The 52,697-nt window shown below is 59.8% G+C and overlaps 4 protein-coding genes across 10 annotated transcripts; 2 read left to right on the top strand and 2 right to left on the bottom strand.

The window, feature by feature from the left end:
- The first annotated feature begins 5,600 nt into the window (after window positions 1–5,600).
- Window positions 5,601–8,296, top strand: PLA2G3 (phospholipase A2 group III). 3 transcript variants are annotated; one of them, XM_050318502.1, is made up of 8 exons: window positions 5,601–6,033; window positions 6,107–6,239; window positions 6,314–6,448; window positions 6,558–6,662; window positions 6,793–7,031; window positions 7,140–7,269; window positions 7,369–7,503; window positions 7,657–8,296. In XM_050318502.1, the coding sequence occupies exons 1-8, from the start codon at window positions 5,601–5,603 to the stop codon at window positions 7,859–7,861; spliced, it is 1,515 nt and encodes a 504-aa protein (XP_050174459.1). In that variant the 3' UTR covers window positions 7,862–8,296. The 3 variants fall into 3 exon arrangements, with proteins under 3 accessions (XP_050174459.1, XP_050174460.1, XP_050174461.1); XM_050318503.1 differs by having other exon boundaries at window positions 7,660–8,296; XM_050318504.1 differs by having other exon boundaries at window positions 7,643–7,818.
- Window positions 8,297–8,392: 96 nt separating this feature from the next.
- INPP5J (inositol polyphosphate-5-phosphatase J) lies at window positions 8,393–16,644 on the bottom strand. 3 transcript variants are annotated; one of them, XM_050318499.1, is made up of 12 exons: window positions 15,906–16,644; window positions 14,839–14,949; window positions 13,289–13,397; window positions 12,628–12,744; window positions 12,381–12,556; window positions 11,698–11,809; window positions 11,212–11,321; window positions 10,722–10,911; window positions 10,353–10,490; window positions 9,916–10,008; window positions 9,603–9,707; window positions 8,393–9,481 (listed from the first exon to the last, which is right to left on the bottom strand). In XM_050318499.1, the coding sequence occupies exons 1-12, from the start codon at window positions 16,508–16,510 to the stop codon at window positions 8,861–8,863; spliced, it is 2,487 nt and encodes an 828-aa protein (XP_050174456.1). In that variant the 5' UTR covers window positions 16,511–16,644; the 3' UTR covers window positions 8,393–8,860. The 3 variants fall into 3 exon arrangements, with proteins under 3 accessions (XP_050174456.1, XP_050174457.1, XP_050174458.1); XM_050318501.1 differs by having other exon boundaries at window positions 9,270–9,467; window positions 15,906–16,618; XM_050318500.1 differs by lacking the exon at window positions 14,839–14,949 and having other exon boundaries at window positions 15,906–16,607.
- Window positions 16,645–20,340: 3,696 nt separating this feature from the next.
- SELENOM (selenoprotein M) lies at window positions 20,341–21,986 on the top strand. The gene is made up of 5 exons (XM_050318482.1): window positions 20,341–20,487; window positions 20,569–20,604; window positions 20,688–20,722; window positions 21,128–21,206; window positions 21,296–21,986. The coding sequence occupies exons 1-5, from the start codon at window positions 20,359–20,361 to the stop codon at window positions 21,506–21,508; spliced, it is 492 nt and encodes a 163-aa protein (XP_050174439.1). The 5' UTR covers window positions 20,341–20,358; the 3' UTR covers window positions 21,509–21,986.
- Window positions 21,987–22,582: 596 nt separating this feature from the next.
- On the bottom strand, window positions 22,583–44,518 carry SMTN (smoothelin). 3 transcript variants are annotated; one of them, XM_050318650.1, is made up of 22 exons: window positions 44,344–44,518; window positions 39,349–39,509; window positions 39,012–39,105; window positions 38,840–38,918; window positions 38,460–38,746; window positions 36,712–36,814; window positions 36,273–36,502; window positions 36,084–36,147; window positions 34,791–34,889; window positions 33,917–34,250; window positions 32,842–32,945; window positions 30,669–30,790; window positions 29,502–29,660; window positions 29,341–29,416; window positions 28,911–29,075; window positions 28,287–28,349; window positions 28,074–28,137; window positions 27,596–27,766; window positions 27,370–27,493; window positions 27,147–27,298; window positions 25,705–25,877; window positions 23,359–23,507 (listed from the first exon to the last, which is right to left on the bottom strand). In XM_050318650.1, the coding sequence occupies exons 1-21, from the start codon at window positions 44,392–44,394 to the stop codon at window positions 25,733–25,735; spliced, it is 2,847 nt and encodes a 948-aa protein (XP_050174607.1). In that variant the 5' UTR covers window positions 44,395–44,518; the 3' UTR covers window positions 23,359–23,507; window positions 25,705–25,732. The 3 variants fall into 3 exon arrangements, with proteins under 3 accessions (XP_050174606.1, XP_050174607.1, XP_050174608.1); XM_050318651.1 differs by having other exon boundaries at window positions 23,435–23,507; window positions 25,807–25,877; XM_050318649.1 differs by lacking the exon at window positions 25,705–25,877 and having other exon boundaries at window positions 22,583–23,507.
- Window positions 44,519–52,697: the final 8,179 nt, after the last annotated feature.

Raw genomic sequence — 52,697 nt, forward strand, 5'->3', positions numbered from 1 at the left:
ATTGCTGCTCTGTCACCGCTGACAGGCACTGCTAACAGCCTTAGGCACAGCTGGCCTCATCCTGCTGCTGGCCAACATCTGTAGAGGCTCTGTGGTGTGGCTGTTCCTGAGGACTGCCCTCTGTAGAAATAGCTGGAACTGTGTGTCTGTGTATATCTGCCTTGTCTCTAAACTGGACCTACAAATGGGAGCTGCTGGAGCCATTTCATCAGACTGAGGCAGGAGCAGTCCACAGTCTGGTTGCATGAGACTCCGCTCCAGTGGGAAGAAGAAATTGCCTGGGCTCCAAGGCCATCTGATATTGGCTACTTCCTTTACCAGAAGCAGTGAAACTGGCATTATCAGGAGATGTGTGGGTTCAAGGAGGAATCCTCAAGTTTTTAACCTTGTCCTGCACTTGTATCCTTTTGCTTTGTGTGGCGAAGATGTGGATGTGGCATGGATGCTGTGTGCCAGCTGGGAGTAACACATACACACGTGCTATGTCTTGTTTCCCAACTCTGCAGTAGATGATTCATCGAGTACCACACACACTCCCACTGTGGGCACCTAAACTTTCCCAGCAGTTGCCATAGGCAGAGCTCAGTCACATCCATCATACACAACAGGAGGCAAGCCTGAAGCATGCAAGAATTTTTTCTCTTGTCAAGATGCTTTGGTCCCTTCATCCCATTTCCAAAGAGATGAAAGTACCAGCCCACAGTTTTCCTTGAACACTGAAAAAAAGGAGACTGTGCTTTCCAGAAATGCCTCAACCCCGTGACCTTTCATCTTCCCAGTGTGCCAGCCCACAGATCCTGCCATGCCCCCACACACTCTGGCAAGTGGGTCCCTGCTCTGAGCTGCTTCTGCTCCTTCTGCTTGTGGTTAACCCAGTTTCTGCTGATTCATGACTTGCCTGACCTTCATCTGGAGTGCAGCAATACATACCAGTTAGGTAACCACTCCTCCTTGCAGAGCTGTTTCCCCTGGGTAGTTCCCATAATTTAAAGGGAGGTGTTCACCGAGGCAGTAAAACCAGGTGCTCACAAGTTCACAGTGGTGCAGAGAATTGCCTAGAGGCTAAGGGAAAACAGAAAATGGTCAGAATTTTCCCCTACCATCAGTATCTGACCTCTTACTAGAAACCTCTTGAGGTGGTTTTGGGGTGGTTTTCGTCTTCAGTTTCTTGCTGTCTTGGGGCTTTCTCTATTTTCCTATAGGCAAGGATGGTTATTTTTTGCTGGAAACCGCTCCAGAACCCTGGCACACCACCTTGCTGAGGGTGGAGGTCATCTACTCCCTGGTTCAGGCAGGGTCACCCAGACCCAGTTGCCCAGGGCCTTCAGGGTGCTCTTTGACCCTGGAAAAGGCCTTGAGGAGGCTGCAGCCCTAGCTGAGAACCCAGGGCAGGAGACACCTCCTGTGAACTGCAGGACACATAGATGTCCACAGAGCCTGATCATCCCCATCACCTCTGCAGCCCAAACTTGCACTGAAAATAGATGATAGAGCCAGCTCTGCTGCTGCACTGAGAAGAAGAAAATTCTGCCTCTTTAGGCCCTTCACCCATAAGCCTGTATTAGACAATATATCCTAGGGGGATGGTCCTTTCCTTAAGGGACTCTAGGCTTATGGTACATGGTGATCCCAGCACAGCCTCCTCAGGGCTTGGGGCCAGACACATGAGCTGTCCTTGCCCAGGGTGGACTGAGAACCCATGGGCACTAGTGACACCCCAGCCTGAAACAGTGCTCTCCCCTAGAGCCAGGCCTGCAGACCATGGGTAAGCTGAGCTCACTGCTCTGGCCTCTGATCCCATGGGGTAGCCAGGGAGCAGAGAGATGCCACGAAAGCAGCAAAATAGCCTGACTCCTACCACATCCCAGTGCACCAGCTGATGGAAAGCCTGAGCAGCCTGATGCAGCAGGCTGAGACACCTCTGGCTTTTGTGTGCTGAGGGTGCCCACACAAGTGTGACAGAGCAGCCCTGGTACAGGGGCTTGGTGCCCAAAGGAGGGGAACCAGTTGGGGAACCTTGGTCCTGTGGACCCAGGCTCTCCTAGGCAGAGACAGGTGAAGGACAAGGGGGCACCCAGGTGGAGGATGTTTTGGCTGCCAGCTTGGGAACTGCCAACCTGTCATGTCCAGTAGGGACATAAGTCCCATGGAGGGACTTATGGATGCATGGCAGAGTGCACAGGAGTCCTCAGAGGTCTCCCCTGGGTCTGCAAGCTGCTTGAACCTCAGCTCAGGTGTGAAATACCTGCACCATCCCTTTGCTCATTCCAACTCTTATTTTGGCTTCCAACCTTCTCAAGATATTCCTTCACATGAAGTTTTTTCCCTGCTCTTCCTTCTATGTCCAGAGCTGTGGATGCCCTGGATGCCCTACTGCTCAGGATGGACACATGTTCCTCTTTCCTTCCACAAAGCTGTAAGTTCCAGCTTAGAGCAGTGAAAAGCAGAGAGGTTTTTATCCAGTGCTGCAGCAATTCCTTATGTAATACCATCCTGCAAGCCCCACATGAAGGACAGTGTCCCATGGTTGTCCTTGAGCCACTGCTGTTTACATGCCAGACCTGGTTGGGGACATGTGGGGCTCTGCATGGGGACATAAGCAGGATGTGGCCAGCAGACCATGCACAGTACACACACAGTGGGGAGCCAGCACTGCCAGCTGACTGGGGCAAAGGGCAAGGCTGGACACGCAGACAGCAAAGGGTGTGTCAGCACTGAGACATGGATGAGGCCCTAGGTCTGGCAGCCACTCACACAGTCTGGACATCCAGCCCCTGCCTGCAGGATGTCCCCATGTGAGGCATCACCCTGGTGCCCGTGCTGGTCTAAGGGGTGCAAAAGGAGAAGGAACAAGCCCTGCCATGAATCAGAGTTCAGGGCAGATGAAGTCCCACTTCTCCTCTAATTCAGCCAAAGTCAGTTCAAGTCCTGACCAGCTCAGCAGCCTCCACTGGCCTCACTCCAGTATGGAATCTTTCTTGTTCTGGGGAGCCCCAAATGGAACATGGTATGCAGAGAACTGGGGGGAAGAATTGCTTCATCAGCCCATTCCTGCACTCCTGCTGACCCAGCCTGGGATCTGCTGGCCACCCTTGCCACACAGACTGTGGTTGTGGGCATCTCTGTCAGAGCTCACTGCTCCCATGCTGCAGGCTCAGCAGTGCCCTGAGCCCTTGGCAGCTCAGTCCCATGCTGGCCTTGTCTGCAGCCTTGAGCCCTGTCAGTGTAGTTGGGTGCAGGGCTGGTAGTGCTGCCCAATGGGGTGGGTAGCCCAGGGCTGAGACCCATGCCCCAGGTGTCCGTCTAGGCCACCAGCCTCACACCAGCAGCAAGCAGCAGGGCAGTAGCCTCATGGTTACATAGTGGGGAGTTCTGTGGCAGGAAGCCAGCCCTGTTCCCCACTGGTTGCCTGGGCAGTGAAGGTCAGAGCACCAGGGATCCCTGCTTATCCCCTGTTATCTTCCAGACAAACCCAAACTGGGTCCTGAGTCCCTGACACACTCACACATTTAGCAGCCAAGGCTGCACCGTGCTGCCCCATAGAGCCCTCCCCATGGGGTCCCATGGAGTTGTGAATACAACCCAGGCATGGGGCAGTCTCAGGGGTGCTGGAGATGAGGGGGCCCAACTCACACACAGGGAACCCCTAGAACCACTAGAGGTGCAGGGGACAGGACAGGAGCACAGTACAGTGTGGCAAATCCCTGTGGTAGATCTGCATCTCAATGTAGATCCCCGTGGGCTGGTGGAAAGATGGTCCTCTTGGGGCTGGGGTACTCCTGAGCAGAGCCCTTCCCAAGTGCTGGCATGCCAGCCCCCATCCTGCTAGCTCTCATCCAGCTTAGTGAAAAAAGCCCCTGAGGTGGAAACATCCTTCCACGGGACATGGGAGACCTTTGAGACACCTGGAGCAACATCATGGGTGGCACAGGGTAACCCTATCACTACCACAGGGTGGACTCTGCCCTCTGCAGTGCATGCTGTCAGGGAAATCCTGATAAGGTGAGATAAGCCTCCATTGCTGAGCCCTATCCATCAGCTCCTGGTGTCCCTGGGTTAGGGCTTAGGAGGCTCCACAAACTGCCCCTCCCGACCCCCTGGCCTGGAGAACCCCAGAAGTGCAGAGCATCAGCCTGGACATGGACATGACCCCAGGCTGCCCCTGGAAGGAAGAGCCATACCAGTGGAATCATGGTGGTCCTTCCTTGTTTGCTTCCATCCTTCCATCCTTCCTTTTGTCATTTTCTTTCCAGCCCCTTCTCAGTTCCCTTTTGGCAGAGAGAGGTGCAGCTGGACTCCAGTGGGCCAATTCTCCAGAGCAGGGCTGGCATCCCTCTGGGATACAGCAGTGATGCAGTGGGATGGGGGTTTCCAGACCCACTGGCCATGCTGAGATCTGTCCCACACCCCAGCTACCCTCCTGCGGTATTTCCAGGGGAGAGAGATCCCAGTTCCCAGGTGCATATTGTACAGCATAGGTTGGGCCAGCAGTTGGAAAGCAGTTCTGCAGGGATGGACCTTGGGATCCTGCTGGGCACCAGCTGAGCAGGAGCCAGGGATGTGTCCTCATGGCAGCAGCCCCAGTTGCACTAGGCAGAGCCAGGCAGTGAGCACCAGCAGGAGGCTGTGCTGTTCCAGCTGGGATCACGCAGACAAGGCACAGATATGCTGGGGTGAGTCCAGCCATGGTGGAAGAACTGGAACACCTGTCCTGTGGCTACTAAGTCTGGAGCAGAAGAAGTTTAGGGAATCCTGTTAACACACAGGCAGGCAGGGTGCAAATAGACCACAATTCATCTCTTCCCAGTGGTGCCCAGTGCGGGGATAAAGTGCAATGAGCACAAACTAGGACATGGGACGTTCCTTTGAACATCAGAAAACAACTTCGTGTTGTGAAGGTCAGGCAGTAGCAGGGGGTGCCCAGGGAAGCTGTGGAGGCTCCATCCTCAAGCCTCAGAGCAGTCTTGGGCCATGGGCACCTTCCACAGGAGCCGGGCAGGACAGTGGTCTGTGTCTTGACTGCATCAGCTCCCATGGGTAGGGGCATGCTTACAGCCCACGTGGGTGCATGCGACTGGGCACGCACAGTGCACAGGCACGCACACAATGTGCACGTGTACACGTGTGCACACACACCTGTGTCCAGTCACGCAAGTGAGGACACATGTATGGGTGCCAAGGAGAGTGCGCATGGGGTGGGGGTGCCTGTAGCAGGAGCTGCGTGGGATGGGGGCCAACGGGACAGGAGAGTTCCCTAGATGGGGGTGGTAGCCGCGATGGGAGTGCGCCCGCGACTGGGGGGGGGATCTGCCCGCCGTCGGGGCTGCCTGCGATGGGGGGTGCCTGCGATGGGGGGTGCCTGCGATGGGGGGTGCCTGCGATAGGGGGTGCCTGCGATGAGGGGTGCCCGGGGTCGAGGGGTGCCGGTGATGAGGGGTGCCCGGCGTCAGAGCGGCACCCGCGATCCGCAGGTGGCGGCGCGGCCGCTCCCACCGCCTTTCCCGGGGTGGGGCGGGGCCTACTCGGCGCGGGCCAATCAGCGCCGTGCCCGCCCCGCGCGAGGGGTTAAAGCGGGGCGCAGGCCGGGGGGGGCGCGCGAGATGTGGTCGCGCGTGGCTGCGGTTTGTGCCGCGCTGTGCGCATGTGCGCACGCCTGGCCCAGCGGGGCCGTGTGCGCGCGGGAGGCGGCGGGTGCGGGCGGCGCGCGCTACGTGGCGTTCCTGGGCACCGGCACCGGGCCCGGGCCCGCGCTGGTCGAGAGCGCCTGGGCCGCCCCCGGCCGCCTCCGCGCCTGCTGGGCCCGCCGCGACCCGCGCCTCACCCGCGCCTTCCGCGCCTCTTGCGCGCGCCGTCCGCCCGCCGCGCCCGGGGCCGCGCTGCGCCGGGCCCTTTCCGCTCTGTGGCGGCGCCGCGCCGCCTGCACCGACCCCGTAAAGGTGGGAGACCAACGCCAACGCCACCGCCGAGGCTGGACGCTGCCAGGCACGTTGTGGTGCGGCGCCGGGGACTCGGCAGGGAACTGGAGCGAGCTGGGTACGGGGCGGCGGGGGGCGGCGCGGGCGCCCGGGCTGCCTCCGCCGGGCCGCGCTCACCGGCGCCTCCTCAGGGCTGTTCCGCGGCCCCGATCAGTGCTGCCGGGAGCACGACCAGTGCTGGGCGCAGATCACGGCGCTGCAGTTCAACTACGGCATCCGCAACTACCGCCTTCACACCGTGTCTCACTGCGACTGCGACGCCAGGTGCGCCCAGGGCCAGGGGAGGTGCACCGGGAGGGCTGGGGAAAACAGCCCTGCTCACCGGTCCCTGCCTGCAGGTTCCGGCAGTGCCTGCTCGCCGTCAACGACACCGTCTCCAACATCATCGGCGTCACCTTCTTCAACCTGCTAGAGGTGCCGTGCTTCGTGCTAGAAGAAAGCAGGGAGTGCGTCCAGTGGCACTGGTGGGGCGGGTGAGTGCCTGGGGGTGGCCCCACTCTCAGTGCACCCTGCCCGGCTGCCCCACCGGGCATGGCTTGGCTGGGCTGGTGTGCAGGGCGTCACAGCATGTGGTGTCCCCAGGTGTGAGCGTTATGGTGTAGTGCCCCTGGCCAGGATGCTGCAGCAGAGTCAGTACCACCCCATCCTGCCCGCAGAGGAGAGACAGCTCTGCTGCACGGCCCCCGGGTAAGGGAAGGAATTCCTTTAGAGCAGGGCGCAAGCGGCTCCGACAGGAACTGGGGCTAAAGCTGGGGCGCCGCCAGGCACGGAAACCTGAGACAGCCCAGCAGGGTCCACATATCCTTGCATTGGCCAGGGACAAGGCTGAGCCCGCAGCCAGGCACCAAGCTGCGCAACAAGGGCTGAAGCCGGGCCCCCCAACAGCACTGATCACGTTGGGACAGGATCCAGCTGGAGCAAGGAGCACACTGGGAGGAGCAGAGCAAGGAGCTGGGGGCTCAGCCCGCCCTTGGGATGGCAGCGAGAGACCCAGCCCAACCACAGCATGGAGTGGGCCCACCCCAGTGCCTGCTGTGGAGGAGCGTGGGCAGCAGGGTGAGCTGGTGCCATGGGCAGAGCATGCACCACAGCTGGGGTGTCTCAAGGCCTCAGCCTAGTGGGGTCATGTGCTGGGGGTGCCCTTCACCTCCCCACTGTCCTCAGGCCCAGGCAGGGTGTGCAGGTGCTACAAGCACCTAGGTAAGTGTGAGCACCAGATCGCACCCCACGAGGTGAGGTACCAGCTGCACAACGTGAACAGCCAGACACTCCTCCACTGCAACTGCACCCGCAGGTGTGTGTCCAGGAGGAAAAGGGCACTGGGTGCAGACAGAGGAGGTGGGATGTCTGCCTTGGCCAGCCCCTGCTAACCATGGCCCTCCTGTGCCTGCAGGCTGGCGCAGTGCCTGCGCAGGATGAGGAACTGCAGTGACATGGAGGTAGCTGTCCTGGCTAACTACATCGCCACAGAATGCTTTGTTCTGGAGCAGCTTGCTGCCTGCAGCCCAGGCAGGGGGGCACAGGACAGGTAAGTGCAGAGAATCAAGGGGCTGTGGCCTGAGTGGGGCATTAAGTGTAAGTACTGGCCCCTGCTGTGCCATGCCATGAGCAGGCTGCAAGGGCAGGTAGTGGCTGTCAGTGCTGCAGGGTTACACTGACATGCCCAGCTTTCCTTCTCCAGCAGCTGTACCACAGTGACCAGGGCTGCGCTTTTACCTGCAAAGCGGCTCAAAAAGACCCTGAGGCATTGGGACCCTCCTCATGTGAGCTCCAAGACCAAGCATCCAGACTGGAAGACACAGGCCCGGGGAGGCACCCTCTGTGAGCAGTGCCAGTACCTGGCCATGATGCACATGCCAGGTGCTCAGCCCCACACAGTGCCCTGATGATGCCTGAGCAGTGCTGCCTTGGGAAGGAAGGGGAGGAAGATGTGCTGTGCAGTAGCTACAGGCTGGAGCTGCTTGGTTTCTGGTCCTTGAGACAAAGGATAGCACTGAGCATGACTGCATGGAGCTGGGGACCACAGCCAGAGCAGGCAGAGGGACTGAGAAGACTCAAGGAGCTGTGGCTGCCATCCACCAGCATCAAAGCAAGGGGCAGGAAATAGGAGGGCTCAGGAAAGGGGAAACCCATCCTCTTCCCTGTTGCACTCTGGGGCCAGGGGGATGGCGGGGCCCCCCACCCCTATAATTGTGACTCTTCAACTGGGGAGCCTGAGCAGTGAGGTGTGATCCTAACCCCCTTGCCCAGGCACAGTAGGAGGGCTGGGGTCAGTCCCTGCATGCAGCAGAAGATAAATAAAGAATGGTCAGAGTATGGTATATGGTGCCAGGGCTGAACCTTCTACTCCCTGTTCATGCTGCAGCCTCCCCCTCCCCAGGGCTGATCCTGCCCTCTGGCAGTGACCACAGTGCAGCTGGGGTGGGCAGGATCTTTTATTTTGTTGCTTGCACTATGTCCAGGCTGAGGCACAATGGTAGAGCAGGGAAGGAGCAAGCTTTGATCTCTGGTTTACCATGGGACGGTCCTCACTCTGTGCCCATCACCATTCTTGCCAGAGCCCTGCCTTGGCCTCCCCTGCCACGTTGGGTGCAAGGCCAGCACTCCTGTCATGAGACTGAGGAATCCTGCGCTTGGAAGTTCATGAAGGGTCTTCCCAAACTGCACTAGACCAGCTGTCCCCACTCTCCCCCTGGGTCATCTCCCAGCCCTGCCCTGGGGAGCAGCTTGGGCTGAGGGGAGCAGAGGGAAATACCCCTCCTGCCAGGCACACAACAGGGGTGAGGAGTCACTACAATAAATAAGGAGGAGTTGTCTTAGCAGGAAAGGGGCAGAGGAAAGCACACAGCGAGCGCGCTATGGGGAGGAGGGAAGAGACCACTGCATCAGCGGCCCATGGCACAGCTATGGCTGTCCAGTTCCTGGGGGCTGCAGCCCTCTTTTGGGGAGGTGCCACAGCCTGGGGGGCTGGTGGGGCTCATCCTCCGGCAGGGATAATAGCCCTGATCCACATTCTCTCGCTGCCAGCCCATGGCCTTGTCAATCATCTCCAGGCGGAGTGCAGGCAGCAGGCCCAGGTTCCGGGGGTCAGCCCTGGCCAGCGGGCTGTCAGTGGAGACACTCTGTGGATGACCCTGCTCCTGTACAGTCTGGTAGAAAGAGCTGCCCTCCAGGCTGTCAGCTGCCTTCCTCAGCTCCTTGCCTTTGGCTGCACAGCATCCCAGCTCCTCGTGGGGTACATGAATGGTGGGGATATCCCTGGGGAGGCCATGGCGGCTCTGGGGAGAGGGGCTGCGGCTCGTTCCCCTGTCCCGGCTTGATGGCCGCAGGATGAGGCCCTGGAATTTGGCCAGGCTGGGGCTTCGGCTCCGGTGACGTTTCATCTTGCTCGGGCTGGGGCTACGGGATTTGGGGGCCAACAGGACAAGTGTACTGTCATCCTCTTCTGAGCTGCTGCCTGAGCTGTCCGTGGGGCTGCTGCCCTCCTCTGACCTGGGGAGGGAGATCTGCACCCCTGCATCAGCACTGCTGGCTGACCCTCACGGGGGGCTGTGGGATATCACAGCAGCTGGCCTCCCCCGGCCAGGAACCCCCACCCCCTCACCTGCATCTCTTAGCTGTGCTCACCTGGAAGGGCTCAGTCACACCAGCAATGCTGCTGGAAGTGTTGCTGTAGTATCCAAGGATGTACTCTCCGTTCCCCTTGGGCAGCGCTTCCTCAGAGAACATCACCTGCAGCCCAGAGACACCTGGTGGACACTAGGGCTGGGCACGGGGGGTGCCCCTTCCCACCTCCAGCCCCAGACAAAAACACAAATCTTTGCTGCCTGAGGCTGAGTACAAAGCAATAAGGTGCTCTCCACCCCCATCCAGGGGCACAAAGAGGCCATTGTTCCCCCACAGTGAGGCAGACGTGCCAGCAGGGCTGGCCCCAGCTCACCTGTGCACAGAGCTGCTTCTCCAGGCAGCGCTCCCCATCATCGCTCCTGGCCCAGACGTAAGACACATAGTCTTTAGGGTGCCGGAAGCCTACCTGTGTTATATAGGAGAACATAAGTGAGTGGGGGAACATCAGCCCCACTTGGCACCATCATCCATGCCTGGCCTTCACTCTCTGCTTACACAGCAAGACCCAGAGCTGCCTCGCACCCCCCGGGTGTACCAGGGCCCTGTGGGGCCTGCAGAACAGGGAGTAAGAGGGAACTGCTGGACTTGAGCCTCCTGAAGCAGGGCCACATCATGCTGCCAGGGGAAGGGAGAGCACAGCTCCACACCATGCACCCATGCTCGTTGTTGGGGGGTAGCTCAGAAGGGACCCTCGCAGTGCTGTGCAGTGCTCCCCACTCCCTCCAGCCCCAGCAGCCCCCAAGCCCCTACCCGGTAGAGTCCTATCCAGTCCCAGGAGCTCCGGTGGAAGCCAACAGCCATCTTGTACCTGACAACTGCTTGCTCAGGCCTGCTCCACTCGTCAGCCACATAAATCTCAACCGGGGGCTTGTCCACCTTGGAAGCAAACTGTCAGAGACAGGTACACAGTAAGCAAGGGCATGGCAAAGAGCTGCCCCTGTTGCCCAGTGGCACCTCTCTGGGTCTGGGCTCCTGTGCATACACCCACAGCAGTCCCCAGCCAGGGGCAAGGCAGCCAAGTTTGCCAAACAGAAGTAAAGTACATCTCCCACACACAAGCTGGGCATCCCACCCCTGCAGATCCTGCCTGCGTTCCCAGCAGCCCTGGACAGTGCTCACCTGCACAGCAAAGATGGCAGCTACTGGCTTGTGGTCGCTGACAGTGTACTCCATGTGGCTGCAGTAGCAGAGCTGGCTCACCGACAGCACGCCCTGGCTGGGCCGGCGCTTGCCTGCCCCCAGCCCTGTGCTGGGAGATTTAATCTTCCACAAGATGCGGTCGGTCCAGGCAGGTTTTCGCTTCTTGGCACTACAGGGCACAGAGGGGCATCTCTTGCCTGGCAGGGGCACTGGGCTCTGACCCAAACTGCCTCCCCCTGGCACTACAGCATGTGTGGGCAGGGGGTGCAGCTCATCTCACCACTCAGCTCGATGTGGCTGCAGGGTGAGATGCACTGGCACCAGCACTGCAGTCATGTCCCAGTCCAGCCCATGCCTGCCTCAGCATGACTGCTCCCCCCACCCATCCGCACAAGCATCCGCTCTGGTCCTGAGCCTCACTGCTCCTCCATCCCTCTCCCCCAGCTCAGGCCCAGCTCTGCTCTCCTACCTGCTGTCGTACTTGTTGGTGCCAACATCAAACTTAAAGGTGGGTGGGAAGTTCAGGGGTCCCTCCTGAAACCCTCTGAGAACAGGCCAGGTGCTTTTGGCAATGTTCAACTGTGGGGAAGAGGAGGTAAAGAAGCACACTAGCCCCCACAGCCAGACCAAGATTTCTCTGCTCTCACACACAATCACATCCCTGCCCCATTCCTGCCAGCTCCCACAACTCTCAGGGTTTGTCCCTCTATTGCAGCAGCCAGTTTGTAGACCCAGGGCCTTGGGTCTTCCTCACACTGATAAGGGAAGCATGTGCCCAGCTCAGTCTGACCAGGGACTCTGCTGCCCCTTCCCCACAGAGACAAGAGAGCCAGAGCTCCTCATACCCTATGGGCTCCAAGGGAACATGTCCTGTCCCACAGCTGCACAGGCAGTTTTGGGGAGAGTCAACCACTGCTCAGGGCCCAGTGGAATCTGGAACATGCCCATCCCTCACCTGGTCCTTCTCCCAGAGCTGGCTCAGAACGTTGCTGTCGATGGCATACTTCACAAAGCAGATGTCCAGGCTCTCGATGCGGAAATTGAGGTCCCCAAACCAGAACACCAGGCTGTGGGAGGGAGGACAACAGGCTGAAAGGGCTGAGGCTATTGGAGCTGGGGACAGCAGAGGAAAAAATGTCCCCAGCCTGCGTGCAGCCTCAGCTCACAGCACAGGTGCTCTTGGGAACACTGGCACAGGTCAGCACTGAGCCAGCAGCCTGGCCAACTGCCAGGATTCTGCAAGGTGGGACTAGGCACCATTAACCAAGCCAGACAGACTGCCCTGAGCTGAAACCAAGGGTGGAAATTTCCACAGTGAGGCACCCACCAGAGTCAGACCACAAAGGCTGTGCAGAGCTGGGCCCTCCAACTCACCAGTCCCAAACCGCAACTGGGCTAGTACCACAGGAGCTGCACCAGGCCTGAATGTGCCTTACGGGAGACCAAAGACCCCTCTAAACACCTATCCCAGCATGCTGAGTTCCCACTAGGCCATGGGAAAATTCTGCAGTTCTGCAGGCAAGACCTGACCTCCAAGCTGTGCTGTGATGCAGAGGTCAGACCCTATACGGAGGGCAGGTCAAGGACTGGGGCTGACACTAGAGCCCAGACTGGGGAGCAAAGTCGCAGGGTACGCACTCATGGTCCAGGATGCCATTGGCCACACGCCCCTCAAACTGCTGCATGTGCAGTATGGTGGCAAAGTCCTCCTTGCGCTGCTCCGCCTTCTCCAGGTGTGCTGGCAGGTGGCAGTTCAGGAAGCAGACCATGTGGCCGAAGATGGAGAGACGAACACTCACCCCACCCTTGTTGCCCTGCACCGAGAGGATCCCATGACTCCTTGGGAAGCCAGCCCCTTGCCACCTTCCCCCAGGGCCACACTCACCCAGTAGCCCCCTAGCCCTGTCCTGGTGCAATCTGTCTGGATGTCCTGCAGGAAGGGCAGGTGGTAGTACTTGGCAAACACCAGTAGGATCACACCTTGCATCCGCACTGTGCTGACCTGGAATGGGAACAGGGGCTGGAGCAGGATGGTAGAGAGCCCGTAGGAGCCATGAGCCAGCACTTCCATCCTTCGCGTGCCCCCCCCCATCCTGCAGATGACTAATAGCATGTTCAGTTCAGAGATCTGTACGCACCCTCCTGAACACTGACAGCCAAGCCTGAGCCTCAGAGATGCTAGGCTTACAGATGCTCTGGGGCGAGTGCCTCCAGGAGCCAAACCTGCCTCCAGGCCCACAAGCTGCTGTCAGCAGCACAGACCAGTTCCCACATTGACCTCCACACCCTGCTTCGATGCAGTGGGCAATAAGAAGTGGCCCCAAAGCACCAGCAGGGAATCATAAGCACAGGAAAAGGAGCAGGGTGGCACAAGCCAGACAGCAGCACTGGCCCCCACACACTGTTTGGAGGCTACAGGCTGTCTCTCCAGCCAGCTCTCCCACCGCAACTCCCTCCGCCCTGCAGTCCAACTCTTCCTTCCCTGTGGCACACCTGCCTGGTGAGCAGAGGGAACACCAGCTTCCAGCTCCTTCAGGACTCCTTACCAGAATGAAATGGAAGGGACTCAGCACATCCATGAAGAGCTCGCTCCACTGATCTGTGAAGAGGGCATCCTTCAGGCGCTTGTTTATCTTGGAGTTCACCTCCTGCAGCCTGGGAGGAAGAGGATAGGTCCCTCAGCCACACCAGGAAAGTGTCTGTGTCCCAGGTAGTGATAACTCCTTGGGAGAGTTGCCAAAGCACAGTACTGGGGAGCAGTACAGGGTGGGAAGGGCAGTTCAAGGGAAGACTCTGGGTTTAGAGCACAAACCAGCCACGTCCTTGCTCCAGCGATGCTGGATCACATGCTGGCAGGAGGCACAAGTGGCCCTGAACCCAGGAGGCCTTGGCCCTTTCTAAAGCAGAAGCAGTTCAGCTGCACAGAGCTGGGCAGCCCATCTCAAGGTGCAAGAGGGGCTTACAGGGCCTTTCAGCTAAATCAGTCTTTACAAAGAAGTCAAGTCTCACCAGTGCAGGGTGTCCAGATGCATTCGAGCCACACAGCTCGGAGCAGCAGCAACCAGAAAGTTAGTAGTGCTCCTCCCAGCTCAGCAATTAATGAAAAGAAGGAATAATGTCCACAGAGAACAGCAGAATCAAGAAGTGTCTTGCCCAAAAATATCAGGTGCTTGGTGCACAAAGACACAGGTCAGAGGAAGGAAACAGCCAGAGATGCCAGGAGGTGAGGACTGCAGGATATCCTACCCTGGACCTAACATGGTCCCAGCACATCCCATGCTGTCAGCTGCACCCCCCACCCAGCTCAGGTCCATCTCCACAGGCCACACAATCCCATCCCGCTGGTCCGCAAGGCCAAGGGGACCAGGAGATTAGATCCAACACAGTGTTGTAGCTCTGGCAGCCTCAGCCTTCCACCAAGGCTAGGAGCTCCAGAGCAGTCCCTGGGAGCCTCCTGGAGGCAGATCCAGCTCTCCCATATCACACCTGCAGGCAGAAGCTACTTCTTCCTGCTCCCTGTGCAAAGACAGCACAGCCCTGGCCTTCGCAGGAATCCACACACTACCACAGACCTCAAGGGACCAGTCTGTGCTCAGATGATGGCAAGCTCATCTCACCACAGCACTGTGGCACTGCCTTGCCAGCAGCTCCATGTACCAGGGGCATGGAGCCAATCCAGCTGTGGGAGAACAGCAGATCTATGCCCTTGAGGCCTGTATACCATGCACAAAAGCAGAGAGGAGGAAAACACTCCCAGAGGACTCAGGGCAGGTGAGTTAAATGCCTTGACAGATCTGACCCAAGGACTGCCATGGCTCACTTGGCCTGGCACAGCCAGCCTCAGGCTCATTGAGGATTCAAGTCTAATCAGTACTCAAGAGTTTTGTTCCTCTCAGCACTCACATTCTACCAGGAGCTGATTTTCCACCACCTTTTCTGATATATTAGCACTTGTGATGCACACACCTCCCTGCTTCCTGGGACACGGGAGGCTGAGTCTGCAGCTCTCCCATTCCTCATGCACCAGGGGTGTGGGGATCCCCTGAAAAGGGATATGGCAGGGCAGAGGAGGGAGCCCTGCACCTCACTCTCTTACCCAATGGCGATCATGTCCACATCGTTTGTCTCGCCCGTGTTGAGGTGCAGCAGGGATGTCACATCATTTGGGGGCATGGCTGTGCCCACATTCCAGGTGACCACTGTGATGCTTGGGAGGACAAAGAAAGAACAGGCTAATACTGGGGCTCAGCGGGGTTCCTGTCCTCTGTTCAGCCCCCAGCTCCACCGAGGAAGCTTTTTGCTGGCAACGGAAGTAGCTGAAGCTTAATCAGGGCACATACACCTTAACTCCCGTTTGAGGGAGACAGGTCCTTCCTTCTAAATTCCCCCAGGACTTGCACCTGATAATTCTAAAAACCAGCACAAAGAGCCCTCATTTTCATCACCATTAGCTGTCACAGGCACGCTGGCACAGCAGGCAGCCTTCAAGAAAACTGCTTCCTCTCCCTTCCCCAGGAATCACAGCAGGAGCTCAGGCTCCTAGCAAGAAAGACCCGTATCTCAGTTCTCAGCCCCTACCAGCCCTAAAGGCCAGGGCAGCACATCTGACAGCGGTTCTGCAGCCCCGCAGTTGGTGTCCTTCAGCAGCGCAAAGCCACATCCCTCACAAAACATCAACGCCATTGCGCAACGGGCACCAGCAAAGGGCCCGCGGGCTCATTTGGGAAGGCTGGAGCTTGAGGAGGAGGGCTCATTTGGGAAGGCTGGAGCTTGAGGAGGAGGGGAATCTTGGTGAAGTATGGAGTGAGGAAGAGGAGGATCCTGGTAGGAGGGGACAAGGGCCCTGGGTCCCTGTGGGGTTGACTCACAAGTAGCCAGGAGTCGTCTCAGTCACAGGGACATGTTTCAACAGGGAGGGAGGGCAGTGCCCAGGCAAGCCCCAGCGCTCGGGGACAGCGGGGGCAGGTAGCCTGCGGCTCTGTTAATGATATCCCCCACGGACAGCGGCACCATGCATTCTCCCCGCGCGAGACTGCAGTACCGCACCCCAAATTCTCCAGCTGAATCCTCCACAGTGGGGAGGATAGGTGCAGCTCCATCGCACAGCGGGGGGCCTCGGCACTGCGTCCCCTGTCCCCGCGATCCCCCCGCGGCCCCGCTCACCGGAACGCGCCGTCCTCCGGGGCCCGTTCCGAGCAGTCCGGCAGTCGATCGCAGGCATCGCCGGAGCCGGGGCGGCCGAGAGGCCGGCCGAGGAGGGGCAGCTCGCCCGGCTCCACTCGGGGGGCCAAGCCCGCCCGCCCGCCGGCGAGGAACTCGCTGGACACGGCCTTGGGCAGCGCGGGGGTGCGGGGCACGGCGGGGCCCGCCCAGGCCGCGATGTGGTCGCTGGACTCCGCCTTGGGGAGCATCTCCCGCCGCTCCGGCGCGGGGAAGGCGGCCCAGACGACCGCTGTCGGAGACACTGAGCCGCCCGGCGCGGGGGGCAGCAGGGCCGGGAGCGGGAGCCCCTCGGATGGGGTCCGGCCCGGGGGGCGCTCTTCGGGTCCGGTGCGCCGCGGGCAGCCGTGCCCGAAGGAGTCGCAGGCGGTATCTGGCCGGGAGCTCCTATGGGCGACCGGGACACCGCTGCCGAAGAAACGCGCCGCCGAAGCCCCGGCGTCGGGCGGGGGCCGGGCCGCGCTCCCGGGGCCGCGCGGGAGGCCGGACCAGGGCTCCGCGCCGGTGGCTGAGCCCCGGTCGGCGATGCCGCACCGGGCCGGCTCCATCGGCGGGCGGAGACCGGAGCAGCCCTGGCCCAGCCCGGCCCCGCGCACCTTACGGCCCCGCCACGTGACGTCACCACCCCATGACGCCAACAGCCGCCACCTGCGCGGCACTTTAAAGGCGCAGCGGCAGCCCCGCCCCGCGCACCTGGCGCACCGCCCCCGCACGGGCTGGCCCGCGACGCGCCCCTTCCTCTGCCCCCACCAGCCTGTCTTTACGTCTGCACACCTGTCCCTACTCACCTCTCCTTACATCTGCGCACCTGTCCTTACACCTGCACAACTGTCCCTGCTCACCTGTCTTTGTGTGTGCACAATCGTCTTTGCACGTGGATGACTAGCCTTCCACATGTACTGCAGTCCTGCATGTACACATGTACACACATCCTTTGCACGTGCACAACAGCCATTGCAAGTGCACACCTGTCCTTGCACACCTGCCCTTGCCTATGCAAGTCTGCCCCTGCTTGCCTATTGGCCTTAGTGCGTTATTGTGTGTGGAGCTGTGCTCACCACGGTGGCTGTTGTGTCAGTATATGCCAGGCGTGCCTGTGGTTTGCTATGGAGTTTTTGCGACGCTGGGTGCATGTACACCCTTGGGCAGCTGTGAGTGTGTGCAGCTGCTTGTTTGTGGCTGTGTGTGCAAGCTATGTTTGTAGCTCTGTGTGTAGCTCTGTGTGTGTGCAGCTCTGTGTGGCTATGTGTGTGTGCAGCTCTACATGCAGTGGTGTGTGCGGCTGTGTGTGTGAAGCTGTGGGCGCAGCTGTCTGGCTGTATCTATGTGTGTCTGTGTGGGGGTGCTGCTTTGCCTGTGCACAGCAGTGCCCCTGTGCTTGTCCTAGTTACAAAGGCTGGGACTAGTTTATCACTATGTGGATATAACCAAAACTGTGTATTCTACACCCTTCTGATGGACTGGTAATAAATGGATTGTTTGCAGCAGGTGCCCAGGGCACACCTGACACCTCAGGCTACAAGCTGGGTGTTAAACAAAGCAGCAGTGTGGATGCAGCTGGAGTGTTCTTCTATTTGCACTTCAGTGACTCAGCTGTGATAACTCCCCTCCAGAAAAGCATTAATACCTTTATCCTCAGCCTGAGGGGTCATCTCTGCTAACCTTGGGCTGGCATAATGGGCAGCTGCATCACCCAGACCATCAAAGACTCCAAAAACATCCCATGACTCACAGAGTTAAATCACCCATTGTGAAACTCCCTGCCCTGGTGGAGGTACTGGGCATTCCCACCTGAACTTGAGCATACATAACCTTCGGGTTTTGGGACTTCTGGTGCCACTCATCGGATCCAGAGGAGGACCAGAACTCTGACAGAACTGTAATCATCATCCGGACAAGCAGGTTTTCTTTTACTTTGCACCAAGTGGGAGCCACGTGGTGCTCAGCACAGGGGTTGACAAACACCGTTCTGTTTTTGTCCCATGGTGCAGGGTTATACATCTGTTTTTGTGGGTTAAAACCAGATTTTCTCTGTATCATTGCATTTATTGTAATCTTTTTAGTAAATTGTAACTCTGACTTGTAATCTCTCTTGAATTGGGTTAATTTCTCATGCTGGTTTACTTCTAAACAAGCACAGTGCTCCAGTGCAGCACAGGCAAGTATGAACACCTGTGCTTGGGGTGCATACACACACGTGTGTGTGAGTGAGAGTGTGTGTGTGTGTGTGTGTGTGTGTGTGTGTGTGTGTATGTGTGTGTGTGCCTAGAGGGAATGGGGGACCAGGTGACATGTCTTGCCCTCAGCTTGTACTTGCCAGCACTCAGGGAAGGCTGGAGCTTGAGGAGGAGGGGGATCTTGGTGAAGTATGGAGTGAGGTAGAGGAGGATCCTGGTAGGAGGGGACAAGGGCCCTGGGTCCCTGTGGGGTTGACTCACAAGCATCAAGGGAGTTGTGGTGGAGGTGGCTCCTGCCATCACGGGAACACTGTGATCAATGGTGACAAATGGGACAGGACTGAGGAGAGCCAATGTTACTGCTGGCTTCTGGAGGGGTGTAAAGAGGGATCCAGAGACCCAAGACTGATCTGCCTCACCTCCATCCTGGGAAGGTGACAGAGCAGCAAGTCCTGGAAACCATTGCTGGACACATGAACAACAACTCATAGGGGTCAGATCGGCTTGTCCAAGGGGAGGTCCTGCTTGGTACCTGACTCCTTCTGTGATAGAGCGAGCCGCCAGCAGACACAGACAGCAGGGGACAGTGTCCACCTGCACTGCAGGGAGGCCTTGGACACTGCATCCCACCTGGTCCTCCTAGAGAAGCTGTTGGTCTACAGGTTGGATAAGTAAGAGGTCGAGGCAGCAAGGCTGGATCCAGGGGAGGTGGTGAGTGACACACAGTCTCATGGGAGGCTGGTCACTCACAGTGTCCACAGGGGTCTGTGCTGGGCCCTGGCCTGTTTAACATCCTCATTCCTTGGATGGTGGGACAGCAAATGTGCAGGTGACAGCAAACCTTGAGTAGTGGCTAACAAACCAGGGGGTCATGTGTCCATCCAGAGGGACTTGGACAAGCTGGAGAAGTGGGCTGGCAGGAATCTCCTGAGGTTCAACCAGGGAATGTACAGAGTTCTGCCCCTGGGGAGGAACAGCCTCAGCATCGGGACATGCTGGGGGCCACCAAACTGGAAAGCAGCTCTGCAGCAGGGGGGCTGAGGGCTAGAGGACACCACATTGACTATAAGCTTAGCATGTCCTCAGGGCAAAGCAGGTGAATAATATTCTGGGCTGCATCGAGAGTATTTGTCAGCAGGTCACAGGAGGTCACAGAGGTGGCTGTGAGGCTACCCCTGGAGCGCTCTGTCCAGTGTAGGGCGCTGAAGAGCAAGTTCAGGAGACATGGACTTGCTGGAGGGAGCCCAGTGAAGAGCCCCAAGAAGGGTGGGCTTGAGCATCTTTCATATGAGGAGAAGCTGCAAGTGCTGGGACTGTACATCCTGGAGCAGAGGAAGCTCAGGCATATCTCATCCATGTATATAAATATCCACAGGAAAGCAGAAAGGATGAAGCCTGGCTCTTCCCAGTGGTGCCCAGTGGCAGGACCAGAGTCATTGGTAGGACCAGACCCAACTGGAATACAGGAGTGTCCCTCTGCACATCAGGAAACACTTTTCCTGGCCCAGGGACCTATGCAGTCTCCATCCTTTGCAAAAGTGATGGGACACTGTCCTGGGCCCCTGGCTCTGGGTGGTCCTGTCTGAGCAGGATGTGGGACCAGAGAGACCCCAGAGCTGTCCCTGGCTTCAGCCAGTCCAAGACCCCAGGACCTGTGTCCGGCACGTGCCTGTGTGGGGGTGTTTGTGTGCAGCTGCAGTGTGGAGAGTGTGTGTGGAGTGGGTGTGTGCATGCAGGGGTACAGAGCCGCATGTGCCTCACTTGTGTGTGTCCATAGAGCTGGGCGTACATGTATAGTGGTGTGTGCACACACCATTTGCACGTGTGACTGCCGGTGCTGGTGTGTCTCTGTGCACTGCTCTGTGTGCTGATGTACCCTGGCATAGGCACAGCTGGGAGTGACCGGAGGGAGGGTAGGAGTGTGTCTGTGTGTATCTGTGTGCTTCTGTGCAGACTGCGTGGGCACACACCCGTGCCTGCGTGCGCGTGCAGCCGTGTGAGCGCGCACCGCCGTGCGTGCCCGCGCAGCCCCTGCCCCGGGTGCCTCGGGGTGTTTCAGCGTTCCGCGCGCGTGCACGGTGTGCGCGTGCACGGCTGCCTGGGGTTGTTATGTGCGCGCGTGCGCCTGCGTGAGCGTGTGAACGGTGTGCGCGCGCCACTGCGCAGGCGCGGTGCCGTGCACGCGCGCGGGCCGGGCGGACGTGGCGGCGGGGAGGGCGATGCGGGCGGCGCTGCCGGGGCCGGGGCTGTGGGTGCTGCTGGCGGCGGCGCTGGCGGCGCGGTGCTGTTCAGAGCTCCCCCAGCTCCGCGGGGCCGCGCTGCGGGACCTGGCTCGGGGCAAGGTGGAGGTGAGCGCGGGCGGGGCGCCCGGGCAGCGCCGGAGGTGAGCCGGTGCCCGCCGGGTGCCTGACGGGGTGTACCTTCCGCAGACCTGCGGCGGGTGACGGCTGAACCGCCTCAGCGAGGTATGTAGCAGGGCCGGGGGGCGCGGGGAGCCGGGGCCGCCCCGCTCTGAGCCGGGTCGGGCCGGGCCGGCCGCTCTCCGCAGGTGAAGGCGTTCGTCACCCAGGACATCCCGTTCTAGTACCCGGCGGCGGCGGCGGCGGCAGCAGCAGCGTTGGGGCCCTGCAGGAGGGCACGGGATGGGACGGGATGGGCCGGGGGCGGGACAGGATGCGAGGGGACAGGGTGTGAGAGTATGGGATGGAAGATGGGACGGGCTGAGGGAGGGATCAGATGGAGGATGGGGCTGTGTGAAAAGTGGAGGACGGGATGGTTGGGGGATGGGATGGGTCAGGGCAGGATAGGATGAGATGGAGAATGGGATGATATGACATGTAGGACAGAACAGGATGGGATGGGAGAAAATGCGATGTGACAGAGGGGAAAGAGGACAGTATAGATGTGATGGAGGATGGAATGGGATGTCATGGGACAGGGGCTGCATGGTCCTGCCCAGTGCTGTCTGCTCCTTGATGCATCATCCAGCCATAACCTGGAGATGAAACACCTGCCCGGTGCTGACCCTGAGCTTGTGCTTCTCAGCCACCAGTATGAGGAACTGGAGGTGAGTGGGCAGCATGGCACCCACTGCTGCAGGGCCTGAGATGGTCAGTTCTCTGTGGGTGCCAGGCTGCAGCCCCTGTCTGGGTGCAGAGAATCCCCCTGAGTGACATGACCCGGGAGGAGATCAACCAGCTGGTGCAGGAGCTGGGCTTCTACCGCAAGGAAACACCTGATGCTGCTGTGCCCAAGGAGTTCCAGTTTGCCCCTGCCAAGCCTCTGCCCACACTGCCACCCTCCCAAGCACCCGCCACTGGCATCAAGACCCCACTCAAACGTGAGAAGGGAGAACACCCAGACCTCTAGTGAGGAGTGCCGCACCTGGGACAGGGTGACGCAGCCAGTCCACAGCACAGGGAATGAGGGTGTTACAGCAGCTGGGGATAGTGCCGCAGGGTGGCAGAGGTGCCCCCCCGTGTAGCCTCTGCCCCAAGGATGCCCTCGGTAGTGCCAACTTTGAGCAGGGGCTTCCTGGGCACTGTGGGCATACCAAAGGTCCTAGTGCTGGTCGTTGCCTTCCTATGCCTGTAGCCCGTTATCCCTGGTCAGCTGGGAGGAGCAGCATTCCTTGCACTCCCTTGCTGTGCCCGAAGGTTTTAGCTGCTCCCAGCAACTGGGCAGCAGTATCCTACCTGCATGGGACAGGATGAAACCCTCAGCAGAAAGTGACAGGTGCTAAGGGTAGATGTGCTGAGTCCCAAAGGTGGGAGAGCTGCCCCAGGGAGAGGGCTTTACCCCCCAGTAGTTATCTTGTATCCGGCACCTAGTAAAGCCTTTATGTACAGTTGGCTGCACTGTGTCATCTTTTCAGGGTGGGCTTGGTGGTGTGCATCCTGCACTGCTTTGTGCTGAGGGGAGCTGGGTGCCCCAGAGCTGCTCAGAGGCAGGAGAGGATGGCAGGGTCACAGCTACTGCTGGTGAGCCACAAAACAACCTGTGCTGTTCCTGTGCCATCCCCCCAACCCAGCACAATGGAGGGATGAGAGTGGGCACCCTAGCTTGAGAAGAGCTGCTCTCACAGGGCACAGGGGGACAGGCATGAGCCCACAAGCTGGTCCTGCAGTGTTGAGCTGTAGCCCTACAGCTGTGCTAGCCCAATGGGGATATCTGGCCCTGAGCCAGGGAAGGAAGCAGGGCACAGCCAGGCCTGAGGGTGATGGGGGACAGGGGGGGTGCACAGCAAACCAACAGCACTGGTCAGGGTGGGGGACTGAAGGTGCCCCTCAGCTCCAGACATTATCAATGAGTGGAGGAGTGCCCTGTGTCCCTCCAGGCTGGGCAAACAGTGGGGCTGCAGACAGAGAGGCCAGGAGTGGCCAGACTGCCAGCACTCCTCAGGCACCGCAGTATGTGCTATGCCACTGGAACAAGGACCTGAAACAGAGGTATCACCCTAGGTAAACCTTTATTGTCTGGCTGGTGGTGGTACACGTGTCAGCACAGGTGTAGAGACGTGATGGAGGGGCGAGCGGCGCTGAGCACATGGTGCCGGGAGTAGGGGCTGCCATCCTGGCTCCTTCCTTCAGCCTCAAGCTCCCCTGGGACCTCTCGCCCCTGCCCACTACCCAGCCCACAGGTGCTGCAGCCCCTAGTGCGGAAGTGCCCCAGGTGCACGTGAAGGTGGGAAGCAGGGTGTCGGCACAGCTGTGGAGCTGTCCCCAGGGAGGTGACACCAAGCAGGGCCTGTGGTGGGTAGAGGGGCTTCCTCACAGGGAGCCAAGGGAACCACTGACAGGTGCTGCCTGTGGGATGCCTGGCTGGGCTGCACAGTCCTGCTCAGCCACTGACCCACACCATGCCCCAGGCCTGGGGGCACAGCTTCGCCTGTGCCACTCCAGGGACACAGGAGTGCTGCCCCCAGGGTAAACAGTCCCTGGAAAGCAAATAACTTAACAGGCTGGAGCGCAGGGGGCAAGCCAAGCCAGGAGCATCCCCAGCAGCGCCTGCATGGCCCTGCCCATGGGGTCAGCCCACAGCTGGCTGGGGCAGAGGCAGCTCTGGCAAGGCAGAGGCATGGGGGTGCCTGCTTGGCAGAGTTCCCCCTGTCCCCAGTGCCAGGCCTGTGGCCCCCCCAGACCCTCCTGGGGCAGGCAGCTCCCCTGCCCACTGGCAGCCCTGGAAGCAAGGGCAGTGGGAGGGTGGGCAGGGCAGGCTCTAGCACTCTTTCTGCCGCATGCGCAACTCGTGGCGACGCAGGTGGTTGTAGAGGGACTGCACATAGGTGAAGACACACTTGGCGTCTGGCTTCTTCCCCATGATCATCATGTCTTCGACCTCCACCAGCGGCACGCAGTCCACCAGCGTCCTGCAGAGATGAAACCCTCAGGCAAGCTGCCCTGCGTGGGGGCTGGGATGGAACCCCACACTGCCCAAGGCCTGCTGGCACTGGGCACTGCTGCCCTCAGCCCCATGCAGCTCCTGCCTGCCCTCTAGTACCCCCAGTCCTGCCGCTCCTGGCATTAGGAAGAGTAGGTGTTGACTGCCCTGGAGGCTGTCTGCCCAGGGGGTTTGCCCACCTGTCTGCATCCCTTGCCCCCCTGGTGCTCTCCGCCCCAGCTCTTGGTGCTGGTAGTCATGCCCTGCTCAGGCTGTGCCCACCCTCCTCCTCCTCCAGCGGCTGGTGGTGCCCCCTAGGGAGAGCCCTGCTTGCCTGTACATATCTCTGCAGCCTCAAGCCCCCCTGTCTGGTCCAGGGAAAGCAGGGACAGGGGGCAGATCTCAGTCGCAAGCTGCCCCTCACTCCTGCTTCAAACCCTGGCCCTGCTCTTCTGCCTCCTGCCAACCAGGCTCTTAGCCTTGCCCCTGACTAGAGCCCAGGGCTGCCTGCCCCAGGCCCAGCACTATTGGGGTGGGTACTGCCCTGCTTCAGTGAGCTCAACCTGGTGTGTGCCTATTGCCTCCTTTCCCAGCCCAGCATGCTGTAGGGGTCCATGGAGGACCCTACTCCAGCAGCTACCAGCCTCGGGGAGCCATGGCAGATCAGCCATGCCTGTGCCCCAATCCCCACAGCCTTGGGGCTCTACCACTGCCCCTTTGGTGGGGTGGCCACCCTACCCCCACCACCCATCCAGTTCCCTGGGCTGCTTTGTCCCCAGACTGGGGCTCCCTGGGTGCTGACACAATTATGGGTCACTGTGACAATCAGGCAGGGCATGGAGGGGATCCAGCCACCTCCATCCTCTAGTCTTTCTACGAGGGGAGTAGATGTGGGGGAAGAGGGGGTGGGGCACAGAAGCAACTCTGCCACTGCTGCAACCCCCATCCTGGCCATGCCCAGGCCCCTGCATCCCTGCAAGGCATTGTCCCCTCATGGGGACTGATGGTGCTGGAGCACCCCGGCTGCTGTGCTGCTGGGGCAAGGGCTGTGCCAGCACTGGGGGCTGAGCTGGCTTGAACTGGCAGCCCCTGCTGCTGTCATGGCTGGCTCAGCTGCTCCGGCCCCAGGCCACCCTCCAGCTGCAAGGACAGGATGCACAAGGAAGGTCCAAACCCCATGCTGCCACCCACCACCGCAACACCCTCATCCCTGTCACCACCATTCCCCTGCTGTAGCCCCACTGTGCACCTTGACCCTCCAGAACAGCCCCCCCATCCGTCCCTCCCTCCCTCTCTGAGGAAAGACCCCCAGCTGCTGCCAGCTCATGGGGAGCACCAAGGCCCAGGAGAGCCCTGCCCAAGCCCCCACAGTCCCAGCCTTCCCACGGTGCCTTTGCTACACTGGTCAGTGGACTCCGAGCCCACGACCTGGCTGGCACTAGCCCCATCTCATGCTTTGGCCAACGTGGGGATGAGGGGCCATGCTCAGGGCCTTGGGAAAGCCCATGCCTGGCTCTGGGGGTGAGGGCGGAGTAATGGCAGCACACAGAGAGCAGCTTTGCCCTTATAAAGCCATTGTTTGGGCTCTGGTGTGCCAGTGCTGTGCAGAGCCAGGGGAGCCATGGCTCCAGCACCAGACAGGATGCTCTGAGACAGGCACAAACACTGCAGGATGAGGCAGGACTCGAGCCTTGAGTCACACTTTCCAGACTCCTGCTCCTGCCCATATATGAGCAAGGCAGCACCTCGGGGCTGGGCATATGCACTCTGGGGCAGGGGAAGGAGGCAGCAAGTGCAAGCAGTAAAGCTGCAGCAGCCCAGGGGGGTCACCCACACTCAGGCAGCATCACTCAGAGCACAGAGCTGAGTCCCCAGCAGCTCATCCTTAGGTTAGGCTCAGCCAGGGGGAGGGATCTGTTCTCACTACTCCCCTGGAGAGTCAAGACTTCTATAGGGTGACAGTCCCCACTGCCCAAAGCCCCATGGGTGTTATTCCAGAAGACCCAAGGCCAGTCAGCTGCCTCTGCCCATCTCCTGGCTGCAGTGGGGTCCTGCCTGGCACCACCGGGCCTTGCCCCTTGCCCACTGGCATCCCCCAGCCTTGTCCCCAGCCGCGGCAGCTGCTTCCCAGCCGAGCCCTGGTGGTGGTGAGGCACAGGCAGATACTTGGAGGGGAAGGTTCTCACCATTGGTCCTGGGGGGGGTGACAATGGGCTACGACTTTTTGGTTTTTACCAGCCCCTTCTGGACCAGGCAGCGATAGAATTCCTGAATGTATGTGTACACACACTTCCAATCTGGCTCGCGCATCCGGACCATGTCCTCCACGTCCAGCAACTGCGGACAGTCCGCGTGCTTCCTGGGTGCAGGGAGAGAGAGGGGCAAGCCAGTGACCACAGCCCAGTCAGGGAGGGGAGGAAGAGAAAACAAGAGACACAGATCAGTGCAGTTCCCGTCCCCCCAGAAGCTGCTCTGCTCTGGCATGCTCTGGGTGTGCGCGATGCAGGGGCGGGAAGGCTCCAGGCACCCTGTGCCAAGGCCATTCAGTGAGACTGGGGGGGCACAAGCAAGGGGAGGGGGAAGGGGCAGCGAGTGAGCGGTGTGGAGAGGCGTGAGGTTCAGAGGGAAGGACAGACAGAGGAGGAGGAGTGAGGTGTTCTGGTGCGCCAGGTGCTCGGGGAGCGGGTTCCAGAGTGGAGCGACGCTCTATATAGCTTCTATATAGACCTGTTAGGAGGATGGCAGGGCAAGCCCAGCCCTCCTGCCCAGCTCCGCTTGGAACCACGCAGCACAGCCCTGGTGCAGGAAGCTTAAGAGAGGACGCTCACAAGAGCTGGAGGAGGAAGGACGAGAGGCCACCTGGCTTCCAGGCCGGAGAGATGATAGCTCTCTCAAGTCCACGCACTGGTTCCCCAATTAAGGCAAAAAGTCCATTACCAGGAGCGCCAAGAGCCAGGCCCGCAGCTCCCTTCTTGCTCCACCAAACAGCACTACGGCACCCAGGGAGCTCATGGGAGCCCCCAGCTCACCCCATGGCCACGGACACCAGCCGAATGGGACCCCAACCCCTGGCCCTGCCCCCGGGCAGGGTGCTGGAGGAGACGAGTGGATGGGTGGGAGAGAGACAGAAGGAAGGAGAGAGGGGCCTGGCTGCCAGCCCTCCAGCTGGGCACACTCTCAGCACCCAGGAAAATCAGAAGCAAAAGGGGAAGGGAGGAGACTAGAGAAGCTGCAATGGTGTTTGAGCCCCTATGACTGTGAAAGTAGGCACCTGACATGGGCAAACCCTGCTCCCCACAAGATGCAGTCCCACACCTGGCACCTTGGAATGGGATGTACTGCCTGCAGCCACATGGGCTTAGGGAGCTGCTGCCTTGCCCTGTGCTTGGGAGCCCAGACCCCCATGCCCACCCTCACCATACCAGACTGGGCTGCACTGGCCCCTTGTGACTCTGCCCAGGCAGCTGCTGCTTTCCCACCCAGCACCCAACCTTATTGCATGACATGGGGGGAGCAACACATATGGGCACCCACCTCTGGCACCACCACCCTCATCCCAGCAGCGAGCAGAAGAGGCTGCCCCCCCAAGCCACCCCAAGCTCATATGATGAGCATGAGGGGTACATACTCTGCAGAGGAGAAGGCCACCTCGAAGTTGTGGCGGCGGTTCTGGGGCGTCAGCTTACTGTAGTCAAACGCATCAGGGAAGAAGTTGTGGACCAAGGCACAAAAGGCCATGCCGTCACTCCAGCTGGATGAGAAGTTCTGGATGTCCACATGCTGAGAAGGCAAGAGAGTTACCGAGGGACAGAGTGACCGGCCCTGGGATGGGAAGAGGAGGTGGCACCCACCTCATAGCCCCGGGTCTTGGCTCTGCACCAGTCCAGCAACATCTGCTTGATACTGTTGGCATTGGGCACGCCGAAGCTGGAGGAGCGCTGCACAGTGGTCTGTGATGCTGCAGGGTTTGGTGAGCTATGGCAGGAAACACAGGGTGTTATCCATGGGTGTTAGCTGCAGGATGTTATCTGCACAGTGTTCACTGCCCCAGCCAGCCTGCCCCAGGCCCAGCCTCACCTCCCGCCTTCCTTCTGCAGCTTCTCCATCATGGCCTTGCGCGCCTGTGAGGTTGAGGTCTTGGGCAGGCTCTGAGCCTTCATTAGCTCCTTCTTCTTCTCCGCCTGACGTCGCTCCAGTGCAGCCAGGCTGCTCTGCCTGGAGGCACTCTCATCCTCACGGTCGAAGATGCTGGGAGAGAGATGAACAATGTGAAGGGGGCTCCAGGTGGCCCAGGGAAGGGCAAGCAGTGGCCTCAGCCCATTGCCAGCCCTGGCACTTCAGAATCCTCCACGTCCCTAGGACAGAAGAGAGTGGCTTAAGGCCCCTTGCTGGCAGACATGTCTTTGTGCCCATGGAAGGACCCATGAGGACCTCTGAACATAGTGAGTGTACCCCAAGGACCAGGAGGCTTTGGGGACACCCTTGCACAGGGACACCACAAGCAGATGAGTGACAGGGACTGTATGTGCCGGTCCTTGCAGACACCACCACTCACCTGCCGGTCTTCTTGGACGAGGAACTATAGGATGATTTGGTTTGAACAAACGTGCTCTTGCCATCTGCAGAGAGAAAGGAAGGAAAGAGGCCCTGGGCAGAAGCTGAGGCAGGTGGGACTTGGCCTGCACCAGGGCAGTGATGACTCAGCGGCAGTGATGCCCCAGGGTTACACCTGACGATGCAGCAGGGAAAGGGCAGGGAAAGCTCTTACTGTCTGATCTCTTCACATAACTTGACTCCATGGTTGTGGTACGGGAGGTCTTGGTGCCATCACCTGCAGAGACAAGGCAACAGGAACAGCTGGGCTGGGAGCAGCAGCATCCACAGACACCAGCTGCTGCCAAGCACCCTCACAACCATGCAGTGCAATGGGTAGAAGTCTCAGATGGTAGAGCCACAGGCATGGCAGGCAGAGGGAGGACAGAGGGCACGTGCCCCCCAGGCAGAGCAAAGAGGTCAGCACAAACAGCAGAGAACTGGGGTATCCCTCAGACCCTGCAGCCACTCGGCTTGAGCCACCCAAGTGACTGGGAGAACAGCGGTATAGGGGACAGGAGACAGGCCAAAGATGTAGACAAGGCCCTGCCATGCCAAGAGAATGGGGATCAAGTGGCAAGTCATCAGAGCAGATCCATTAATGATCCACAGGCAGGCTCTGAACAAGCCAGAAACTCAGCCCTGAACTAGTCCTGCTCCCAGCAGTCAGGCCAGACCCAGGACAAACAGCAAGTGGCAGAGAAACTGTGGTGGCAGAGCATTGGGAAGGGTTCTACATGGCCACCGAAGGGCCAGCACACCGGTCAGTGAGCCCAGTGCCCCCCAGCCTGGCCCATACTAGACTGGATGAGACGCTCAGTCTTGGTGACGGTGCTGCGCGCTGAGCCATCAGCTGACTGAGTGCTCTGCGTGGTGGTGGTCTCGGTGGTGTGGCCAGCCCTTCCTGCCATAGCCTGGCTCCTAGCCTCCTGCAGTCGCTGGTCTCGCTCCTTCTCCCGCTGGTCTGCAAACACAGGTGAGAGACAGCATAAGCAGCGAGAGGCAGGGTGGTGGACACACTCCATGCCACACCAGAGGTCCTATAGCTGCTGTTGTCCCACAACTGGCTCATAGGAAGTATGATGTCCCCGGCCTGGCATAGCCAGGGGGGCAAGAGAAGACCCAACATGCAGCCTCCAGCCTCTCTGTGGCTTGGACAGCCCCGCTCCAGCACTCTGCACTGCCTCCAACTACTCCAACTGCAGTGGGAGTCACTGTTCCCCAAGTACCTCGCTTGCGCTGGCGCAGCTCCCGCATGGCATTTCGGATAAGCCGTCGCTCCTCAAAGTCCGTTGTCTGATCCAGCTGCAAGAGGGAGAGGTCAACATCACTCCTCTGCCATCAGCTTGGGGTCCCTTCATCTTCCCACAGGAGCCAGAGGCAGAGGTACCATCTTATCCAGAACATCCTCATCCTCAATCTTGCTCAGCTCCTCGACATTCAGCTTGCTCCTTCTCTCCACCTCCCTCACTTGCACCTTCTCTGTGCCGTTGGGCAGCTCTGGCTCCAGCCTCAGAACCTGGGGCTGCTCCACCACCTCCGGCTCCATCTGCAAGGACAGTACGGTGCAGCTGAGCCCCTGCCAGCTCAGCCACCCCCTACTGCTGCTCGGGGTCCAGGCCCCCACCACCCTAACACTTGCTCAGTGCCACAGGCAGTGAGGACCCTGGAGAGGACATGCCACATGCGGCATAAGAGCTCTCAGCCAGTGGGACACCACAGGCATCTGCAGTGCCCAAGGCAGGCAGGGGGGCACGGCCTGCCCCTGTGGCACCCACTGCCCTTGGAGGGCACAGCAGTCCCTGACCTCCTCCCAGTCTGGCTGGCAAAATATCTCCAGATACTCCCTGCTCCCTTCAAGAGATGGCCGGGCCCCCCAGCAGACAGGGGCTGCCTGGGGTTACAGGCTGGGCAGTGCCTGGTGCCCAGCTGCAGGTGAGGTGTTGGCAAGGCCAGTGTGTGCTGTTAGCAGCACAAGGGATTTCCATGGAATTAAGGGACTTAGTGGAGAGAAGAGCTTGTGCAGGAGATCAAGAGCCTCCCCCACATCCCTGCCAGGATCTAGGCCAGCTCGGCCCCTGCCTGAACACAGCCAGGACACCAAGTCCCTTTCAGCACAACCACCAGCAATGCACAGCAGGCAGCAGGCCAGGCCCGGAACAGGAGGCAGCAGAGATGCCAGAATTGGCCTGGAGTAGCCATGCACACATCTGGCTCAATCCTGCATCCTGCAGCCCTGCAACTGGCCCACGGCAAAGCCATGGGCAGGAGCTGACATTTGGCCACATGCACCCATGCCACCACCTGTGCCAGGCACTGCGGCAGGGGCAGGACAGCTGCCTGTGGCCTCCTGCCTGGCATGCCAGCAATGCAGAGCAGGCAGGCACTGCAACTGTGCCACAGTGAGCCCAAGAGGTGGTAGATCCTCATGGTGCCGTGTCCCTGTGCATCGTGGCCACAGTTCCATCTTGTGCCTGGGCTCCAGACACCCCCAGGAGCCCCAGGGGCCGGTGCCCCCTCCCACCCCTTGCCATGGGACAGGGCTGCCCACACTCACACTGCTGTTGGTCCGGGAGAGGTGCAGGGCTGATTGTTGGCATGTGCTGGAGAAAGTGGGTGGATGAGCCACAGGGCCGCTGGGCTCCTCGGTGCCCTCAAAGTGGGCGCAAGGGTCCTGTGCTTCCAGAAAGAGAGTGCTGATGTCCTCCACAGGGGGCTCCTGCAGCCCTGGTGCCAGTAGGTCGAGGCAGCGGCCCAGGCGCTCCAGCTCTGCCCGCAGCTCCAGCTGCTCCTGCTCCAGTGACTGCAGTGCCTGGGCCAACGCCTGCACCCACTGCAGCGCCCACTGCAGCTGCCCCTCTGCCACCTCCCAGAATGCTGCCAGTTCCTGACACAGCTCAGCCAGCTTGGCTGTCCCGGCCTGTTCCAGCCCCTCCAAGCTGATTCCCAGCATGGCGGCGGTGCAGGCACTGCAGTGAGACTTGCTCAACCGTCTGCTGCCTTTTATAGGGGCGCAGGGCACCACCCCAGCTGGAGGCCAGCCCGCTCCCTGCCTGTGGGTTATTCTGGTCCCAGCAGCTGGGGGGTCCCTCAGAGGGGTGCTGAGCCAGGCACCACACTTGGCAATGTGTCCGGCTTTGGGACCAGGTGGCTTGGCAAGGGGAGCTCTGCAAGTGGCCCCCCCACCCTGGTAGCTGCCAGGGCCTGATACCAGCGTCGGGCCTGTGGGACACAGCAGGGGGGACCAGTCCCGACCACTGCTGTGCTGGATGAGTGACAGGACCAACCACTGCTGTGCCCTTTCGTCCAAGCGCTCTCCCACTCTGGGCCAGCATCACCCACAGCACACCAACACCTCCAGCCCCAGACTGGCACCGGTGCAAGGGCCTCAGCCACAGTCGGGATTTTTACAGGTCTCCATACCCCCATGCTGCCTGATGCCTGTGCCATGGGGAGTCCCTGTATGATGGACACAGGCAGCACCTCACCAGCAAGAGGACACGCTGCAGTGGCTACTGCCCCCAGGTCCGTGCAGCCCACTGGTCCCTCCAACCGAGCCCTACCTGACAGGGCTGCCAGCACTGCTGCCTTCTCCTCCTCCTCCTCCTGTCTGCACACTAGGAGCACACCTGGCAGCTGTGCCTCCCGCCAAGCAGCTGATTGGTCTCAGGCCCCCCACCCCACCAGGCAGCTCCACTAATACCTTAATGAGAGCTGACGGGTGCTCAGGCCAGGGCCGCCTAAGCGCATTAGCATGGGGAAGTCAGCCCGCTGCAGGCAGTAAGCTGCCCACAGGTAGGACCTGCTAGCAGGTGTGGGCAGCACCTGAGAGCAACTCTGCCAGGCTGTGGACACTGCCTGCCTCATGCTGAGGAGGGCTGGACTGAGGACAGGGTGAGCCAGTAGTGCCACAGCCACCAGTGTGCCACAGGCCACTGGCAGTTGCCATGGGCCACTGGCAGTGTTGTTCCCGTAGAGGCAGCCAGGCACGCGCGGGGCCATGAGTGAGGCAGAGCTGTGTTTGACATCCCAGCTTCTGCCAAGGCGGCGCGTGGGAGCCTCACATTACCCTAGATGGGCAGGAGCAGACAAAAGCACTTGAAGGGCTGCACGCACGGCTGTCTCCTGTGTGCGTCCAGCCCCAGAGTGGCTGCAGCCCACTCTCCCCCCAAAACACTGCAGAGTGGTTGTTTTTTCAGGTTTTTCTCTAGTCGTACCCAAGAATCCCTCCTGGGCCAGGTGTGCTGGGACTCCACTCAGGATTGTGGAGTGGGAGCAGGCAATACCCACAGCTCCAGGATAGGTTAGAGATCTTCAGGGAGCCCCACCCCAAGACAGGTTCCCCAGTGCCATGGCCAAGGACCATCCCCAGGAGGAAAACCAGGAGTGGGTGGCAATGGGGTTTTCCCTGAGCTGTTGCCACCCTTAAAGGTGCTTAAAACAGAAGGAGATGCAAAAAAGACTCCCAGCTCGCTTCCCTCCCCCTCCCCGAATGTGTGGGTACATGGTGGCACAATCCAGAGTGCAGGGGACTCGTGGGGCTGTGCAACCACATGCAAAGCCAAGGGTCCCTTGATGGAAAAAAACTCCCAACCAAAACAAAACAAAAGCACCAATCAAAACCAGCCGGAGCCCTGCTGGTCCCTGGTCCCCACCCCAAGCCCTGGAACTGTCAGGTGATGCCCAGGTGAGGCATGGCCCCACAGCACCACGCCCCCCTGGGCACTTACCTTGGTGACATTGCTGCTGACACTGCTGATGTTGCAGATACTGCTGACGCTGCTGGGGATGGTGGTGATGCGGATTGGGGTGCTCCGCAGCCCCAGGGTCACCTCTGCAAGGGGAGGAAGAGGCATGTGGGGTCTGCCCCAGCCTGGAAGTCTCAGCTCTACAGCTGGAGATTGGCTCTGGCTGGGCAGCCCTGGTGCCCCACGCATCCTGCCCTGACAGCAAGCACGAGGCTCTGGTACAGGGAAAGGGGTTTGGGGACAGGCAAGGGATGGGAAAGCCAGGCCCCCCTCACTATCCTGGCTTATCCTCCTCCCCAAGGAAGGGCACTTTCTGCAGTGCTCCAGCTGGATCCAGAACCCCCTGGTGTGAGGGATGGCCACAGGAGCATCCTGAGCCAGTCACATCTGCAGGCAGGCAGGGGTGGGGCAGGGCTGGAGTGGGACACACAGTGGAATGGGACATACTAGGACAGCCTGGGCTCCCCTGAGCCAACAGTTCAGTGAGGACAGAGGATGTGGCAGGGCTGTAGGGGCAGGGCAGGGATTGGGCCGTGACCTTGAGCACAAACATATCAGGACAGTGGGGCTGAGGACAAGCTGCAGGGCCAGGTGGTCTCTCTGGACCGAGATGCCATGAGAAGGCTCGGTGTGCCTGCCAAGGGGTGACAGCTGCCAGGCAAGCTCTGATCTTCTGGCAACACCCATATTCAGCCTCTGGGCTGCCAGCAGCTGCTTGCTGCCCACCAGCACCAGCCTGGCCTAGCACTGCCCACCTGCCTCCACCTCCCATTATTGCCCACCATCCTTCAGTGCCTGGTTGCCCACTGGCACCCACCTGCACCACTGCCAAGCTGTGCACATAGTCCCATCGGGAACATGGTCCCACAGTGCTTATGGCCTTGCTGGCACCCATTCCACTGTGGTGCCCACCTTCCTGACAGACACCCACCTTTTTCAGTCCCATCTCCCTGAGTGACATCCACCATGCCCATCACTCCTACGGCACCTAGCCTCCCCCACATACCACCTGCCCACTTGACCTGTCTTGCTCGCCCCATACCCCATCAGTGCCCACCTGCCCGCTGGCTGCCGGGGGTGGCCGTGATGCGGGGCGCGAGGGGCTGCACACGCCCATCCTTGATCTCGATGGTGAAGAAGGTCTTCATGGCGTCGAGGCGGCGGCCGGCGGGGCGCGGAGTCGGGCGCTGCTCTGCGCCGCCGCTGCCCCGCGCGTTTTGAGCGGGCGCCGGCGGGGCCGTGCGGGGCCCCCGCTGCCATTGGGCGGCCCCGGCTCCGGCTCCGGCCCCGGCCCGCCCCCGCACCGCCCGCCCCCGCCGGCCCAAACCTCTGCGCGCGCTCCCGCACCGAGCCGGCGGCGGAGGGCGGCGGGGGTTCCGCGGAACGTGGCGCTGCGGGGATGGGAGCGAGGTCACCGGGCTGCAGCCACCGGGACTGCGACCCCCGTTTGGTCCCGCACAGCGCATGCAGCCCTCCGGGGTGCCCCCTGCGATGCACGCTGCCCCCCCATCCTGCGGTACCTGCTGCAATGCATGCTGTCCCCGCCCCAGGCTGTCACACCGTGCATGCAGCCCCCCAGCGTCCCCACGCGATGCACAATGCCCACGTAGTGCCTGACCATGCATGGAGCTCTCCACAGTGCCCGCAAGATGCATTGCTGTCCCCGAGAGACCCCACTACACATCCACCATCCCCGGAGGTGGCTGCAGCCTCTGCCCCCTCTCCCTACTCCTGCAGGGGCCAGGTGCTTGCGAACATGGATGGGAGGGAGGGAAGGAGGGATGCTGGACAGGGAGCAAAAGAGCAAGGGAGTGGCCAGCAGTATCATGCAGCATCCTGGTACGTTGGAGTTCCACATCTGCCAAGTCTCCACGAGGAACCTCCTGCCAGCAGGAAGCAGAGAACAGAGGCAGACACCACTGAGATCTTACCCGTGCGGCCAGTTGGGCACAAGGAGGAGGGCACCTGCTCCTGCTGGTGAGTATTCAGGTGAGCTGGGGTCCCTACTAGCTCCTGGGTAGACACTGGCGCTTGGGAAGAGACAGCACAGATAGGGAAGGGACAGGACAAAGGGAGCAGAGGGTGAGCACAGCACAGAGTGCTGCTGCCATCCCCACAGTACAGCACCCTGGAGCTGCCCTCCCTGTCACGCCACACTCCCTAGTGCATAGTGCCAAAATCTGCCAGCATCTGTAGGCTGCCCCACACGCCAGGCATGGGCTCTGCCCTGCAGTGCCAAACCACACTGCAGAGAAGGGAAGGATCTGTGCCCAGAAAGGCAATGGGGGGTACCTGGGGTCTGTGCCAAAAGGTCGGGATGACCCCTATCCCTGTCAGGCCCTTGCATTGCCTCTGGAGGGGAGGGGGAGGGACCTGGGTGGCTCAGCTTTCAAGGGTGCAGGTAGAGTTCTGCCCTGGGGCTGGAGTCACTGATGCCCATAGAGCTGGAGACGGGAGGTGAGCTCAGCCTGTCCTCAGAATCCACGTGAGGCAAGGGGATGCAGGTCCTGCACACTTCCCTGCACTCTGGGCTGTGCCATGCTGCAGCCCAGCATCTTCCCAGGGTTTCTGCCTTTCCAGAAGCCAGCAGCCCCCAGGGACACCTCAGAAGGAGGGGATCTCTGCCTGCAAGGGCAGCTCCAAGAGGGGACCCTGACCCTGGGAGCAGAGAGCCGCTTTTTGGTTTTCCTGTTTACTCCTGGTACAGCAATGTAGACAGTTTTCCCAGCAGTAGGAAGAGGGCAGCTGCTGGCCACTGGAATCCCCCAGGGCTGCAGGGAGGCCCCAGAGGGTGCTAAGCCTGGGGGAGGGAGAGGGTGGTCAGAGCCAGCCACACATTGCTCTCAGCCTTATTGGGAAAAAGAATGCAAAAGTCCGGGGTTTGCTGCCGGCACCGATTCCCTTTCATGGCCCTGTGGCCACCTTACCAGAGAGAGGGTCTGGTAAACAGCCCGCCTGGAACCCAGCTCCCTGGCCGGAACGGGCACTACCACTACTTGGCTGGGCAGAATCAGCCTAGGGTGGCCCTTGGCCTGGCCATGTCTTGCACTCACATTCCTGTTCCAGCATGCATGGGCTGGAGTCACATCCCCAGGGCTGCCTGGGATGTGCATGCCACTGGGCAAAGGAGCGGGGGACGGGAGGCTCTGGGGCGGCACTAGCCCCCTGGCAGGGGGCCACAGCCCTCATGTCCCCTCCCCATCTCTCTCAAAGGCTGCACTTACCCACTGGTGGCCTCCCGTGTCTCCCATCTGGCCCCAGTGCCTGGCAGCGCACCCCAACATGGAGCTGTAGGATGAGAGGGGCAGAGCGCTCAGTTGAGGGTTGCATGCAGTCCCCTATTAAGCTGCCTTGGCACACCGACCTCCAGCCCTGGGCAAGGAGGACAGTGGCAGCTGCTACCATTTCTGTACCTGGCTGGCAGCACCAGGCTGGCCCAGGTGCGGCTGCTCTCCTCTGGGGCTTTGCCTCCTGCTGGGCTCTGCAGCTCTAGCTGGCCTGTCCAGGCTCCCTGCCTTCCAGGCTGCCTGTTGCTGCCCCTGGGGCTGGCCCTGCCCCAGCTCCCCAACACCATCCTCAGGTTCGGGATCGGGCTCTGGGGCCGGCTGCAGCTCCAGCAGCACAAGGGTCCCTGAGACCACTTCTGTGGGTAAAAAAAGAGGCTCTGCTTGGAGAAGCCTGAAGCTGCCTGCAGTGCATCCCTGCTCCCTTGCAGCTCCTCCAGGCACCTGGCTCCCCTGCACACCATTTGGGAGGTGTGCCCTCCATTGTCCTGTAGCTGGCCAGGCATAGCTCTGGCCTTGGGGATGCACCCAGACAGGGCTTTGCCATGGACATCTGGGGGGGACTCACCCTGGGCACTGGGTTTCTGGGGGTCTCCCGCCTGTCGGCTGCACAGCTCCAACATCCTGCCTGGGACATGCTCCTGCTCCACCAGGTCCTCTCGCTCATGGTCCTGGGGAGAGCAGGGGTTGAGAGCAGAACCAACCCTGCTCCGGTCCCTGACTGTGTCCCATATCTGCCACCTGGCCAGGGACATGCAAGCTGTGGCCTCTTCCCATGCTGTCCAGGTCCCTGTCTGCATGCTGCTGGGGATGGACAAGCCAGTCCCTGCACAGGGGTCAGTGCAGGAGGCTGGCAGGGGGACAAGTGTCCCCACATGCTGCTGCCTCCAGTGGGCAGGGAGGGGACGCTGTGTCTGCTGAAGCAGGGCCCCAAACCCTGAGCACCTTTGGGGCTCCTGATATTCCTCTGGGGGTTGATCAGCAACGAGCTGGCACTTGGGTCCCTCTGTGGCAGCTGCCCCAAGCACACTAGCCTTATCAGCGTGGATGCCAGCAGGTGGGAGAGGACAGCTCCTGCCTCATGCCCTCAGCTCAAGCACTCCAGGGCTTCATGATCCAGGAAGCATCCAGTTTTATATCACCCTGTCTCTGCCCATGGCACCTGCTGCTCTGCTTGGCAAATGATGGGATGTTCTGGGCACAGGTCCACACACAGGTGATAGGTGTGTCCCTGAAACACATGTGAGCAGGGCCAGGATGTCCTGGTGTCAACCAGGGAACAGGGTGCCAGTCCTGGCTGTGTCAGTGCCTCTAGCAGCACTGTAGGCGTCCCTTGCTATGACTCCAGGGTGGGGGTAGGTGAAGAGGTGACCATACACTGAGGGGGTACAGGAGAACCAGGTCCCAAGCCCAGGGATGGAAATGGCCTTGGGTTTGGAGTTATCATCTGGACAGAGTAAGATAGCCCCGCCAGCTGCTCAGAGATGCCCCAGCACAGCCAGGACTGGGGGCAGTGTGCCCCTGGGAGACAGGGGAGGTAGACAGTAGCTGAAAGGTGGCCCAGGGCCACATACCCTCTGCAGCCTCCTGCTATAGCCCTGGGGCAGGTGGAGGGGTAAGCAGGGTTGGATGGAGGCAGATGGGGGAACTCATGCCTTCCTGCCTGGCTGCAGTTGTACCCACTACTTCTTCCCTTCCCACCTTTGCCCCTAAAGGGCAACCCTGCAGGGTTGGGTGCAGGGATCTCCTACCACCACACAGTCCCTGCGGGAGTCACCCCCACTGCACTGAAAACCCCATTCCTTCCAGCCCTGCCCACTAGCTCCTCCTTCTCCCATCCAGAAAGCCCCAGCTTCACTGCAGAATGAGCCCTGGCCCCTCGATGGTTGGCAGGAACAGTCATCACAGGATGGGAGCTCAATGTTTCTAGCTGTGCAAGGGGACTGCTGCAGGCAGCTGCCACGAAAGAGATGAGAGGCTGTTGCTTCCAAAGAGCCTCATCCCCAAGAGCCAGAGCAGGGAGGGGTGTACCATGCGCACTAACAGGCCCCCAGACCCCCATCAGGCTGCATCCTTGAGAGAAGCCAAGGGGCACCCACACCTGAGGCCCCAGCTCCACCTCACCACTGCCAGGGTCATGATGGCACAGCTCAGCCATGTCCTCCCTCTCCCCTGAGGCCCCAGCCCCACTTGCCACAGTTTCCTTGGGCAGGCAAGCACAGCTTTCCTGGGGCTCTGTGCTCCAGACACACAGGAGCCCCAGAGAAGGGCAAGGTCTTCAACAGTCCTGTCTCCCATAGCACCCTACACACTCACCGCCAAAACTTCGGGCTCCTGGGCAGGGGGCTGCTCAGCAGCCCCCCTGTGCCCACTCTCCTCTAGCTCAGCTAGTGCCGGCAGTTCTGCATCGTCCTGATGGCTGCTCCCCCTTCTCCTGGCTGTGCCCAGGGGCTTGGCACTGCCCTTGCCAAGGCTTTCCCCACTCTCAGTAAGGGCTGGTGTTTCAGCATTGTCCCTCTGGATAATTTTCGCATCCCCGGGCACAGTGCGGGGCTCATTGCCAGCCCTCCGGCTGCTCTGCACATTCCCAGCCAGGGTCGCAGCTGGATGGGAGCAAAGGTACTGTTCAGGAAGGAGCTGCCCACATCCCAGGCTCTCCAGAGTAGCCACCCCAGAGCATGGGAATAGTGCTTCACCTTCAATCTCCTCAGCCCGCAGCTTACGGATGGCAGCTCGGATCACCTTGCGCTCCTCATACTCACCCGCTGCCCGCAGCTGCAAGAGGGAAGGACCCGTGAGAAAAGCAGGGTTAGCTCCAGCACAGGGTCCATCCTGGCATGTAGTCTGCCCCAGCACATGGTCACTCACCAGTTTTGTCAGCTCCTCCACGCTGGTGATGGTTTCGAGCTGCTGGGACAAGGCGGCCAGGGCTGCCTGCTGTTCCTCCTCCAGGTGCTGAGACCTGAGCAGGGCAAGAGCAGCAGCCAGACAGAAGGTGGCATGGGCACTTGGGAGCAAAGCCCCCTCGTGGGCAGCTGGCAGATCCAGGCAATGGGCCCCAACATGTGCCAAGCTCCTCGGAGCCAGGCTGCTCCCACCTTCAAGCTCACCCAAATCTATGCCAGCCACAGTGGGGCCAGGCATCGCAGCCCCCATCTCCCAGGGCAGAGGCAGTGGGTGACCCCCAGCTCCCCACTGGACTCACTGTGGCCAGTTCTCCTTGTCGTCCTGTCTGTGGCTGCCATGCTCTGGGCGGAAGCGCTTGGATGCCAGTGCCTCCTCGTCCCTCTCCAGCTCCTGCCGCTGCAGCTCCCGGATGGCCGAACGGATTCGGCGCCGCTCGGCCAGGTCCAGCGTGGCCTCAAGCTGGGTGCACAGGGCAGGGCTCAGCACCAGCTCTGACTACTGAGCCCCTTTCTCAGCCCTGGTGCCACCCTCTGCCGTGCTGCCCTGGGCTGCCCACGCTCCAGACAAAGGAACTGTCTGTCTGTGGTGCCCACGTGCCCAGTGCATGCTGCCCAACACTGCCAGGCCCTGAGGGGAGTCAGCATAGCACCCCCTGGGCAGGATGCTGGAATCAGCCATGGCAGGGAGGGGCTGCCAGGGTGGCACTGAGACCTCCAGCATGTGAGGGGGAAAAAGATGGGCAACTGAAATGAACACCCACCAGTGGTCCCTGCAGCCCCCAAGGGTTGGTGCCCTGCAGCTCTGCACCCTCCCCTCTCTGAAACAAGCCCTCCCACACACAACAGCTGCTCCAGCAGCTGAGGGACAGCAAAACCTATTTTCCTCCCATCCCCGTGGTCCCCAGGAGGTGTTGGTTGGGAGTGTCCCAGCACTCCACCAAGGGTTCCTCCTAGCCCCCCTGCAGCCCTCCCCATCCTCATTCGGTGCTAGAGGATCGCAGGTGGCTCTTGGAGCCAAATCCTTAAGTGGGATCTGTCCTAAATCAAAGTCCAACCCTCTATGTGTGGGAAGCAGGGCCACAACTCCCCCTCAGATGCCCTCGATGAACATCTCACAGGTGCTCTGGGTGCTCCTTAGCCTACTCAAGGCCAGGACCTGGCACCCAGCATTGCTTTTCCTCTTTCAGACCAGCCCTGCTACCAGCCCCAGTGCTTTCAGGAGGCCATGCACAGCCCCCCTCGTGATGTTGAAGGGGCAGAAGCCAGCCAGATCTGCATGGAAAGGCCAGCCAGGCCTTGCTATTCCCTCCCACTGTCCTGCTGCGGGACATCAAGACTGACCCAATGCTGGGGACCCAGGAGTAGATTTCCCATGGAACTCATTAAAAATAAACCCCGTGACTCACAGCAGCTGCTATCAGCATCAAGCCTCAGCATGCTGGGAGAAGCCATGGCTGTGCCACAGGACAAGAGCATCAGTCCCCTCCCTTCCTGTCCCACAGGCCACTAACAGGCCACCCATATGGGCTCTCCGGGTTCTGCTGCAGCGGGGATCCAGGGTTGGTCCCTCAGTTGGACCCGAGCTGAGCCACATGGAGGGCCCCAAACCACCTCCTGCATGCAGACGCCCCTCCAGAGCCCCTGAGGAGCCATGGGCCTTTGCCCTCCCTGCTCAGAGGTTGGGGACCAGGGAGGGTATTCTCATCCTAGTGAAGCCAGCAGGCGCAGAGCAGGCTCAGAGATGCCATGTGCCACCCTAGCAGCAGCCAAAACTGTAGTACTCCAATGCCTCAAGGCCCAACCGGGAGCACTATCCTTTCCCAGCTGGGAAGATTCCAGTGGCCGCAACCACCAACTCCCAGGGCAGACCAATGCTGAAAATACATATAACCCCTGGGGGAGCTGCCTGGACCCAGGCTGATCCCTCCCTCCCACTCCGGCAGCCCCCGACATGCCAGATGGTAGTGCCATCCCTCCTAGCTGGGGCCTACAGCCCGCTGGGCTCTTATCCAGAGCAGGCACCTCCACCAGCACAAGGGCAGGGAAGCAGCTGGGAAGAACAGGAGCCACTGCGCCACCAGAGCAGGGTGTTGTTGGAGAAGAAATCAGCCCCTCCATCCTCACAGGCCTCTCATTTCCCGTCTGTCATGGATGGCTGCAAGAACCCTGGGAATGCTGCTGCAGCGGCACACTACTGCCAGGACAAAGGCACTGAGACACAGCCTCTCCCCAGCTTTTCCAACAGCAGTGGCAGCCACCCTGGAAGCTCAGCTCTCTTTGCATGGGGCAGCATCGATGGGCTAGGAGGTGGTGGAACCATGTCCAGCTCCAAACAAGGTGCTGGAGGCAGAGCTCCGGGGCAAGGATGAGGCAAAGACAGCTCTCCCTCCAGCCATCCAAAGGCTTTGAGGACAGGAAAACAGTCCTCAACCACACACTGGGTGACCAGTGCCCCAGCCCTTCCCTAAATGAGCTGCTGGCAGTGAGTGGCTTGGCCCCAGCAGCTGGGTCAGGGCAACAGAGGAGGTGGTGGGGGAATAAGGGGGGTGTGCACAGCAACTGCAGAAGCACAGAGTGCCAAGAAGAGGGCGACACAATGGGACACCAGCCCTACACACCCTGGTGCAGGGAACACACTAGCACCCATGGGTGCTGTGTGACACCCATCCACCAGCTCCAGGATCTGCCCTGCCCAGGAGGCTCCATCTGGGACCTGACCTGCACCCTGGTGTTGAAAGGCTTCTGTCCATGGGACAAATGGCAGCAGGGAAGGAGAAAATGCCTTGTGCCATGTCAGCAGGGAGCTTGGATGAGGCAAATTAGTAGCTTTGGTATCTCCGTGGTAGGGGAAGGCATGCTAGAAACCACAGGGCTGGGAAGGGACCAAGGGGCCCAGTCCTGCCAGCACAGGCAAACTCAGGGATTGGCACATGCCAGGGCCCCACAGGCCCTGCCCAGCCGCCAGCAAATTAATGGTTCTGAGCAAACACCCACCTCAGCACACAGAGCAGCTTTGTGAAAGGGCACTGGCATGGCACCCATAGGCTGCTTCCCCACTGGTGCCCAAAACAGTGGCACTCAGAGCCCTGGCATAGCAGGCAGCCCTTCCAGGAGGGCTGCAATTAGCCCTGCTCTCCGGAGTGCCTGAGCACACAGCACACTTGGGAGGCTGAAGCTTGGCCACAGGGAAACCTCTCTGGGGACACTGCAGCTGAGCACACTGAGCACCTTCTGCAGCCCCAAGGTTCACTGTCACCTTTGGAAGGAGCCATGGGGACTGTGGCTGCCTCTGGGCAGAGGAAAGCAGAAAAGACACTGGGTGACAGATGTGGCAGGGATGCAGTGCTCCTCAGGGCCACTGAAGCCTTTGCCAAAGGCTGCTGGGTATAAGAAGGGGACCTCACAGCAGTGACCTTCCTTACTCAAGCCTGCCCTGTCTCTGCCCCCAAGGGGCTTTGCATCCTCACTAATTAACCAGACTAAGACTTGGAGGGGCTGGGAGAGGGGAGTATTCCCAAGTCCAAGGTCAGCAGACCACAGCCTGGAGGTCAGCACAGCCCCAAGCACTCAAATAACCCCCTGTTTCCAGACATAAACCTAAGGGCCACCCTGCAGCAGCACCCTTCCCATCCTCCACAGCTCCCTCCCCAGGCTCCTCCAAGCCCTTAGTCACTTTTATGTTGCCCCACGGGTTGATCCCAACTGTCTTCCCTGGGTGTGGGGTACAAGTTGGCAGCTGGGGAGGGAACCATGTGGCTGTCTGTGGCAGGAGCTGGGAGGCAGAGGCTTCCCAGCAGCAACCAGCCCAGCCAGCACAAGGGTGAGGGGGCTGCAGGGATTGGCTCATGTCCCCCATCCTCCTTCTTCCAGTATCTCTGGGGACATCAGATGCTGCTGCCAAGGTGTCACTTGCTGGGAGAAAGGAGGAGAAGCAAGGCAGAGTGGAGGAATTGTGAGAGCAGAGGAGCACGGAGAAAGCGGTGGGAAAGGCAGTTTTCCCTTATATGGACTAATCCTCTTCCAGCTGAGTGGAGCCAAAAACATAACCAGAAAAAAAAAATTCCTTCCCTGCCTCATGTCAGCCCAGAGCAGGTTTTCCCTAGACTGTGCCGCACAGTACAGGGAGACCTGGGTCACGAGCAGGGTGGTCTCAGAAGGCAAAGGCCCATTACCACTCCTGGGGCTCCACTTCAGCCTGGAGACCTCAGTTGGGACATAGCAGAGCTGGAGCACTGTCAGGATGTGGAGAAACCCAAATCACCCATGCCCACACCTCTGCAGGGGTGATCCGACATCACCCCACGAGGAGAAGTGGGCTCCTCAGCCCACGAGCCACGGGTAGATCTACCTGTCGTCACTGAGAACTGGCTGAGGGTGGCACAGCAGGAGGTTCGGCCCGGGGCAGCCCCCGTGCCGACCTACGGCAAAGCTCCCCCTCCCCGCCTGCATCTCGACTCTTTCCTGTTCCCGCAGACTGGCCTTCCTGGCTGACTCAGTTTCCTGCTGTGACCATTCCCCAGCGCTGGCCCGGGCCGCACCGGCGCAGCCTCCGGGGCAGCTAGCACAGCCCAGACCCGGGCCGGGGATCCCTGGGGGTGCCCGAAGCCGGGCAGCACGTTGTACGGGCTTCCCGGGACACCAGCCCCGGCTGAGCAGATCGCAGTCCAGCACTCTGATTTCCGCCTTCGGGACACCCGGGCCCTCGTCCCCCATAGCCCATCGGCCCCGGCAGAGCTCTGCTCCTGCTCCGGCTCCGGCTCCCGGGGCAGTGCCCGGCCAGTGATCTAGTAGCCGCCGCGCAGGAAGAGATGGGATACCCGGCCATGAGGGCAGAGCGCGGGAGGTGCGCCTGGCACCGCGCCAGCCCCGGGCAGACTAGGAGCCCGCAGCGGGAGAGCGGGGAGCAAGGAACCGAGCCGGCAGCAAGGAACGATTTCCAGGGATCCGCCAGCCGAGGAGATGAGCCGGGACAGGCGAGAGCGGTGGGGCCGGAGCCACCGGGGCAGTGCGAGGGCTCGTGCTGGAGCTCACCGGGGCTCGGAGCCAGAGCGGGCCCCGCCGGATGCTGCCGCCTGGGACCTCCAGCGCTACAGCCACTCCCAGACACAGCTCCGGAATCCCCCGGCCGAGCGGCAGACCGGCGGCCCAGCCGGTCCCGCTCTGCCCGCGCCTGGGACAGCCTACCCCGGCCCGGGGGGCTCAGGGAGCCGAGGTACCGCCAGGCACACACCGATCCGCCCCCGGAGCCGCCGCGAGCGCGCACCGTGCCCCGGCCCTCCCGCCGCGGGACTCACCAGCTTCCGCAGCGCTCCCTCGTCCATCCCGAGGAGACTCTCCTGGGACATCCCGCCCGCTGGGCCCGCGCTGCTGCGACCGGAGCTCGACGGCGGCCGAGACAACAAAGGGCGTCCGGGACGGCGCGGCCCCGCGCTTGGCTCGGCGACGCTCCCGCCCAGCCCCACTCCGTTGCCTGCCGCCCGCCTCGGCTCCGCTCCGCTCCCGCCCGCGCTCCTGGCAGCGACGCAGCCCCGCCACTTCCCACCGCCCCGCCCCGCCCCGCCCCGGGCCCCGCCCGCCTCCCGCCCGCCCCGCCCCGCCCCGCCCCGCCCGCCCCGCCCCGCCCTGCCGCCGTCGGCCCGGCCCCGCCCCGCCGGAGCAGGGGGGTCCCGGTGCCCGGTCCGGCCCCAGGACCGTGCACGGAGCCGAGCCGTGCCGTGCCCTGAGGCTCCGGGCTGCCTCCCGTCCCGGTCACCACGCCTGTGAAGGGGAACTCGAGTCTGGCCCGCCTGCGGTGGCACACCCGCTGCGGGTGTATCGCTGCCCGCAGAGGTCCCCTTGGCTAGCCCGGACCGGCTGCAGTCCGGGCGCGGGGCCTTCCTGCCACAGAAACTGCTGCACCCCTGGCATGTGGGATGCGGGACAGAGAGCCACCAGCACCTCCTGCCCGGAGCCTTTCCCACTGCGCCCGGAGTTCACACCATGTGGTGCCCCTGCATGCTGTGGAGGGCTATTTGTTCTGCTCCCTAACATCCCGCGGGACTAATGCCCAGGACACTCTCAGAGCCCACCTGCCAGGGGTCCCTGGGGATGTGTTGCCCCACATGGTCCCAGTGCTTGCTCCAACTCAGAAGGTGCTTGTGGTATCCTTGTCCTCCCATACCATCCCAGATGGCAGTGCCAGGACAGCCAAGCGTGGGTGTCAGGCTGTCAGGAGGATCCCATGGAAACCCCGAGCTAAAACCCTGCTCGGCAGAGGACAGACTCAATCTTGTTTCTGGGCAAAGGCCAGAAGTATTTACTGGAAGAGGACTAAGCTTCTGCTGTCACCCAGAGGTGCTGTGGGCTCTGCAAAACATACAGCTGCCAGGTGCTGCTCCCTGCCCTGACCAGAAGAGACCAAGGGACTTTCCCGAGAGCAGGTCACAGGGATTCAGTTCACTGCTCCTCTGGGAGTTCCCAACAACCTGAGGAGATGCATGGGATGGAGCAGGACCACATCATCCCCTGACACAAGAAGGACCCAGAAAGGCCCAAAAGATGGGGTGTGGTGGAGGTGCCTTGAAGGTCCAGCAGTTTCCAGGGTGTTGTTGGTTCAGATATCTCACTCCACACTGTTTGACAGGGTGGGTCTTCAGCTGCATTGACATCCCAGAGCCCTCTGCTCCTCAGCCCTTGGCTCCTCAGCAGCTCTCCACTCTCCAGCCCTGAGCAGCATCAGGCTCCACTGGAGCATGACAGCCCATTCCCAAGTAACTGTGCTAAAGCCAACCCACTCCAAGCACTGTGCCCCCCAGCACAACATCACCCTCTGCCAGCCTCAGCAGCAACATTTCACTCGCTGGATGAGCCCTGTGCTGCTGGTCTGGGGTCTGTCCTGCCTGCAGCTCTGCCCCTCAGGGAGCAGGCACTGGCACACTCAGAGGTCTGCATCCCCTTCAGCTTTGCTGTCACATGGGAGCAGGCACCAGCACATACCTGGCTCCTGGTCATCAGGCAGCACAGCTGGCAGCAGCTCTCCTGCCTTTGGAGTGTGGGGGGGACCCCACTGCCAACCTTGAGCTGGTGGAGGGACATCAGGTTTTTTTCTCAGCCCATCCCCCAGCAGCAGTACTGGGCCTTCCCATGCGGAGCACCCAGCCAGAGAAGCATGCTGAGCTGTGTAGATAAAGCAGCCTGGGGTGCTGGGTGCACAGCTTTCAGCACTTGCAGTGGCACTCATCCTGCCTCTGCTCCCACAGGTCTGCACCACTCCTGGTTCCATTCCACCCAGGTAGTGACCCTGTCACATCCTCACTGACCTACTGCCATGTGCCAGCGCAGCAGGCAGCCCCCAGCCCTGCTGCACCCACGCAGCACCCCTGGGGCTCCCCGGGGGTAAGGTGGGCATGTAGGCAGTCAAGCAGACCTCCTTATTCCATGAGGTGTAGCAAGGAGAGATTTAAAAAACCCTCAGAGAGACCAGGGGCTCTGGCTCCGGGAGGACTGTGGGTGGCTGCCCAGTGCATTGACATGGGGCAGGTGAGGGGGAGGTCTCACTGGCTTGTAGCAAACACAGGTGCTGTTGTGTGTTCTGTGCCAGCACAGGGGGGCACATCATCCAGATGGGATGAACCTGCACCAGGCCTGGGTGGGCGCACAGGTCCTAGAGGCTTCCCCAGCCAGGGGACCAGTGCAGCAAGGGGCAAGAGTCCTTTGGGTTCCCTTTGGAGATGCTAAACATAATGTCAAATACCAGTGATGGAATTTTATTGTGCAAGCATGTGTCTGGAACTGGTCTAGACACCTGTCTGACTCAGGGGTGGGACAATGTAGACAAGAGCAGGGACATGACTGTAGTGTCAGGCAGGGAGAATTCAATCTCCTTTGGGACCTGGCCCTTCCCCTGGGCACAGCAGCAGAGTGCAGGGCAGGTATTACCCTGCTGTCACGGCAGCATAGACCCACCAGTAGCACAGGGCCGCATAGGCTGCTGGAGCCTGGCACCAGGCAGAGATGAGCATCCTGGGACCCCTTTCCTTCCTTCTGGAGCTTTCGTGGCCTCATGCCTCCTCTCCTGGAAACTTCTGACACCCACAGACCTGCGTGCATCTCACTATCCCCACACCCAATACTTTGTGATCACTCCCAAAGTCACAAGTTGGCTGGACCTGGCTGGCCTCACTCCCAGAGGAAGCCAGGGAGGCGAGACCTGTCACCCTGGGAGGATGCTTGGGGCCAGGCACCGATTCCTGGCTGACAAAAGCAGGTGGATGAGCTCAGGGAGGAGGAGGAGAAAGAGGAGGGAGAGAAGAAGGAGGATAGCTCTTGGCTTCACTGCACTGTGCTGTTTGCTCGTGGCCCACACGCGTAAAGCCTGATGCCACCGCTCCTCTGTGTGCTGACATCAGGGCAGCTCCCACAGAGCACCATGCTATTATCAACAGTGACATCACGGTGACTGAGTTTTGGACATCTCAAAACTGCTAGCCAGGGAAATCCATTGCAGAGAACCCTGGTAGTTCCCAGATCCCTGGCGTTGCAGGGGAAGTTGGTCTCTCTGTGCCTCCTCCTCCTCTCCCTCCTGGGAATTGCGGCCTGGGTGAGGATGTGCCAAGATCCTCCTGGACAGTAGGTCCCTGGGCACTATGCAGCTTGGTTAGTGCAGAAGCTGGCATGAAGGCAGGCCAGAGCAGCAGGACCTGGGGTGGATGTAGGGCTGTCCCCCCTCAGAGAGACAGCTGGACCTGCATATGGGCGCACCTCACAGAGATGAGGCAGGACAAGGGATGGGTGAAGGGCTGCCCTCAGGTGTGGAGGGAGGCTGAGCAAGGGAGAGTGGCCAGGGTGATGCATGGGAAGGTGTCCATGAAGCAGTGGGACACAGCACAGACAGAGGTGGGAGGGCAGCAGCATGGCAGTTCTGCCGCAGCTAGACCAGCCACAGGGACCATCTGCCTGCTCAGAAGTAGTGCCACTTGCTTAGGACAGGGCACTTGTGCACAAACATGTCCCCATTTCTCAGGCATGACTCACATCCTTCTGAGAGCCAGGGCAGAACAGGTGTGATGGATTCCTCATATCCTGCTGCTCGAAGGGGCACTGGGCAGCCTCCTGACCACCCTGCAGCACAGGATGCAGCCACAGGCAGGACACTGTGTCTGCCAGGAGCAGAGGGAGCCCGGAGGCAGAGCTGTGGAGCTAGCATCTGCTCAAGACATGGCACTCCAGGTTGCAGCCTGCTACTTGGCAGTGGAACTGGAAGTGCTTGGAAATGGTCAAGACCTTGGTGTCAGCATCTCCAGAGACCACATGGCTGCCAGCCTGCGAGGAAGAATGGGAAACTCCTTTCTGCACTGTGTGCTGGCATTTCCAGATGTATCTGCCCATGGCAACACATGTGCCTAGGTCGAGCACATGGCCCCCATCCTGCTGCAAAGCCGCTGCCACCAGTGCCTGCAGAGGCATTCTGTGGCATCCAAGCTTCCCACAGAGCTGCACCCCTGTGCAGCTGGCACTGCTGGGCTGCAGAGTTCCCCTCCAACCTGTCCAGACCTCCAAATATCCCTTGTCTGACTCTCCTTCCTACAATGGGTTGTACCCCTCACAAAGCATGCTGACCTCTAGGCGTCTCACCCTGCTGTGCTCTTCAGCCAGAGCAGCGTTAGGAACTAGGCCCTAGGGGACCACAGCTCCTGGCCACCTAAGAAACTCCACCTAGAGCTGAAGGGGAATACCGTGTGCTTTCAGAACAGAGGGAGGCTCCAGCTCAGCCACAGCTCTGGGAGCTCACATGAAGTCCTGGCTGTGTGTGACAACAAGGGAGGCTGCTTCAGTATTTCCACAGACAGGACATTCCTGAGAGGTGACCCAACAGCACTTCCTGCTTCTGCCCTTCCAATTTCTTTGACACACTGAGTGAACATAACTATTTCTTCTCTTTTTGAGATGCCTCTAGAGCCTATAAATCACACTGTTGAGATCTGCTGTGGCCAAGAAAAGAAGGGTTTGGAAAAAGGACAGGCATTCAGGAAAGATGCCATTCCTGGTGAGTTACCCCTAAACCCCAGGCTCTAGACACCTCCAAATATTGCTCAGCCTGAAGAATAGAAGTCTCTGGGGAGACCTTATTGCAGCCTTGCAGTACTTAAACAGGGTAGACAGTGATAGGACAAGGGGGAACGGTTTTAAACTGACAGTGGAGAGATTTAGATTAGATTAGAAGAAGATGAAATTCTCCTGTGAGGGTGGTGAGGCCCTGGCACAGGTTGCCCAGAGAAGCTGTAGTTGCCCCATCCTTGGAAGGGTTCAAGGCCAGGTTGGATGGGGCTTGGAGTAATCTGGGGTGGTGGAAGGTGTCCCTGCCCATGGCAGATGAGCTTGAGGTCCCTTCCTGATGAATCATTCTGTGATTCTGTGAAACATGCCAACCCTTCCAGGGCTTTCCCAGAAGACCAAAGCAGCCATCTGCATCTCCAAGGACCCTGCCTGTCAGTTAGGGGTCTTTGGCCACCAGGATGCTGGGGGGCAGCCAAGGAATTGGTTTTCAGACTGTCCTAAAGATGGCTTCATTCATAAGCTGTGTGGCAAGAGCAGGACGACTCTTCTTGCAGGGAGGGGTTTGGGAAAGGTCCTCCAGGTCACTAGGATAGAGAGACCAAAGTGGCACTGCTATGCCACAAGCAAGGCTGAACAGTCCTGGGTGGTTCACTAAACCCCCTGGGCTGCCCAGGTTCTCTCTGCAGCCTTGTGCCAAGGCAAATGGGACCGCTCCTCCCAGAGTCACAACACTGTGCGCTTGGAGGGAGACGCAGCCCCAAGTGCAGGGTCTGGCACAGCCCATGCTTGCAGGCGGGCTGCAGGCAGCCCTGGCTACGGGCACAGCTTTTCCTCCAGGACGGGGCAGCTGGGGACAAACTTGCCCCAGCACCTAGAGCTTGCTCTCTCGTGGGTCCCTGGCAGCATGGAAACAGCATCACAGGCATCAGTGCCACATGGCTCCAAGAAGCCTGGACTGTTATGAAACACCTGCACAAGACCAGACCTGTTATTTGCCAATAAACTGAATCATGCACTGACAAAGGGCAGTCGGTTGGGTGTACTGCCCCAAGTGGGTCACGTCCTGCCACCTGGTGCAAGGCTTGGCTGTGTGTCACACCTCCGGGCATCCCACAGCTTGTGGTCAGTCACAGCTGACCCATGCTCCAGGACTACCACGTTCTTATAGGCCAAGAGGATGAGCTTTGATCTGCTGCTCTGTGGTGACACCTCTGGTTGCCTCTACACCCGTCTCAGGCAGGGGCCCTTCTGTCTCATTCACCATGTGAACTATTTCAAGACCAGGCTCTTTTCTGAACATATTTTGTCCTTATATTCACTTGATTCTCCAGAGACAGTCATAAGGGATTAAGAAAACCTGGTGAAATATTCCTGAGTGTGTTCTTCTGCTCCTCCCCAGGACTATCCTTTCCCTTGCCCACAGCTCCATGCTATATTTTCTTACATTTTCTTACATCTTATATTTTCTACTTGAGTCTCACAAGCTTACCACGGCAAGGTATTTCTTGACAATGCTGCACCTTCTGTGTGCAAAACATCAAATCTTTTCCTACCTGTAATAAATCTCACTGGTTACTGTTCTCTTCCATTATTTTTATAGCTGTTCATAGACTTTTCTCTGATGCAGAGATGGCTGGACTACCAACATCCTTCTTGTATTCCCTCCTTGCTTTGCACAAGCTCAGATACGAAAGCTGTAGACTGGAGACCATCTGCGTAGGGAGCGATAGTCTCATGACAGGGTTGGCTTTGCTTCTTCTTGTCTTCTTGTCTAGACGGCTTATGTAAGAAAGAACTGAACAGCCGTCTGGTCAGGAGTCTTCCCTGCCAAGCTGTGACTCTGCCAAGTCTTGCGCTGAACTCCTAATCCTTTCTGCTATGCCTAGTATACTGCAGGCAGGCTGAGCTGTTGCATTAAAATGCCCTGTCCACATATAATGAGATTGCTAGCACTTCATTCAGCATTTCACATGTGGTCTCTAATTCACTTTGAATATAGAAGATTAATTTATCCACTGCAAAGCCAGTATGAACAGGTCCTTATCCCACAGCAAATGCTTCCACCAGCATCCTGTGTTGCTCTGCTGGCACCCTGTGATGTACTTCCCTACTCTTCTCTGTTCTGGAGGTCATTCTTCTAGTTCCAACTTCGGTAACTGAACTAGGGTCACCTGCAGCTCCAGCATGTGTGGAGGTCACAAACCAGCACTTTGCTCCTTGTGACCCAGTTACAGCTGACAGCTGCACCCCAATCCACCTATTGCCTTCCATGATATTCCTTCTCCCTCTTCAGTGATATGATGGCATGACGGCATACACAGAAATCTTACAATAACCTTTCACAAAAACTCTGACATTTCTCGCAAGTCATGCCCACATTTGGAGGCCCCTCAGGCTATGCCTGGTCCCTCAACAAGCTGCTCTTCCTGCCACCCAAATCAATTCCTGTCCCCACTCCAGCAGCTGTCATGCAGGACACAACAAACATCTGCCACAAAGTAAAACCTTCCAATCCCTTCTCAGTGTTCACATTTTGTTCTTACACACCCACACACCTTTTCCAGCCTGAAAATCAGCAGGTTGTTGTTACAACACTCCTTCTCTTCTCCCAGTATCTGTTGTTTCCAGGCCCCAGGTACACATCATAAAGTGAACCAGCAGAATAATGACAGATATCAGCAACATTTACCGAGACCATAAAATGGATCAAAGACTCCAGCTGATGTTACAAAAACTCGTCACAATTCTCAAGATGCTCCTGCCGAGAACTTCCCAACCCATCCCATGGAAACACAGCAGGTACTGTCAGACTGGTCACTGAGGAAACACCACAGAACACACAGTTCTATAACTGCCAAACTACAGTTTGGGTCCTGCCAGAAGCAAACAAAAAGGAGGCAGCTAGTCCCACCAACTATCATGTGCAATGGGCACCATTGCTCCAGGTCTCCTTAACAACTACATCCCATGCCTAGCCTGGTGGCTCAGAGAGGGACATGACTCCTCAGAGGCAGCAGGGACCTCCAGTTGGTCCAAAGCTCATCAGCTATAGCTCAACACTAGGCTGGGGTGGCTCCCAGCTGAACATACTTCCCCGTGCTGGGCAGAGCTTGCACCAACACACTGCATGCATTGCTCCTACCCCTGAACCCTATGGCCTCCAGTCCCTGTATTTTTCTCCTTGCTTCAGGGAAGTGCTTATTCAAGAGACATCCACCTCCTATCAGTTATCAGTATCCGAAAAGCAAGTTGTGCTTCACCTGTCTGCATACCTGGAAGCTGGTGCCTGCTTGTTCCAACAAAAACAGCCCAGCAGCCTGACCCCAGCCCTGCCACAGACTCAGGTGAGGGGGGTATTAGGGCCAGCAGCCCTGCCAAGATGTGGCCCTCAGTGGGGGCTCACATCCCTCTCTGCCTCCTTGATCTCTGGACTGTGAACCCAGCAGACACCTGTGAATACCGCAGAGCCCTGGGTGCAGGGCAGGACATTTCTCCACAGCAGGACCACGTAGTGGGCCTGAAACCCTTTCAGCACTATGAAAATGGCACCACCTTTGGCATCCAGAGAGAAGGCAAGCTGCTCCACAGGCAGAGGCTTTGGAGAGCCTCGGGG

Source organism: Myiozetetes cayanensis, unplaced genomic scaffold (genome assembly GCF_022539395.1).
Source record: "Myiozetetes cayanensis isolate MyiCay16 unplaced genomic scaffold, myiCay2020 scf21, whole genome shotgun sequence".
NCBI lineage: Eukaryota > Metazoa > Chordata > Aves > Passeriformes > Tyrannidae > Myiozetetes > Myiozetetes cayanensis.

Coding starts and splice junctions, on each gene's coding strand:
- INPP5J (XM_050318499.1), bottom strand. CDS start 16,510: ATGGAGCCGGCCCGGTGCGGCATCGCCGACCGGGGCTCAGCCACCGGC. Junction 12,557..12,627: donor CAGGGCTAGGGGGCTACTGG/GTGAGTGTGGCC, acceptor CTCTCGGTGCAG/GGCAACAAGGGTGGGGTGAG. Junction 9,708..9,915: donor AGAAGCAGCTCTGTGCACAG/GTGAGCTGGGGC, acceptor TCTGGGCTGCAG/GTGATGTTCTCTGAGGAAGC.
- SMTN (XM_050318649.1), bottom strand. CDS start 44,394: ATGTCCCAGGAGAGTCTCCTCGGGATGGACGAGGGAGCGCTGCGGAAG. Junction 34,251..34,790: donor GTGCCCAACTGGCCGCACGG/GTAAGATCTCAG, acceptor CCATCCCCGCAG/CGCCACGTTCCGCGGAACCC. Junction 23,508..27,146: donor GTGGCCTTCTCCTCTGCAGA/GTATGTACCCCT, acceptor TCATCTCTGCAG/GACGCTGGTGGACTGCGTGC.
- PLA2G3 (XM_050318502.1), top strand. CDS start 5,601: ATGTGGTCGCGCGTGGCTGCGGTTTGTGCCGCGCTGTGCGCATGTGCG. Junction 6,034..6,106: donor AGGGAACTGGAGCGAGCTGG/GTACGGGGCGGC, acceptor GCGCCTCCTCAG/GGCTGTTCCGCGGCCCCGAT. Junction 6,240..6,313: donor CACTGCGACTGCGACGCCAG/GTGCGCCCAGGG, acceptor CCCTGCCTGCAG/GTTCCGGCAGTGCCTGCTCG.